General features: G+C 47.7%; 6 protein-coding genes across 12 annotated transcripts; 5 read left to right on the top strand and 1 right to left on the bottom strand.

Annotated features, from left to right (window-relative positions):
• Positions 1–12980: 12980 nt before the first annotated feature.
• LOC115398669 (NADH dehydrogenase [ubiquinone] 1 subunit C1, mitochondrial-like) lies at positions 12981–14764 on the top strand. Of its 2 annotated transcripts, none has more exons than XM_030105570.1 (3): positions 12981–13309; positions 14129–14232; positions 14529–14764. In XM_030105570.1, exons 1-3 carry the CDS (start codon positions 13264–13266, stop codon positions 14586–14588), a joined length of 210 nt encoding a protein of 69 aa, XP_029961430.1. In that variant the 5' UTR covers positions 12981–13263; the 3' UTR covers positions 14589–14764. The 2 variants fall into 2 exon arrangements, with proteins under 2 accessions (XP_029961430.1, XP_029961438.1); XM_030105578.1 differs by having other exon boundaries at positions 12989–13309; positions 14132–14232.
• Positions 14765–17312: 2548 nt separating this feature from the next.
• mgarpa (mitochondria localized glutamic acid rich protein a) lies at positions 17313–31845 on the top strand. 3 transcript variants are annotated; one of them, XM_030105539.1, is made up of 8 exons: positions 17313–17482; positions 20641–20741; positions 20816–20921; positions 21255–21272; positions 26277–26666; positions 29167–29861; positions 30041–30087; positions 30262–31845. In XM_030105539.1, exons 1-7 carry the CDS (start codon positions 17407–17409, stop codon positions 30074–30076), a joined length of 1422 nt encoding a protein of 473 aa, XP_029961399.1. In that variant the 5' UTR covers positions 17313–17406; the 3' UTR covers positions 30077–30087; positions 30262–31845. The 3 variants fall into 3 exon arrangements, with proteins under 3 accessions (XP_029961399.1, XP_029961408.1, XP_029961418.1); XM_030105548.1 differs by lacking the exon at positions 30041–30087; XM_030105558.1 differs by lacking the exons at positions 26277–26666; positions 29167–29861; positions 30041–30087; positions 30262–31845 and adding an exon at positions 22853–24682.
• A 2446-nt stretch (positions 31846–34291) lies between these two features.
• Positions 34292–40620, top strand: LOC115398634 (ETS-related transcription factor Elf-2-like). Of its 4 annotated transcripts, none has more exons than XM_030105509.1 (9): positions 34292–34572; positions 35587–35670; positions 37139–37409; positions 37523–37630; positions 38473–38589; positions 38731–38814; positions 38910–39102; positions 39309–39560; positions 39660–40620. In XM_030105509.1, exons 2-9 carry the CDS (start codon positions 35596–35598, stop codon positions 40171–40173), a joined length of 1614 nt encoding a protein of 537 aa, XP_029961369.1. In that variant the 5' UTR covers positions 34292–34572; positions 35587–35595; the 3' UTR covers positions 40174–40620. The 4 variants fall into 4 exon arrangements, with proteins under 4 accessions (XP_029961369.1, XP_029961378.1, XP_029961360.1 ...); XM_030105518.1 differs by having other exon boundaries at positions 37136–37409; positions 38476–38589; XM_030105500.1 differs by having other exon boundaries at positions 37136–37409.
• A 7219-nt stretch (positions 40621–47839) lies between these two features.
• LOC115401136 (N-alpha-acetyltransferase 15, NatA auxiliary subunit-like) lies at positions 47840–57366 on the top strand. The gene is made up of 20 exons (XM_030109329.1): positions 47840–48062; positions 50005–50089; positions 50259–50363; positions 50474–50631; positions 50729–50863; positions 50940–51093; positions 51346–51465; positions 51947–52042; positions 52620–52726; positions 52810–52882; positions 53011–53180; positions 53591–53743; positions 55246–55374; positions 55582–55795; positions 55872–56065; positions 56146–56254; positions 56326–56424; positions 56525–56668; positions 56849–56946; positions 57017–57366. The coding sequence occupies exons 1-20, from the start codon at positions 48009–48011 to the stop codon at positions 57224–57226; spliced, it is 2607 nt and encodes an 868-aa protein (XP_029965189.1). The 5' UTR covers positions 47840–48008; the 3' UTR covers positions 57227–57366.
• On the top strand, positions 52147–52589 carry LOC115404218 (keratin-associated protein 4-3-like; the record flags this gene model as incomplete). Its single annotated transcript, XM_030113460.1, has 2 exons — positions 52147–52191; positions 52242–52589. Coding segments are annotated over exons 1-2 (393 nt in total), but the record flags the coding sequence as incomplete, so codon positions are not given.
• A 6255-nt stretch (positions 57367–63621) lies between the features above and the next one.
• Positions 63622–65734, bottom strand: LOC115400344 (tripartite motif-containing protein 35-like). Its single transcript, XM_030108155.1, has one exon. It carries the CDS (start codon positions 65523–65525, stop codon positions 64164–64166), a length of 1362 nt encoding a protein of 453 aa, XP_029964015.1. The 5' UTR covers positions 65526–65734; the 3' UTR covers positions 63622–64163.
• Between the last annotated feature and the right edge of the window lie 2729 nt (positions 65735–68463).

Below are 68463 nucleotides of genomic sequence, written 5' to 3'. Positions count from 1 at the left end.
TGTTTCTAGGTGGCGCTAGAGAGCAGATGAGGTTATAGGGTTAATTTTTTCATTATATCAAGTGGCCACCGGTCCGGATGTCCGTGCCAAATTTGGTGAGTTTTCGTGCATGTTTCGGGGGTCAAATTAGTGCTCAAGTGCGACAGTAAAATAATTAAAGCCGCAAGCGGCATTGGACGGGACCTCGCCCTCTGGCAAGGTGGCCCCACTGAGGCCGTCCTTGCACCTTGATGACCGAAGTCCAGGTCACTGGGAACCTTGCTCCTCCATAAACAACCATTTTCATGACTTGATGTCATTTTCTGTTGTAAATGAGCTTTTATTTTGAAGGAATTTTGGGCTTGTATTTTGGAAATGTAGTACATGCTTCCACTAACAATGTGTAACCCGAAATTTTGAAGCTGCTTTGTTAAAAATGTCATTTTTTGCAAAAATGTAACTTTTATTTTGAAAGGGTGTGAGGCTTTTATTTTGATAGTCATGTATGCTACACTTTAACAAACACCAATATATCCATCTTGCTCCTCAACAAACATCCATTTTCAAGACTTGACCTAATTTTCTGTTGTAAATGGGCTTTTCTTTTGAAGGAATTTTTTGCTTTTATTTTGGAAAGGTAGTACATGCAACTCCGGTTTTTTGAGACCTGGACCTTATTTATAGGTGTGTACATGCTCATTTATTCAATCAGACAAACATCGTGCAGCTCGGAGTCCTTCAGAAGTTATTTCGATCCAACCGATTCAGTGGGGGCCACGGCAATGGAGCTTCCCGCACTGCAGCTCCGAGAGTGACCTTTTACATCGCTGAAACTCTGAAAGAAGGATGAATTTGTTGTAAACAAGCTTGAATACTATGTTTTTGGCCTTCAGAGACCTATATGACATGACTGAAAAATAGCATCATATGTACCCTTTAATGACAGCTGCTGTCGACTGCACTGCATGCCCATATATGGTCAGTAGTGGACTTCCTGTTGGATTTAGGTTATTGGTGTCAATGGGTGATTTTTAGATCTCGATGAGATGAACACATGAGCACTTGGTTTTATCTCTCTATGACATTCCTACGGGCTGCAGCGGCCATTTTTTCCAAAAATGTGACTTTTATTTTGAAGGGCTGATAAAATCCACACCGTGTGACTTTTGACAAAGTTTGAAACATCGTTTGTAGAGAAGCTTCTCCTATATCAGGCCACATTACTTTGACGTCTCTACGACAAACGGTCTCGGACAAGATAATTTTTAAATGAGGAGTGATTTTTTACTTTGAAAGGGAAATAGCGTACTTCCTGTAGGATTTAGGTAATGCATGTCAATGGATGATTTTTAGATCTTGATAAGACAAACATATGAGCACTTGGTTTGATCTCTCTACGACATTCCTACGGGCAGTAGCGACCGCTTTATTAAAAATTTGACTTTTATTTTGAAAGGGAAATAACGGACTTCCTGTTGGATTTTGGTTTTCGGTGTCAATTGGTCATTTTTAGATCTCTGTGAGACTAACGCATGACCATTGGTTTTATCTCTCTCCGGCTTTTCTTTGGGCCGTAGCGACCATTGCAGTGTTTCAAGTGGATTTTAAGACTTTTAGCTTTAAGGGTTAACAGCATCCACACCATGAGACTTTTGAAAAAGTTTTTAACAATATCAGAAGAGAAACTTGTCCTCTATTATTTCACGCCACTCTGACGTCTTTACGACAAACGGTCTCGGAGGAGATAATTTTTAAATGAGGAGTGATTTTTTACTTTGAAAGGGAAATAGCGGACTTCCTGTTGGATTTAGGTCTTTTTTGTCAATGAGAGATTTGTAGACCTCGACGAGACGAATGTGTGAATAATTGGTTTGATCTCTCTACAACATTCCTATTGGCCATAGCGACCCTTTTTTCAAAAATGTGAGTTTTATTTTGAAGGGCTAATAAAATCCAAACCGTGTGACTTTTGAAAAAGTTGTTTCCACCTCTTGTAGAGACACTTCTATTCTATCAGGCCGCACTAGTCTGGCATCTGTACAATAAATGGTGTTGTAAAAAAACAGCTTGAAGCTTTTACTTTGAAAGGCAAATGGCGGACTTCCTGTTGGATTTAGGTCAAGGGTGTCAATCGATGATTTTTAGATCTCAATGAGTCGAACGTTTGAACAATTGGTTTTATCTCTCTACAACATTCCTACTTGACAGCGGTGCAGATTTTATGCCTCTTGGTTGCTCTAGTTTGTAGTTGCCAGTTTGTAGGTGGCGCTAGAGAGCAGATAGTGTTAAGTTTTTTATTTTATCAAATTTTTCGCGTGTCTGGATGTGCCTGCCAATTTTGGTGAGTTTTCGTGCATGTTTAGGGGGTCAAATTTGCCGTCAAACATGCGGGATGTATAATAATAATAATAAGAAACGAACGAATAACAATAGAGGCCTTGCCCTCAGGCAAGGTGGCCTCAGTTGAGGCCACCTCGCCCTCGGGCTCGGTCCCTAATAAAAGCCGCAAGCGGCATTGGACGGGACCTCGCCCTCTGGCAAGGTGGCCCCACTGAGGCCGTCCTTGCACCTTGATGACTGAAGTCCAGGTCACTGGGAACCTTGCTCCTCCATAAACAACCATTTTCATGACTTGACCTCATTTCCTGTTGTAAATGGGCTTTTATTTTGAAGGAATTATGACCTTCTATTTTAGAAACATAATACAGGCTTCCACTAATACAGTTTAACACGAAATTATGAAGCTGCTTTGTAAAAATATGTCATTTTTAGCAAAAATGTGACTTTTATTTTGAAGGGGTGTGAGGCTTTTATTTTGATAGTCATGTGTGCTCCAGTTTAGGAAACACCAATATATCCATCTTGCTCCTCAATAACATCGATTTTCATGACTTGATCTCATTTTGTTGTAAATGGGCTTTTATTTTGAAGGAATTTTGACCTAATATTTTGGAAACATAGTACATGCTTCCACTAATACTGTTTACCCTGAAATTATGAAGCTGTTTTGTTAAAAATGTCATTTTTTAAAAAAAAAGTGACTTTTATTTTGAAGGGGTGTGAGGCTTTTATTTTGATAGTCATGTGTGCTCCACTTTAGCAAACACCAGTATATCCATCTTGCTCCTCTATAACATCGATTTTCATGACTTGATCTCATTTTGTTGTAAATGGGCTTTTATTTTGAAGGAATTTTGACCTTGTATTTTGGAAACGTAGTACATGCTTCCACTAATACTGTTTAACCTGAAATTAGGAAGCTGCTTTGTTAAAAATGTCATTTTTTAAAAAAAGTGACTTTTATTTTGAAGGGGTGTGAGGCTTTTATTTTGATCGTGTGTGCTCCACTTTAGCAAACACCAATATATCCATCTTGCTCCTTCACAAACATCCATTTACATGACTTGACCTCATTGTGCTGTAAATGGGCTTTTATTTTGAAGGAATTATGACCTTTTATTTTAGAAACATAATACAGGCTTCCACTAACACAGTTTAACACGAAATTATGAAGCTGTTTTGTTAAAAATGTCATTTTCTGCAAAAATGTGACTTTTAGTTTGTGGGGGTCTGAGGCTTTTATTTTGATAGTCATGTGTGCTCCACCAATATATCAATTTGAGTGTCAGAATAGTATCATTCCATACCATTGTCTGTCTGTGCATCAATCTATCCATGCATTCATCCATCCATCCATCATCCATTCACCTATTAAAGACTGATTTCAGGTGTATAGTGTGTGTCAGGTGATATTTCTGCAGGGTGACATCTGTTTAGATCATTCCAATGTGTTTCAAGTGTTGCTTCCTCAGTGGCTTGCTGCTGCAGGGGCACTGTTGCTTCAGTCATGTGTGATTTGTGGTCACGGAGCGCCATCTACTGTGAAAAGCAGGTACAACATGCAGAATGTTTTACAGCTGGTCCCAGATCAGCCTATGCCCATATATGGCTTAAGTAGGTCACATGATGTTAGAGTGTGACTCGGCAGACACACAGTTTCTCTTTGGTCAAAACAGCTGGGGAAATGCATTTCCGTGGACCAAAGTGAGCAAACAATGTCAGAAAGTGATAGGAAATGTAGTTGTCTTTCACTGTAGAGCTTTTCAGAGCAGTCAGACTTATAGTTTTGAAACGGGAGGCTTAATTGATGAAGAAGGTGAGATTTTTGAGCAAAATTTGAGCAAAATTTTGAGCACAAAGTGTGAATGACGGACTTCATGTTGCATTTAGGTCATAGGCACGAGTGAGAAAGTTGTAGATCTCGATGAGACGAACGCGTGCATATGTTTCTTTTCTCTGTACGACATTCTGAAAGACAAACAATACATTGTCTTGGTTTTGGGGTGAGGAGTATTTTCAGGCACATTTGATTTGACAGGAAATAGCGGACTTCCTGTTGGATTTAGGTATAGGTATGTCTCTTGGTAAATTGTAGAGCTCGATGAGACGAAGTCATCCATGTTGATTTTATTTCTCTGCGACATTCGTGCGGGTCGCACTGTCCATTGTAGTGTTGCAAGTGCGATTTCAGACTTCAAACTTTAAGGGTTAATAAAATCCACACCCTGAGACTTTTGAAAAAGTTTTGAACAAGTTTGTGAGAGAAACTTGTCCTCTTTTATTTGGCACTGCTCTGACGTCTCCACGACAAGCGGTCTCGGCACAGATAATTTTTAAAGGAGGAGTCATTTTCGGCTGATTTTCATCAAAATTTGACATATAACTCAAAATAGCGGATTTCCTGTTGGTTTTAGCCAAAAAAAACCCCAGATCCTTTTTTGTAGATCTCAAGGAGACGAACGCATGAGAGTTGGTTTGATCTCTCTGCGACATTCCTGCGGGTTACGGTGGGCTTTTTTCACATTTCTAGGTGGCGCTAGAGAGCGGATGGAGATATGGGGTTAATTTTTCCATTTTATCAAATTTTTCACCAGTCTGCATGTGCCTGCCAAATTTGGTGAGTTTTCATGCATGTTTAGGGGGTCAAATTTGCCGTCAAACATGCGGGATGTATAATAATAAGAAACGGACGAAGAACAATAGAGGCCTTGCCCTCAGGCAAGGTGGCCTCAGTTGAGGCCACCTCGCCCTCGGGCTCGGTCCCTAATAATAATAGAGAAACAAACGAACGAAGAACAATAGAGGCCTTGCCCTCCAGGCAAGGTGGCCTCAGTTGAGGCCACCTCGCCCTCGGGCTCGGTCCCTAAATAATAAGAAACGAACGAAGAACAATAGAGGCCTTGCCCTCAGGCAAGGTGGCCTCAGTTGAGGCCACCTCGCCCTCGGGCTCGGTCCCTAATAATAGTGAAGAAACGAACGAATAACAATAGAGACCTTGCCCTACGGGCCACCTTGCCCTCCGGGGCTCGGTCCCTAATAATAAAGAAAAGGAATGTAATAGTGTGAATGCCTTCAGCATTCACACAAATAAAGAAACAGGAAAACAAAGGTGTGAATGCTGAAGGCATTCACACAATAAAGAAACAGGAAAACAAAGGTGTGAATGCTGAAGGCATTCACACAATAATAAAGAAACAGGAAAATAAAGGTGTGAATGCTGAAGGCATTCACACAACTAGAAAAAAAATTGCAGTTCCTGAAGAAACTGCAAGTGTGAATGCTGAGCTGAAAATGTTATACTGTAATGAAGAAGAAGCCCAATAAGCAAAGTTGAAAAACCCTGAAATAAAGTTGAAAATGGTGGAAAAAGTTTGGAAATGCTGCAAAAAGTTGAAAAAGGTTGAAAAAGTTTCAAAACGCTGCAAAAGTTGAAAAAGGTTGAAAAGACTGCAAAAAGTTGAAAAAGGTTGAAAAAGGTTGAAAACACTGCAAAAAGTTGAAAAAGGTTGAAAACACTGCAAAAAGTTGAAAAAGGTTGAAAAAGGTTGAAGACACTGCATAAAGTTGAAAACGGTTGAAAACACTGTAAAACGTTGAAAAAGTTTAAAAGTTTAAAAACGTTTGAAAACGCTGCAAAAGTTGAAAAAGGTTGAAAATACAAAAAGTTGAAAAAAGTTGAAAAAGGTTGAAAAAGTTTCAAAACGCTGCAAAAGTTGAAAAAGGTTGAAAAAGGTTGAAAAGACTGCAAAAAGTTGAAAAAGGTTGAAAAAGTTTGAAAACACTGCAAAAAGTTGAAAAAGGTTGAAAACACTGCAAAAAGTTGAAAAAGGTTGAAAAAGGTTGAAGACACTGCATAAAGTTGAAAACGGTTGAAAACACTGTAAAACGTTGAAAAAGTTTAAAAAGTTTAAAAACGTTTGAAAACGCTGCAAAAGTTGAAAAAGGTTGAAAATACAAAAAGTTGAAAAAAGTTGAAAAAGGTTGAAAAAGTTTCAAAACGCTGCAAAAGTTGAAAAAGGTTGAAAAAGGTTGAAGACACTGCAAAAAGTTGAAAAAGGTTGAAAAAGTTTGAAAACACTGCAAAAAGTTGAAAAAGGTTGAAAACACTGCAAAAAGTTCAAAAAGGTTGAAAAAGTTTGAAAACACTGCAAAAAGTTGAAAAAGGTTGAAAACACTGCAAAAAGTTGAAAAAGGTTGAAAACACTGCAATAAGTTGAAAAAGGTTGAAAACACTGCAAAAAGTTGAAAAAGGTTGAAAAAGGTTGAAGACACTGCATAAAGTTGAAAACGGTTGAAAACACTGTAAAACGTTGAAAAAGTTTAAAAAGTTTAAAAACGTTTGAAAACGCTGCAAAAGTTGAAAAAGGTTGAAAATACAAAAAGTTGAAAAAAGTTGAAAAAGGTTGAAAAAGTTTCAAAACGCTGCAAAAGTTGAAAAAGGTTGAAAAAGGTTGAAGACACTGCAAAAAGTTGAAAAAGGTTGAAAAAGTTTGAAAACACTGCAAAAAGTTGAAAAAGGTTGAAAACACTGCAAAAAGTTCAAAAAGGTTGAAAAAGTTTGAAAACACTGCAAAAAGTTGAAAAAGGTTGAAAACACTGCAAAAAGTTGAAAAAGGTTGGAAAAGGTTGAAGACACTGCAAAAAGTTGAAAAAGGTTGAAAACACTGTAAAAAGTTGAAAAAGTTTAAAAACGTTTGAAAACGCTGCAAAAGTTGAAAAAGGTTGAAAATACAAAAAGTTGAAAAAAGTTGAAAAAGGTTCAAAAAGTTTGAAAACACTGCAAAAAGTTGAAAAAGGTTGAAAACACTGTAAAAAGTTAAAAAAGTTTGAAAAACTTTGAAAACACTGTAAAAAGTTAAAGGGGGTTGAAAAAGTAAGTTGAAAAAGTTTGAAAACACTGTAAAAAGTTGAAAAAGTTTAAAAACGTTTGAAAACGCTGCAAAAGTTGAAAAGGTTGAAAATACAAAAAGTTGAAAAAAGTTGAAAAAGGTTGAAAAAGTTTGAAAACACTGCAAAAAGTTGAAAAAGGTTGAAAACACTGTAAAAAGTTAAAAAAGTTTGAAAAAGTTTGAAAACACTGTAAAAAGTTAAAGGGGGTTGAAAAAGTTTGAAAACACTTTAAAAAGTTGAAATAGGTTGAAAAAGTTTGAAAACACTGCAAAAAGTTCAAAAAGTTTGAAAACACTGCAAAAAGTTGAAAAAGGTTGAAAACACTGCAAAAAGTTGAAAAAGGTTGAAAAAGGTTGAAGACACTGCAAAAAGTTGAAAAAGGTTGAAAACACTGTAAAAAGTTGAAAAAGTTTAAAAACGTTTGAAAACGCTGCAAAAGTTGAAAAAGGTTGAAAATACAAAAAGTTGAAAAAAGTTGAAAAAGGTTGAAAAAGTTTGAAAACACTGCAAAAAGTTGAAAAAGGTTGAAAATACTGTAAAACGTTAAAAAAGTTTGAAAAAGTTTGAAAACACTGTAAAAAGTTAAAGGCGGTTGAAAAAGTTTGAAAACACTTTAAAAAGTTGAAATAGGTTGAAAAAGTTTGAAAACACTTTAAAAAGTTGAAATAGGTTGAAAAAGTTTGAAAACACTGTAAAAAAGTTGAAAAGGGTTGAAAAAGTTTGAAAACACTTTAAAAAAGTTGAAAAAAGTTGAAAAAGTTTGAAAACACTTTAAAAAAGTTGAAAAAGGTTGAAAAAGTTTGAAAACACTGCAAAAAGTTGAAAAGGGTTGAAAATACTGCAAGATCTTGAAAAAGGTTGAAAAAGTTTGAAAACACTGCAAAAAGTTGAAAAAGGTTGAAAAAGGTTGAAAACACTGCAAAAAGTTGAAAAAGGTTGAAAAAGGTTTGAAAACACTGCAAAAAGTTGAAAAAGTTGAAAACACTGCAAAAAGTAGAAAAAGATTGAAAAAGGTTGAAAACACTGCAAAAAGTTCAAAAAGGTTGAAAAAGTTTGAAAACACTGCAAAAAGTTGAAAAAGGTTGAAAACACTGCAATAAGTTGAAAAAGGTTGAAAACACTGCAAAAAGTTGAAAAAGGTTGAAAAAGGTTGAAGACACTGCATAAAGTTGAAAACGGTTGAAAACACTGTAAAACGTTGAAAAAGTTTAAAAAGTTTAAAAACGTTTGAAAACGCTGCAAAAGTTGAAAAAGGTTGAAAATACAAAAAGTTGAAAAAAGTTGAAAAAGGTTGAAAAAGTTTCAAAACGCTGCAAAAGTTGAAAAAGGTTGAAAAAGGTTGAAGACACTGCAAAAAGTTGAAAAAGGTTGAAAAAGTTTGAAAACACTGCAAAAAGTTGAAAAAGGTTGAAAACACTGCAAAAAGTTCAAAAAGGTTGAAAAAGTTTGAAAACACTGCAAAAAGTTGAAAAAGGTTGAAAACACTGCAAAAAGTTGAAAAAGGTTGAAAAAGGTTGAAGACACTGCAAAAAGTTGAAAAAGGTTGAAAACACTGTAAAAAGTTGAAAAAGTTTAAAAACGTTTGAAAACGCTGCAAAAGTTGAAAAAGGTTGAAAATACAAAAAGTTGAAAAAAGTTGAAAAAGGTTGAAAAAGTTTGAAAACACTGCAAAAAGTTGAAAAAGGTTGAAAATACTGTAAAACATTAAAGTTTGAAAAAGTTTGAAAACACTGTAAAAAGTTAAAGGGGGTTGAAAAAGTTTGAAAACACTTTAAAAAGTTGAAATAGGTTGAAAAAGTTTGAAAACACTGTAAAAAAGTTGAAAAGGGTTGAAAAAGTTTGAAAACACTTTAAAAAAGTTGAAAAAAGTTGAAAAAGTTTGAAAACACTTTAAAAAAGTTGAAAAAGGTTGAAAAAGTTTGAAAACACTGCAAAAAGTTGAAAAGGGTTGAAAATACTGCAAGAACTTGAAAAAGGTTGAAAAAGTTTGAAAACACTGCAAAAAGTTGAAAAAGGTTGAAAAAGGTTGAAAACACTGCAAAAAGTTGAAAAAGGTTGAAAAAGGTTTGAAAACACTGCAAAAAGTTGAAAAAGTTGAAAACACTGCAAAAAGTAGAAAAAGATTGAAAAAGGTTGAAAACACTGCAAAAAGTTGAAAAAGGTTGAAAACACTGCAAAAAGTTGAAAAAGGTTGAAAAAGGTTGAAAACACTGTAAAAAGTTGGAAAAGTTGAAAAAGTTTAAAAACGTTTGAAAACGCTGCAAAAGTTGACAAAGTTTGAAAATACAAAAAGTTGAAAAAAGTTGAAAAGGGTTGAAAAAGTTTGAAAACACTGCAACAAGTTGAAAAAGGTTGAAAAAGGTTGAAAAAGTTTGAAAACACTGCAAAAAGTTGAAAAAGGTTGAAAACACTGTAAAAAGTTGAAAAAGTTTGAAAAAGTTTGAAAACACTGTAAAAAGTTGAAATTGGTTGAAAAAGTTTGAAAACACTTTAAAAAATTGAAAAAGGTTGAAAAAGTTTGAAAACACTGCAAAAAGTTGAAAAAGGTTGAAGAAGCAGTACAGTCAGTGTCAGAGTAACAGAGGATCAATAGAGCTCCAGTCTTAATGGAAAAATCCAGACTAATCAAGCAGCAGTCAGCACAACAGGTGTGTCTGTTGCTATGGAGACCAGCTGCACAGCAGCCATGACAGTGAATCAGCACTTTTTAATGGAGTGCACATGGTTGAAGAAATGCCATTTCGCAGGGACCAAGATGTGAAATTGAAAAAGATTTTCACACAGTCAGATTCAGAAGCCTTTCATGAATGTAATGGTGCAGGAATCATGTCTGTAGGATCATCCATTCAGCCACGGCGATTGTGCGAACACGAGTGAAGTTTTGGATTCAGGCTTCTCCAAAATGCATTGGAGCGGATGTGAGAAAATTCTGCACTCTCCTCAAACAAATGCCTCTGGAGAGAGAACCGTTTCAGAAAGAGACAAAGTGACTCTATTTTGCAAGCCACAAGAAAAATTCCTACGTTTTGAGGGGTTATTGTGCAGATTGAGCCAGAAATGTGGCCGTACGGATGAGAGAATACATTTTTTCTTGGTTAAAATTCAGAGTCTCTCACACTCTAACTGCCACTCTCCCACTCTAGCTTTTCCAATACACACCCATTGTAAACTCCAAAAACGGCTGAAATTCTCTCCGTACTTGAAGGCTCACAGTTTAAATTTGGTAAAAGATCTTGAAATGATATGAGATACCTGAATAAAGGACAAAAATGCCTACGTTTTAAAAGTGAAATGACTTGTCTACGTGAAAGTATGACAAAGTTGTTAGGGTTCAAAGTTGAAGGAGTTGAAAGGTCAGTTGAAGGGTTTTTCCATCCACTTCAATGTTAAAAATAATTTTAAAAAGTTGAAAATTTTCAAAAAGTTGAAGAAAGTTGAAAAAGTTTAACAAAGTTGAAGAAAGTGTTTAAAAAGTTGAATATTTTAAAAGTTGAATGGTTAAAATCGGTTAAGATTTGAAGAAGTTATAAGGTTCCAAAGTTTGAAAAAATCTCCATCCGTTAACATGGGGAAAAAAGTTGCACAAAAGTTGAAATATTTCAAAAAGTTTAAAAGATTTTAAAAAGCTAGAACATAGCACCCATGTCCTTAAAAAGCTGCACAATTTGATATATGAATGGTTCAAATCGGACAAAATTTGTAGGAGGAGAAGCGTGCCAAAAAACGGCGGAAGAAGTCAGAGGAGGAATGTAATCGTGTGAATGCCTCAGCATTCACACAACAAGAAAAAATTTGCAGTTCCTGAAGAAACTGCAAGTGTGAATGCTGAGCTGAAAATGTTCAACTGTAATGCAGAAAAACTGAATAAGAAAAGGTGAAAAACCCTGAAAAAAAGTTGAAAAATGTTGAAAAAGGTTGAAAACACTGCAAAAAGTTGAAAAAGGTTGAAAAAAGTTGAAAAGGTTGAAAAAGTTTGAAAACACTGCAAAAAGGCCATGTTAGTGGATGGGAGATGCTAGCTACTCCATGTTCGTGGATGGGAGATGCTAACTACTCCATGTTAGTGGATGGGACATGCTAACTTCTCCATGTTAGTGGATGGGACATGCTAACAACTCTGTGTTAATGGAAGACAGATTCTAACAGCTTCATGTTAGTGGGTGGACGTCTCAGTCGCTGGCCGGCGGGGAGGCTCGGTCCCGACCAATGCCGCTCGCGGCTTTAATTCCATATATGTTTTATTGTCCACATGACGTTTGATATATTAAATGTATTAAAATATATTTTTTCCTTTCTAATCAATTTTTCAAAACTGAAATGTTTAAAAAGAAAAAAATAAATACTTTTGATCAGGGGTGAGCTCAATGAGGAGACTTAGGGGGTGGAAAATGTTCAAAAAATTACTTATCTGACATGCTTTCAGAGCAGCTAAAGTTTGCGAATAGTCAGAACAGGACAAAAGTATTGTAAATGTTCCCACAGGGAATTTTTTTTACCTTTGAAACAGTTAGATCACATTTTCAAAATGTGATCTTACTGTGATAGAATAAAAAAACACAAAGGGGTCTTGTGTAAACAAAGAAATCTTGAAGGGTTGAGCCTATATTTCTTTCCTTCTCTCCCTCTATTTATTAATAAGAAATTGTAATCACATATACACATTGTGCAATAAATTATCTTTTTGACCCCAGGCTTGTGACTTCGGAAGAGGAATACATGAAGCCCACTGGTGTGACAATCCAGGAAAAGCAGTGCTCCTCTCTGACAGCAACCTGCTTGGTGGCTCTCCAGATGTCATGGTGTCCAATGACTGCATCATTGAGATAAATTGTCCCTATGCAGCCAGAAATAACATGTTTATAAGTGAAATAATTATCTGTGCCTTTGTACCAGTTAAACTGTTGTTTTATGTTGTGTCATTTATTATTAAAAATATAAGCAGTAACAAAATAAAACATGTCATAATAAATTAAGCGGGAGCCACATAACCAGTGTGAAGATTTGTAGTTCAGCATCCCTGACAGTTACTGCCAAATAAATATTCAAATACTTCTTCTAGTCATGCATTCAGATATTATTTCAAAAATTGAATTGTACTGAGAATGTAATGTTGTAACAGACAAACATAGACATAGAGAATCTCAGATTTAGTTTTAAACATTTCAGTTTTGAAAAATTGATTAGAAGGGAAAAAATATATTTTAATACATTTAATATATCAAACGTCATGTGGACAATAAAACATATATGGAAAAAAAGTTCCTCACTCAGTTTTAAAGCGCCTGGTGGTGCTTTAAAAGCGCCTGGCGGCGCTCGGCGTTTGAGACGCCGTTCTGAACGGCGTTTTCTACCAGGCGGTGTATGGCACAAACGGCCACCCATAAAGGCGTTTCAAATAAAAGCGCCTGGCGGCGCTCGGCATTAAAAGCGCCGTTCTGAACAGCGTTTTGTACCAGGCGATGTATGGCACAAACGGCCACCCATAGCAGAGACCTCTGTCTGTGTCGGGGTCTGGTCAATCGGGGCTCTCCTTCCTCCTCCTCCCTTCGTTCACACTGCTTTTAAATGTTTGTGCAGATTGGTGGTGTTACCTTCATGCACACATTACATGATGCAGTGTCTTTATCTGAAGCTGTGAAATAATAAGTCCACACAGCGCCTCTTCATCCTCCACCATTGCTCTCTCTCTCTCTCTCTCTCTCTCTCTCTCTCTCTCTCTCTCTCTCTCTCTCTCTCTCTCTCTCACAGTGAAGAGCAGAGGGAGGAGGGAGCGGCGCAGACCGCGTTAACGAGCGGCTGAGCACTAAGTGAGCTGAGGTCCGACAGAGACGCTGCTGCTCGAGCAGAAAAAACAAATATTGTTCTCAACGTGCTGGTATCGATCGATATCAATACTAACTTTGGTATCGATACTATCGATATTAGGATCGATCCGCCCACCACTACCGCAGAAGAAGAAGCAGCCGGAGTCCGGGCAGGACGTGTGACGCAGGCAGGGCGGAAGTGGAACAGATCGGCTATTGTTAGCGTCCTGTTAGCATCCTGCAGCTAAAAATGACTTTCAGCCGGTTATTATCTCCTGCTTCCCTCCTCCGCACAGGTAAAACACACACTTTATTTACTCCCTTTTCTCTGCACAGTCTGTTAGAGGAGTGTTTTCGTGCCGCTCGTTGCTTCGTGTTATTGTTGATGTCTGACCTTAGCTTAGCATTAGCATGCTGACTGTCGCTGCTTGAATTTAAAGTCAAAACACACTTTTTATCAACTAATGATTGGTTTTAGTCCACGTGATCTGTTACCGGAGCTGTTGATAACAGGCTGTGTTAAACTGTAAGGTAATGAATGGAGAAAGCTTTGATATGTTTCTGCATTAAATGAAAACGTTCATAAGTATTCGATTTATAACAATCTCCACCTCTGTGCACATGTACACTGAGTAATAAATAATCTATGTTGATTATCTATTAATTTCTTGTTTATCAAACCCTGTGGTGTTCTTTAGACAATGTTACTGGAGTTTAGTTCAGGTTCATAATAAGCCACCTCCATCAGTGCTGTGGGTGTGATGTTCAGTGTTTCTCTGCAGTGAATCTGGGTTTCCTCCCTGCAGTGAAGAGAATTATCACACCTCACAGTAAATAAGATCTCACAGCTGTCAGATGAATCCAGACACCAGGAACTGAAGGATGCTTGTTTCCATGTGACATGAAGGAGCAGCGACACACACACACACACACACACACACACACACACACACACACACACACACACACACACACACACACACTCTCACACTCTGATCCTACTGCAGCAGTCACTCCTTTCCTCTGAGCCTCAGCTGGAGTGTGCGGTCGGACTCGGTTCCTCTGGAGACACCAGGTCCAGGGTTCCTGACTGATGGTTCTGTTTGCTGACTCAGCAGGATCCAGGTCCGTGTTCACCAGCTCCAAACCCGACACCAGCAGACCCAACTGGCTGCGAGTGGGCCTGGCCTTCGGGGCGTCGGCCTTCCTCTGGGCTCTGGTGAGCACACACACCCGACACACACACGACACACACCTGACACACACACCCAACACACACACCTTCCCTTTTCTCTGAAGAGTGTTTAACGTCGACACTACCATGATTTCAGGTGACAACACAAAACCTTTGTTGAGTTTCGGGTGTCGTTTGACACAACGGAGCTCACAGCCGTAACAATTCCATATCAGTGTGTGCTGCTCTAACTCCTCTTCCTCCTCCTCCTCCTCGTCTTCCTCTTCCTCTTCCTCCTCCTCCTCTTCTTCCTCCTCCTCTTCCTCCTCTTCCTCCCGCAGCTCTTCAAGCAGCACAGCTCGGACGTGCGCGAGTACAAAGTGAGGAACGGCCTGGAGTGAGGAGCAGGGAGAACATGCAGCCGGCCGGGGGACGTCCTGTGGACGGAGGCGGGCAGCAGGACGTCCCTCCAGAGAGCTGTCAGTGTGTCGTATTTATTAAGAAGCGGTGTTGGATGCACGCTGGAGGATGAGTGTGAGAACTGTACTGAAAATAAAGCGTCGCTGTTTGATGAGTTCTCAGTGGATTTGTTCTGATTAGCATTAGCATTAGCATTAGCATTAGCCCCACTCAGGTTGATTTAGGTGAGCAGCAGCCTCACTTCACTCCACACTTGATTCTACTGATCCTCTGAAGACTAAACCAACACCCGAGAGCGTGAAAGGAATCAGCAGGAAGCCTGGAGACGAAGAGACAGAGCGGCGTAACGATCCTGTCTGGTCAGCCTGCTGCTGGGAGGACGGAGGATCTGTGAAGAGACACACACACTTTTATTCACACTATTTCAGAGAAGTGGAGCTTCTATTTACACAGAAATAAACAGCTGTTATTCCTGAAGTGAACGCTGGGGGGCGCACCAGCCTAACAGTCCAGAGAGCAGGACAGGCCTCAGAAGAAGATTGATCAATTATCAAATAGAAAACACTGAACACGTCTGAACTCGGGCTGGTTTTTCAGTTTTACATCTAATCTGTTGACTTTGACTGTTTGTTTAAAACTTCAGTTTGTAAATCTGAAAATCACTGATCAATAATTATAATCACTTTTATTTTGGAGGGAATAAATTACCTGGCTCTGGAGTATTAAAGAAAGCTCTCTGTTTGTGGATCAAACCGTTTATTTTACACAACTCTCTCATTCGTTCATCAATAAACTCTTTAAATCACATCCAGGCAGGTCAAAGTTTGTTGACCAAAATCAAACTGACACACACACACACACACACACACACACACTTTTCAACAAATAAAATGTTCTCTCAAACTGCAGACTGTTTTCCTCCAGAAATGAGATGAAGTGAGACTAAAGTGTTCAGAGTCACTTTCAGCCCCGGTGTCTTCATGTCTTCATCCCGGTGTCTTCATGTCTTCATCCCGGTGTCTTCATGTCTTCATCCTGGTGTCTTCATGTCTTCATCCCGGTGTCTTCATGTCTTCATCCCGGGGTTTATTCTGATCTGGTTTGTGGGGACGGAGGACTGATCCCTGGACAGAGAGCGTGGCCCTGGACTGATGAAATGCTTGAGGTTTCCAGGATGAAGAGTGAAAACTAAATCTGCTCCATGTTGGATTTGACCTTCCTCCAGTCACCGGGGTGTATGCAGGCCGATCAGTGCCACAGCCTCCAACGGCAGGAAACGCTGTACTCGTTCTTAACTCATCATGATTTTATTTTGAAAATCGTAAAGGAGAGTGTTTTTCTTTGTGCTGATTGCTGACATGGCTGAATAAATTGAATTTGTAATCAGTCTGGTCATTTAACACGTGGAAGTGAAGAGAATGATGTGAGGAGCTGAAGACATTCACTGAGAAGTGGTGTAAAGAATCAGTGTTTCACAAACTGCTCAGAAATATTTAGCATCAACTGGAAGAACAAGAAAAGATGATGGTTTGATTTTCATTTACTGAATTCTGAATTATTTGTTAAAAAAAAACATGTAAATTTAAAAACAGCCGATTGTGAAATGAATTCATAAAACAAAACTTTAAAGGTGCATTAAGGAGTTTGCACGTTTTATGCGAAACAGCGCCCCCTGCAGGCCTTGGGCGTAATGCAGCTTAGTGAAAAACTCGTGTCTGTGGCTCGCGTGCACGGAAGAGAGGAACTCCTTCCTCGCTCTTTTAGTAGCGCTCGAGTAAGATTTAAGTGTCTTCTACCTGGTGGAGTCTGTGTGGAGCTGTGGCAGTGCTAGAAGCCAGTCTGTTCTGACTTTCTGGAAGCTCCTGCTCAGTTGTTGCTCACTAAGCATCTGGCGGAGTAATGGCGGACAAAACGAAACCTAACTAAATCAGACCAGCCGGAGCGTGCATTATGTCATTCCTTTCAAAGTCTCCCTGCAACTTTCAAGTGACAATTTAGCGCTGTTAGAGGTACTTGTAATGAATATGTCAGGGCACATTGTACACATCATTAAAAATGTGTAACATATTTATGGTGGAAAATAAGTATTTTTAAGGTTGTAAAACTCCTTAATGCACCTTTTAACATCTTTATAACAAGGAACAAATAATGTAAAGTAAAGTAAAGTAAAAAAAAAAAAAACTACAGTAGGAGGTAAAATGCTTTCCTAATAATATGTTGCTTTGGCAGTTTTACTTTATTAGACTCTATTTTCAGTGCTTTTCACCAAGTGCTGTTGCAGACGTTCATCTGAACAGTTATTTATTGATGAGTTGGAGCTGTTGTAGCTGGCTGGTGTTCTGTTGCAGCTGCGTCGTTCCAGGTTCATTAATCATTAAACTGGTTCTTCTGAAACCGTCTCCGACAGAGACTTTTGGACAAACTTGAATAAATAAGGCTTGAGTGAATTAATATTTATACGTAGTTTAGGAACAACATGTTTTTTTCTTTCTTTAAATGAAATAGCTGAAGTGAATTTGAGCGCGGAGCTCTGAAAAGTAACGGATCATTCAGTCTGTTTCTAACCTTGAGTGCAGGAATGTGTCTGCATTGCTGCGGTCGGTGTGTGGCACTGAGCAGCCGTCATACCGCCTGCGCATTGCGCAACAGAGGGAGGAGTGCTGTTCCCGCTGTTCCTCCCCCTCCCCCGCTCCTCCCCCCTCCGCTCCTCCCCTCCGGAACGTGTCCCTGTTCAGCACCACTCATCCAGCCTCCGGAGCAGAAGCGGCTGCAGCCTCCTGGACGTCCCGGACAGCAGCGATGTTTTCCTGCAGAGCGGCCTGGCGGAGGTGTGGGCCCGTGGCGCGGACAGCGGCCCAGAGGCTGCCCCGGGACGGTGAGTGGCGGGCCGGGCGCGACGAGCACCCGGAGCCGGGGATCGGGCTGCGGCCTCCGGAGGCAGAGAACACCGTGTCCTCACGCGCATCCTCCACGCTGTGTGTGTGTGTGTGTGTGTGTGTGTGTGTGTGTGTGTGTGTGTGTGTGTGTGTGTGTGTGTGTGTGTGTCCTCCACTCAGGAGTCAGAGCTGAGTGTGAGGATCTTCTCCTCTTCCTCTACCTGCAGTGTGGGGCTCAGGTGTGTGTGTGTGTGTGTGTACGTGTGTGTTTGTGTGCGTATGTGTGCTGACATGTGGAAGTGACCTTCATCTGTGTGTGCTTCAAACATGGAGGCCACCTCAGTCACGTGGTGCGCGTGTGACGAAGCCTCAATGTAAAGAGAGAACACACACACACACACACACACACAGAGTACATGTCAGCGCTGCTGCTTGTTTAACCCCCACTATCTCTCTCTCTCTCAAACACACACACACACACACACTCACAGAAGCATGGGACAACCTGCTCTCGTATCTTAAGTGACTAAAATAGCAGAAACACTTTATGATCAGCATTAAAGTTTTATTGTTCTTTATTTGTATCAAACCTTCAGATGTTTATTTGCGTATTGAGTGGCGGTGGCGGTGCGGTGCTCTCCATCACTGTGGTCTGGGTGGAGCAGCTGCTCCTGGTGCTGGAAGGTGTGGAGCTCCTCCTGGTTTGATTCCTGTGCCGTCAGCGAGTTCCCTTCCTGGCCGCTGGGTGTTCGAGGGTGGCCCTCTGCCTCCTCCGGTCCTGATGAGGCGGTCTTGGTCCCGGGTGGAGCAGCTGCTCCTGGGGGGTTGGCTCCTGGGTTTCTGTCCGGGGGGCAGCAGGCTTGGCTCAGAGGTCTGCTGGCAGCGGGACTCGCTCGATCGGTCCGGTGTGTCAACACGCAGAGCCTCAGACGTGACGGCCGTCCAGTCATTGACCCGATCGGTGGTGAAGCGCCCGGCACCGGCGTGACGTTGACCCGGAACCAAACAGCCGTCAGTAGAACCTGGGAGTGGCGCCGGGAGCGCTGGAGATGAGGGAACCTAAAAACAGCTTCCTGCTATTCCCGGACCGCTGCCGGAGCGCCGGCCCGGAACCTGAACGTGACCTTCAGGGCCCTGGCCTCCTCTCAGGACTGCTGGAACCCTCAAGGACGCACTTTGACCCCGGCCGCCCTGCAGCGACCCTGGACCCTGAACCCTGAACCCTGAACCCGGCCCTCTGAGCCGCTCCCCGGACCAGAGTAATGCGGTGACCTCCTGACCCCTGGACCCTCCGGCAGCCGTGGGAGCTGACCCCGCTGCTCCTCCCGTCCCGCTGAGCCGATTAGCCGGTATAAATAACTGGCTTGAGGAGGCGGACGCTCTGGATTAGCTCCTGAGACCATGAGCCGCGTAACGCCGTCCACACAGGACGCCGCGGCGCGGGGGCCGGCGCCACCGCGGCGTCGAAACGTTAAACGAATACTTCACCCAGAAAACGATTTGGCCTCATTTTCCACTCACCCTCATGCTGAACAACACTCTGGAGCACTGTTTGATGTCTCAAATGCAGCCGGAGGTCTGGGGGGATTTTCATTGTCAACAAACTTCCATATAACAGGGTATAACAGGGACCGATAGAGCCCGAAAGGAACAGGTCCATAAAGTCCACAAAACCTGCCTGTTCTCCTTCACCCTGCTCGTCTGCTGTAATCCAAGTGTCCTGAGCAGGTAACGTCCATAATTAATTCTTAACGAGGTCATTTAGTACATTTTTAGAGCCTCAACAGTGCTCTCTCTACTTCCCCAGTGCACGTCAACACGCGCTCCCTGAACTATGGAAGCCGCGGCAGACCAAGCCAGACGCTTGGCGCTTTCAGCGACTACTCTTCTAAATTGCAAGCGTAGAAGAAGTAGTTCCGTCTGATGTTGCAAAAGGAAGCAGAATGCCCACAGACCTCTGCTCTGAGAGGGGATCCTGCCTCTCTACACTCAGAATTCTCTCTTGACTCACTGTCTTCGTCTCCCCACCTTTCTTTTCATCCCTGTTAAAATGTCTTCATGTTGTCTCAGGGTTTGTTTACTGGCTTCACATCACAGCTCGTTGCAAAAAAAAAACTTACAGTAGAGCTGCACACCCTGACAGTGAGAGCGCCACTGCCAACTACTGGAGAGGATGTGCAATTACACTTTATTTTAGTACAGCGGAAAAAAAAGCATGTTCCCCACGGTCACACGTGCCCCCCCGGGCATCACACTGCGCCCCCCCAGGGGGGCGCGCCCCACAGTTTGAGAACCACTGCTGTAGAGTATACATGTGAGGATGCCAGGGAGGGTTTTCTCTGCAGCAGCCGGACTTGTTCTAAAAGAAGGCGGAGTCCTCATCAGGCCTGACCACGCAGCCTCCACCGTGTCCACACATGTCCACACGTGTCCACACGTGTCCCCCTGCAGGACAGACACCAGTGAGACGCTCCGTATGAAGCTGAGGAGGGAAAGCTCTCCCTGGAGCTGCAGACATTTCTACAGAAGGAAAACATGAAATAGGTTCAGAACTCTGGGGTCCAGGTGTTCTGTCCTCCAGGAGACAGGACCGCTGCAGAACACACACACTCCGCAGTTTCACAACAAATTACACATTAATTTGACTCATTTAAGCACTGCTGTCATTCTAACCCTCCCACACAGTCCAGATTAAATCTACAGCATAAAGCGTGTGAAATCGCCCTGAGCTCCCAGCAGTCAGTGCTGGTGACCCACATGCTGTCTGGATCATCAGGACCCCACCATGGCCGAGGGCCGCTGCTTGACCCAGTCTGTCCCCACAGCAGCTGTGGCTCCAGACGCTTCCAGTCCAGATTACAGACCAGCTTCAGACCAGTTGACTGAGGAGGATCAGGACTGACTGGAGCCGCGTCCCTCAGCCCGTGTCCTCCACACCGCCGCCGCCGCCGCCCGCCTGATTCCTGGAAACCTAAATCTCCAAATCCAATCAGGGCGTCCCTCCTCCTCCCCCCACACCTCATTCTCCCAGCATTCCATTCACCCTGCTGCCAGCAGGACAGAATTCACCGAATCAAGGAAAACCTAGAGGGTGTGTCCAACATGCGGCGTGCGGTCCAGACGCAGGCCGCCCGCTGACCCTGTCCTCTCTCTGCAGCCGTGCAGCGGCGGCCCATGTCCTCGGTTCCCGGGGGGTCCGGAGAGAACATCCTGTACACGGTGCTGTGCAGCGCCGCCGCCGTGGCGTCCGTCTCATACGTAAGTCCCGTCGGGAGAGGTTTCCCATGATGCAGTGCGGTGGTGAACCTGAGTCCTCCTGTCTGTCCCCGCAGGCGTACAGCACCGTGACCTCGGACAACGAACGCTTCAACGAGCGCATTGAGCAGATCAAGGCCAGACCCAAGACGGAGTGGGTGCCCAAACCGTGGCCCCCCAAGAGTAAGTCTGTCTGAGAGCAGACGGCGGCGTTAAGAGCGGTCAATAAGCTGTTAAGGTGACCGAAATCTGAGAACTAGAGCCAAACCACTGTAAAGAAGTGAAAAGAGCTAAAAATGACTGAGGAGTGTGTGGAGAGTCAGACGGCTGCTGAAGTGAAACGGTTAGAGACGAGGTCAGAGGGAAGACGAGTCCAGGGAGTGTTCGTCATGGAGCAGTCTTATTTTGAAGGAGCAGACGAGTTTCCTTTCATTGAAAATGATCTTTAAAAGGTTTATCACGCTGAGGTGATGTGTGTGTGTGTGTAACTCCCTGTGTGTGTGTGTGTCTCTGCAGGTCAGGATGAAGAGGAGGGTGAGTACAGCTGGTCCTTCATCGGTGCCTGTGTGACACGCATGAGGTGTGTGTGTGTGTGTGTGTGTGTGTGTGTGTGTGTGTGTGTGTGTGTGTGTGTGTGTGTGTGTGTGTGTGTGTGTGTGTGTGTGTGTGTGTGTGTGTGTGTGTGTGTGTGTGTGTGTGTGTGTGTGTGTGTGTGTGTGTGTGTGTGTGTGTGTGTGTGTGTGTGTGTGTGTGTGTACAGACCTCAGGCAGAGCTGTAGAGACGTCAGGCCCAGGAAGCTTCCTCTGACTATCAGCAGTAAAGAAACACCACCTGACCTGCAGCACATCTGGACTCTCAACATCTGGAATGCTTTAAACCTCAACCTGGTGCCTGGAGTTCAGAGTGCCAGAGTGTGTGTTCAGACCCCAGAGTGTGTGTTCAGACTCCAGAGTGTGTGTTCAGACTCCAGAGTGTGTGTTCAGACTCCAGAGTGTGTGTTCAGACCCCAGAGTGTGTGTTCAGACTCCAGAGTGTGTGTTCAGACTCCAGAGTGTGTGTTCAGACTCCAGAGTGTGTGTTCAGACCCCAGAGTGTGTGTTCAGACTCCAGAGTGTGTGTTCAGACCCCAGAGTGTGTGTTCAGACTCCAGAGTGTGTGTTCAGACCCCAGAGTGTGTGTTCAGACTCCAGAGTGTGTGTTCAGACCCCAGAGTGTGTGTTCAGACCCCAGAGTGTGTGTTCAGACCCCAGAGTGTGTGTTCAGACCCCAGAGTGTGTGTTCAGACTCCAGAGTGTGTGTTCAGACTCCAGAGTGTGTGTTCAGACTCCAGAGTGTGTGTTCAGACTCCAGAGTGTGTGTTCAGACTCCAGAGTGTGTGTTCAGACTCCAGAGTGTGTGTTCAGACTCCAGAGTGTGTGTTCAGACTCCAGAGTGTGTGTTCAGACTCCAGAGTGTGTAGGTCTACATGGTGCTTTATTTTGAAAGAAAGGGGAAGCTATTCTTTAGTGTTCATTTGATTCCTAACTGAGAGTCTGAAGAGAAATCAGTCCAACAGGAAACTGCGGTATTCCTCCTCCTCCTCCTCCTCCTCTTCCTCACTGTGCTCCTCTTCCTCCTCCTCCTCCTCCTCCCTCCAGCTGCTGTGTTAGCTGGTCTTGCCATCATGTGGGTCTGGGCTGGTCCTCGTCTCTCACCGAGCCTCGTCATCATTGATGTGCAGAATAAACATGAGACTCTAAAGTCATTTTAAGTTTTTATTTTTTAATGACATTTGTCTTTTGGCCTCTTTTGAAGTGAATTCTTACTGTGTAAATCCTATATTGAATGTTTGTTATATGGCTTAATATCCTCAGAGTCTCCAGTGAATTAAATTTAATCCAACATAAAGCTGAACGCTCCGGTCTGTCAGAAGGACCCGATCCTGGTGTATCTGTCAGATATCTGTAAGCTCTTCACTGTTAAACGTCATGGGTGAAGATGTGTCAGAGGAACGGCGTCCAGGTTACGGAGGAGGCGGAGCTGTGAGCTGCGGCAGACGTAGTGATGGTGGTGAGATGATGGCGTGATGGCAGCGCTCCTGTCCTCTAACTCTCTTGTGTCTTTACTCTTTCAGTGTAATGCTAAAGCTAAGGTCCTCTGTGGCCGCATGGATATTCGTCCCAGCACGGGAACAGGAACACAAACCCCCCACCTCACCTTCCTCCTTTCCTCCTCTTCCTCTACCGCCTCTCGGCCGACTTACCGTGAAGAGCTGCGTTTCGCTGTCTGGGACTAAACGTTAATTTAACTCACCAAGAGGACAAACGGACTTGACTCACCCCCTGATCTGGACACTTTATTGTTGTTTAATGGACTCTGTCGCCAACCTGTCACTAACCTGCTGAATGTACCCAGTATGAGACGGCGGCACGCTGTGAGCGAGAACGTCCTCCAGAGACCCGTCCACCAGTCCACATCAGTCTGATTCAAAATGAGGGACAGGACGACTGAAGTCCGGTCCGTACAGCACGAAGCAGCTGAGTGTGATCACAGCTCTGATCTGAAATCATCCTAAATGTTACCAAATCCAAACAGAGCCTCCTCTTCACTCAAACATCGTAACCAGAGCGCGAAGAGGTCCTCGCTTAGCTCCCTGGTTTTTCCACTGGTCTTAAACTGTGTTCTTTTGTTTTTTCTGTGTGTAAAAAGCTTCAACTGTGTTCACGTCTTACCAGACGTATGAGTTAGCCGCTAGCTAGCAGCGGCTGTTAGGTAACCTACAAACACACACAGCGCCATTCATTTAAAGAGAACAGAGTAATAGAGTTACCTGGTTGAAATTGTAGGAATAAAACACGCTTGGTTATTTATCTTTACACTGCTGTTTACCTTAAAACATCATGGTGCTTATGGAAAAAACAACTACCTCCAGAAATAATCTTCCTTGTCTGATTAGTTGAATCAAACCGATGCCTTAGTAGTGAAGATGAGAATACTGAACAGCTGAAACTTTGGAAAAAGGCAACGATAGAGCAGTGAAGACAATGAAAATATGCTGTAAATTTGTTTAAAAAAAAAAAGTCTGAATGGGTAATGAAAAATACTGGATATCACATAATGTTTTCATGAATATTAAGAGAGTGAAGCTTTGCAGCAGCGTTCCTGTTTTCCTGTTTCCAGCCAGTCTCCTGGCTCCAGAGGAGTTCTGTTGAGCCTCCGTGGACCCTCAGGCCTCTGTGGTCTCCTCAGCAGGAGGCGGTTCTCGCTCGCAGTAGTGCTGCAGGGGGGTCTGGGGTCCGGCTGGGATCCGGGCCCCTCTCATGGTTTGATATGTGGAACCAATGGTGGAGGTTACAGATTAAAGACGCACAGCCCACCCTGTCGGCCTCACTGTCAGTCCAACATAAGAATAACTCTTGTTAATTGGATGGTAAGAACCAAGATTCAATTCACCCACTCTACCCTGCACCCCCTCCCCTCCCCCCTCCCCTCCCCCCCGCCCCTCCTGTGTGTGTGCGTGTGTGTGCATGCAGTGTGTGTGTCGCAAAGTGCCGCTTGTAGGGTTTGGAGTGGCGTGTCTATCAGGCCCCGTTCTCACGACAACAAAGACGAGTGAAAACAACAAACGGTGTGGTTTGATTACAGAGACGAACAGCACCACCTGGTGGAACGTCAGCTGAGGGACGTAGTCTCACAAGAAGCGTTGTGTGATCGAGCTAGCGCTGCACGATTTGGACAAAAAACCTAATTGCGATTTTTCTGACCAGTAATGCGAATGCGATTCGATTTGCGATTTTCACATTTTATTCTTTCAAATGCAGAAAACAGCTAAAATTATGGTCGAAAAAAATTCTTGTTACTTTTCCATGGTCTAGCTGACACATAAAATAACCGAATGTAAACTAACCTGACGAAGCTTCAGGCAGCGGCAGCGAGACGCCACCGGGCTGTCTGCAGCACGGAAAAAAAAAACAGAGCGTTGTTTTAATGAAATAACAAAATAATCAAAACCCAGGGCTGTCCAAACTGTAATTCAATACTGGTCTTGCTTGCATGGTTCACAGAACATTACTTAGACAACAGTTTTCAATGTGAAATAAATGGAAATTCAAAACCAGAACCGCAAATAGGCACCACTGTGAAACCAACTTCAACTCGCAAAAAAAAACCTCACCAGCCTCTACAGATAAAGGGTAAAAAAAAAAAATCAATCCTTATTGCTGTAATATTCTTAGATCACACTCAGTTCAGTCATCCTGCTCTGGGTCCATGTTTTCATGGAGAGAGAGAGAGCATCACATGCTGGATGAAGGCTGAGCTGTGGGGCGATCGGGGGAGAGAGAGAATAACCTACGACGTGTCGACGTTTCTGTAACGTGTAGCGGCGAGTCTTCAGGTGTTGGTACATTATTACACGTGTTTCCTCTGATCTGGCTGCTGCACGGCGACACCATCTACACCTGGCTCCACGTCGTTTCTTTCAAACCCAGAGTCCAAACAGCTGAGCTCCAGTTCCTTCTGATACCAGCGGCTCCGCCCCTCTCCTGCTGTCATCTCAGACATTTTCACACCGTGAACGAGTCACACTGAAAACTTTGTGCTCCTCACGACACCGCAGAGCACTGCAGGGTTTGTTGTTAGCAACCTGACGCTAGCTAGCTGCAGCGGTGCAGTGCAGACATACTGCTTCCTGATGTCATTTCTGATTGGCCGGTGGCCCGGAACGCTAGGCTCGAACGTTTTGATTGGCGGATAGGTCTGTCACTCAAATGCCTCGATAAACCTCAGCCCTGTGCGGTTCGGTTACCGCAGGAGTTAAAACCTCAATTTGGATGCGGTGTCGGTTAATCGTGCAGCCCTAGATCGAGCCTGAGTTGTTTTTCAGATCAGCCTGTTAAGTTGCTGAAAAGTGCAACAAAAACTGGAAAGTATCCTGTGGAGCTGGATTCCCATCCAACACCAGCCACACACACTACGAGACCAGCCACACACACTACGAGACCAGCCACACACACTACGACACCAGCCAGCCACACACACTACGACACCAGCCACACACACACACACTACAACACCAGCCACACACACTACGAGACCAGCCACACACACACACTACAACACCAGCCACACACACTACGAGACCAGCCAGCCACACACACGACGACACCAGCCAGCCACACACACTACGAGACCAGCCACACTCCAGCATCAACCAGACCCTTCAGGGTCAGAGCCTTCAAGGTCAGGACAGGAGACTCTCCTGGGTAAGAGCCTCAAGGGTCAGGACAGAGAAACCCTTCAGGGTCACAGCCTCCAGGGTCACTACAACAGACCCTCTAGGGTCAGAGCCTCCAGGGTCAGGACAGGAGACCCTTCAGGGTCAGAGCCTCCAGGGTCAGGACAGGAGACTGTGATACGGTGAGCCTTTGGATGGGAACCCAGCCAGCGTCTGAATAAGAAAACTTTCCCAGAGTTTTACATCACTCCAACCTGAAGCCAGAGCCTGTCAGTGGAACGCTGGTGTGTGTATTCACACTGCATCTGGTGCTGTGTTCCAGGTGGAGAGGAGGAGGAGGCGGCGGCCGAGGCTGCAGAGGAGGAAGAGGCAGCTGGAGGTGAGGCCGAGGCTGAGGCCGAGGCCGGGGAAGAAGCGCCCGCCGCTGCTGAACCAGAGACCGTAGTGGAGGAGGCGGCCGAGGCGGTCGCAGAAGTGGCTGAGGTGGTGGAGGCGGCCGCCGAGGCTGTGGCTGAGGCAGCGCAGGAGGTGGAGGCGGTGGCGGAGGAGGTGGCCAAAGTGGCCGAAGCCGTGGAGGAGGCCGCCGAGGCGGTGGCAGAGCCTGCTGCCGTCGCCGCCGCGGAGGAGGCCGCGGTCGCCGAGCCTGCACCTGTAGAAGAAGCCGCCGAGGTGGTCGCCGAGCCTGCAGCCACGGAGGAGCCAGAAAACAACGGTACGACTCCTTCAGCTGAGGAGGAGGCAGCTGCCTCTGAAGCCTGAGGTTCCACACTTTCACAGCAGGGACACACACACACACATGCACACACACATTGACTGTCTGTTGGTGGCGGGTCTCCGGGCCTCGCAGCACTGGGAACACTGGGTTTAGAACCACTCGAGGCTAGCTGCTTCTCCTCAGGTGCCTGAGTTCACCTCTTATTTAACATTCTCCTCTTTGTGTATATTTGCTCTCGTATTTATTGGAGTGGGTATCGGAGGGCAGCAGCGCTGTGCAGCATGTCCAGACGGCTGCATGTGTCCAGGCTGTTAGCGCCCCTCATGCTGCTGGCCTCCAGCCTCTTCTAGACGTCAGGCGGGTCTTTGTGCGACGCTCATTCGCAGTTATGGGTGAAATAAATATGATCTCTGTTAACATTGCTGACGTGGCCGCCACAGGCCAGGATCAGGTCCTCCAGTGACACCAGCTAGAGAACCAGCAGGAACTCGTACTGTCGTACCTTCTCTGGTTTTGTAGGCCCTTTGTGCTGTTTGGTGAGACTTTCCAGAATGTTGTATTTCTTTTAACAGAATGAAATGTAATGATGTTCTGCCTTGCCAAGTGTCCCCGATCAGGTTTCCCTTCACACTGTCATTAAGGTGTTTGTGGCTGAGAGACTGTGTACAAACTGTGTAACTGCTGCAGTGTGTTTCTGTTCCTTTAAATGTAATGTAACCGACCGGAAAGTCAGGAAAACACAATCATGAGTTCAAATAATTCATCCCCTCTGTGATCATGATTTTATTTAGCTAATAACTGGATAATGAGCACTGTGAACCATTTGCGCTAATCCATTGAGCCATTACAATAAAGGTTTTGTCAAACTGGAAAGGTTTACTGCCGTCTTTAATTTGTCTCAATTGGTCTTCTTACACGATTCGCCACATTTCCAGCCGTTCAGTGCCATCTAAAATATTCAGTTGTCGATACACATCATGATCATTTAGCTCTGCGGCCCCAGTTCAAAGGTACCTAATAGATCTATGTAATACCACTCCCATGCTCTAGCTGGCAGTATCCGTTTAAAGCAGCTTCCAGTCCAAAGTTAGACATGAATCCTGGGTGCCTTTACTCCTGTTCTGAGGACTTCAGAGTTCCAGGCCTCTGGTCTTGTTAACTTGCCGACTGCTAACTCTTCCTTTAACTCTTTTGGTCTTCTAACTTTACACTACTTAAAAATAATAATCTGTTAAAAATCGTTTTGAAGGTTTTCCTGTAACTCTCCTCGTTTCGCTTCTTCCATTTAACTTTGCTCTGTCACTTTTGTATTTCTGGAGACATTTCCTTAAAGGTGCATTAAGGAGTTTGCAGGTTTTATGCGAAACAGCGCCCCCTGCAGGCCTTGGGCATAATGCAGCTTAGTGAAAAACTCGTCCCTGTGGCTCGCGTGCACAGAAGAGAGGAACTCCTTCCTCGCTCTTTTAGAAGTGCTCGAGTAAGATTTCAGTGTCTTCTCCCTGGTGGAGTCTGTGTGGAGCTGCAGTGCTAGAAGCCAGTCTGTTCTGACTTTCTGGAAGATCCTGCTCAGTTGTTGCTCACTAAGCATCTGGCAGAGTAATGGCGAACAAAATGAAACCTAACTAAATCAGGCCAGCTGGAGCGTGCATTATGTCATTCCTTTCAAATTCTCCCCAAAAAAATTCTGGTGCTCGACCGGCACTGTGACTTTCAAGTGACAATTTAGCGCTGTTAGAGGTACTGGTAATGAATATGTCAGGGCACATTGTACACATCATTAAAAATGTGTAACATATTTATGGTGGAAAATAAGTATTTTTAAAGTTGAGTAACTCCTCAATGCACCTTTAAACAGAGCTGAATTGGGGTTTTTTTCATGTTCTGTTACCAATCCGGTGCCATCAAACAGCACTGGTTGGTATTAATCTAATGTAAAAAGCAGACACCACTGATTCTCTGTAAAGGACACCAGCTGCGTTTACATGAACATAGATGGTTTGACACCAAGAAAAATTCTTCATGTGGACTCATCTCAGGGTCCATTCAGAAAGGACATCAGGTAGTTTATCTTCATTACAGTCAGTTTTTACATGGGTTGCTTTCTGATATGTAGCTGTTGAACACTGCCCCCCCCCCTCCTTTCAAAATGTACAGTAACTTAGTTTAGACCCTTTAAAATCTAAAGTCAATAAAAACCAAACACTGGCCAGCTTCAAGTGGGATTTGATTGAACTTATTATGTGGATCACAGGGTTCTCTTCAGTGTTCACACACCTTCACATAAACCAAACCACACACCGGCAGACTGACACATTTCACTGGCCTCCTCTCACTCATGGGTTAAATACTGCACCTGCATGTGATCACAGTCCACCAGATAGGTTGGCCTCATCTGTGAGGAGAAGGGCTCCACAAACGCACCTCCTCTTTTGAGCTAAGCATAGGAACAAGAACTGAGCGTCAGTGACGAGTGGCTGGCTGGCTTTTTGTGTTGCAGTGGTGCTGGCGGCTGCTTCTACTGAACTGAAGATAGCTGAAGCTGTCCAAGAAGAGCTTCCTGTTCCTGCAGAAGCAAAACCTGAAGAAGAAACCGCACCTGCGTTATCCCTAGAGGAGACACCTGCACCGGCAGAGGTCGCACCAGCGGTTGAAGAAGCTCCTGCACCAGCAGAGGTCGCACCAGCGGTTGAAGAAGCTCCTGCACCAGCAGAGGTCGCACCAGCGGTTGAAGAAGCTCCTGCACCGGCAGAGGTCGCACCAGTGGTTGAAGAAGCTCCTGCACCGGCAGAGGTTGCACCAGTGGTTGAAGAAGCTCCTGCACCGGCAGAGGTTGCACCAGTGGTTGAAGAAGCTCCTGCACCGGCAGAGGTTGCACCAGTGGTTGAAGAAGCTCCTGCACCAGCAGAGGTTGCAGCCGTTGAACCTGAAGTTACTTCAGCTTTAGCCGAAGAGCCAGTCGCTGCAGAAGTGGTGGAAGAGGTTGCAGCAGCTCCAGAAGTCGTCGTCCCTGTTGTGGAAGAAACGGTTGCCGCACCTGCAGAGACCAAGGCAGAAGATCCCAAGAGAGAGTACATTGTGGTTGTTCTGGAAGGCGCTCCTCAAGGAGAAGCCAGACCCAAAGTGCTGGGCGTGGGGCCCATGACTGGTCGACTGATCCCAGCTCCAGACGAAGACGACATCCCTGCCTCTCAGGTACTGTACCGGTTTTCAGACTGATCTGAAGATGATCTAAGAGTCCAGTCAGGCCAAACTCTAGCTTTAATATATTTTTAAATCTGCTGAAGAACACTTTGACAGAATTGTGGTAGAAACTGGACAAGCAAGAAGATGATTCCTGGCTCTAACGTGGTTTTTCAAACTCTGCTACTCAGGGTAAACGACGTCTTCTTAGGATGCAAATGCAGTAGTTTCTCCAAAGGTACTGAACCTTTATTTTTCCACCGAGGTTGAACAAGCTGATGGCGTCATGCATGAATCTCACTTCTGTTCAGTTCCCGTCAGATTACTGGCTCTTGGAGTTTGACTAAAGATGAAGAAACAAGTCTTTATTGTTCCGTATCACTGATGTCTCCATCGTTTTTTCCTCACACAGTAAAGAACTCCTGAATGACGAAGAAGAGGATGTGCCTTTCTCCAGCACCTTTCTGTCTCCGTTCACCCTGAAACACCAGGGTCATCCAGTAGTGTTCAAATACAGACGACAGTTGAAGATCCACACCTATCCAGATGGTTTTCCTCCCCAAATGGTTCTTTCAGGATCTGAGATGTAGTCTGGACTAAACTGAGCCTTTCACTCCACCTGGTTATCCTCACTGTTACACTTCACTGCCTCAGAAATCAGTTCAGTGCGTTCTCCGCGACCGCCCAGCCTCCAGTGTTACCTCTTCAGCCAGGGGTTGTTTCCAGTCCTCAGCGTTCTTCACAGTACCCCACCTCAGGTTTGTGTGTTCCTCTGCTTCTCCTGTCGAGTTAGATCTTGTTTTGTGAAGAACCCGGAGTGAAGGCAGCCCCCGGTAGCTACCTCAGTTTACCTCATGTCTCCAGTCTTCTCACCACAGACCTTCTAAACGCTGTCACTGAGTTCTACATGGAGTCAACTTCTAACTAAACCATCAGAGTGACTGGTCACACCAATGAGCACAGGTCTTTTCAGAGGTTCACACCGCTCCTGAACACCAGGGGGCAGTGGTGAGTCGCTGTAGTGTCTAGCCTGCCTTTAGTCCGACTGTTGTTAGTAGTTCTTAAAATCTCTAGGCACTGTTGTGTTTATTATTCAGTGTCTGTGATGGAAAATGAACTTTTCTTTGTTTCTTTCTGAGCTGAAAACAGGCTAAATGCTAAAAATGACTCATCACACCACCATGTGGTAGGAAATGGTATTACAAGATGAGACAGAGGAGCTGGTTGGTTAACTTGCTTTGAAATGACAATGTTTTTTATTAGATTCTTGTCAAGGCTTTAAAAACTTATTCCAAACGGTCGGTTCTGCAGTGAGAAATGAGCAGTGTGGGCAGAACTACAGCTGACCTGAGAGATTTGTACTTTTGGGAGTCATTCTTTTCTTTTAATTCTGTCATTACCTTTTTGACCTCTTCTGTAGTCTTTCTGCTAGTTGTACACACTAATAAAATTCTACTGAATGTGCAAAAACACACGGGACTGATGGGAAAGAAGGGAACCCAGGTCAAGGTCAAGATGATTAGCTTTTTCCTGCAGTTATTAATTGTCCAGTTTTTGAAAATGTACATTTTTGTGTCGTTTCATTGGGTAGAAAATGAGTTTGCAGCACTTTGTTCCTTCACTCTTTCTCCTGCTCGGATGTGTCATTTGAAAAGGTGCAGCAAGTGCAAACCGACAGGACGACGACGCTTCAGCGTGGCGTGAAGTGTGTGTGAGTGTGTTTGGGAGGAGTTGTGGGATGTCTGAAGAAAAGCGTGCGGCATGAAATGCTTGGATGGCTCTCTTCCTTTAGTTCACTCCTGTAGTTGACAGTCGATGTGGAATCAGGCCTGGATCACTGAGGACCGACGTGTGTGTGTGTGTGTGTGTGTGTGTCCATGATTTGAACGGGAAGAGGCGCCACCTCCTCGGTGCTCGCAGGCCGGTTTCTGTTAGGATGCAAGCGTTTGGACACAATCTGTGATATGATACCATGTTTCTTGTTTTTCAAAATAAAGAGGGATTCAAACTACAACTGATCATTTTCTTCATTATTCAGAGCAGCAACCTTGTAGGAAGATATTGACTCAAATGTCCATGTGAGCTGTCATTTTCCTGTTCTCAGTGGGACTGGCCCCTGAGAGAAGGTGAGTTTTTACACAGTCGAAGCTCCAACAGGCTGCTGAACCATGAACTATCTCAGTGTTTTGATGAGAGCTGAAATGTCCGATGTCTGGACATCAGCTCTCACATCACAAGTTAATTTAGTGCCTTCCCTTTTTGAATAGAAATAGCTTGTTTCTGCTGAGTATCACAAAGAAAGCAATGTAGGCTGTACACAAAGCGACTCTTTCTAAAAACAACCACCTTAAAATGAACGAATTCACTTCAATCTGAAATCCCCCACCGTGTGCACAGAAACTGTCTGGTGGGAAATAAATCTAAAGAAAATGTTCAATGATTCGTAGCTAAAAATGGTTAGGAATAGAAAAACTGTATCCTTTTTCAAACAAGATACTGGAGGATTCCTCTTCATTCTTATTTGACTTGTTTGATTGATGGATCTGAAGCACGATGCAGCGACATTTACAACTCAAAGATTTTAAAGACTTTTGAACATGTAAAACATATTTAACCTTTCACATGAAGATAACAGCATCTAGATTTGTCTAAATATTGAGGAATACTTTAGTTGCACAGGTGACTTTTAGAGCAGATATTTTATTACAGTACTGTTTCAGCTATTTGGAGTATTTAAACTGATTTTAAACATCACTGCTTCCATATGTCAGACAGACGTGTACAGACAGAGCGGGTGGTGACTGACAGCTCCACGTGAAGTGATCGACCTGAGAACAATGCTGGAAACTCAGAGCAGCTGCAGGAATGACATGTCAGCATGTGATGAACACGCCAGGTGAAAGGTTCACCCCAAGCTCAAGTAGAAGGGTCTCTCTGAACAACCACCCTGAAATAATAAATAAAGATAAAATAAAATAATAAATAATAAAATAAAATGAAGAAAAACATTTGCATTTATCAGAGTGGGCTGCTGGAGACCCAGTGGTTTATTGATCAGGGTTCACCACACAATAACAGACTGAGAACACAGTCGGGAGGACATGACGGCGAGCTGAAGGCACCATCTACTGACTGAAATACCACAGCACAGTCGCACACCGTCACACACCATCAGACACCGTCACACCATCAGACACTGACAACCACCATCAAACGTTGGACACCGTCCATCAGACATCATCAGACATCATCAGACACCGGATCAACACCATCCAACACCGAGAGACACCATCAGACACAATCTAACACAGTCAGACGCCGTCAGACGGGACGGCTGTGAGCGAGGGAATAAAGTGGGAGTCTTTTATGTCATGTATTTTCCATATCTTGGCCGTTGTTTCGTTCCGGCCCTGTTGGAGGCCATGTGCTCACAGAGTCGCCCCTTATTGATCCTTCAGTGTAGAATTGATTGAGTGTGTTTGTTCCCTCTGACAGGGACCATGAGCTGAGTTTAGACCGTCACCAGATGGTTAGTTTTACCCGACTGACGACGTGTTGGAGTAATAGTAATCCATGCAAGCTTCACCTAAGTCACAGTCAGAAACTGCTTGAGCGGAATGATTCAAAGTCCGCGTCTTTAACCAAGAGGCCAACACTTAGTCTTATTCATTCATTTATTTGTTTGTTTGTTTGTTTGTTTGTTTGTATATAAAACACTGATGTTAATACCTCACCTTGTACACACAGTGGCAGTGAAATAAATGAGGGAGGAAAGGACAGGCTGAAGCTTTATGGACTGGTAAGGAGTAAATAGAACATCACCAGTAGAACTTTTTCTTTGTTCATGTCACTCGATGAGGTGATGTGCTGGGATGGTGAAGCTGCACAGTGTGAGGTCTTAAACTCAGACTCAACAAAAGATGTTTTAGATTTGAAATTCTTCAAAATAGCCTTTTTGTGGAATCAAAAGTATAAAACACGTTTTGAGTTATTTCACACTTTTTTGTTTAGTGCGTAATTCCTTATACGTTCATTCTGAAATACATGGATTAAATGCATTATGTACAAAGATTATTACCAATATTATTATTATGAGTAAAAGCGAGAGCAAAATTATTCCTCTCATGTCCAGGAACGCAGGTGAACTTCTATATGATATTTAAAAAAACAAAAAACACATGTCCAAAAGAGCAAATAGCTATTTATTACAGAGTGTTATTTCATTCTCACCCCAAACACGTGAGCCTCAAACGCATGTCCTGTATTTCACTGTAGAGTGACAATTCCAGCGTCTCGGGCCGCGGACCTCCCGGAACTCGAACCCGCGCCCCTCGGGCCGGGAGCATCCGGGGACTCGAACCCGCGCCCCTCGGCCCGGAGCCTCCCTGACGTCAGACCGTGTATGGGGCTGGGCGTGCTGACGTCACGGCGCTCTGGCTCGGTAACGGAGAGACGACGCGCCGGAAAAACTACAGCAGCACTGCGAGCAGCGAGCAGCGGGGTAAACATCACTCGAGAGCCGGTGTTCGCGCTCTCTCGTCCCATCTCAGACCGGGGCTGCAGCGGGCCCCTGCGGCGGGACCTCCGGAGTCACAGGAGCCCTGCGAGCAGCAGCTTGTGCGCGCGCCGTGAGCGTTTTGGCCTGGTGAACTCGGCTCCCTACCGACGGGCCCAGCTAGCGCTTAGCCTGGAGCTCACTTTTCTCTAGCAGCAGCAAAACAAGGTAAGGAGCGGAAAGTCCTCCGGCGGACTCCCCAGAGGAGTGTGCCAGCGGGAAAACAGCCACCGGGAGCCATGTTGCTCTTTTAGCATGTCCGCGGCTGTCTGCTGGGCCAGCCGTGCTGGTTAGCCTCTGTGGGTAGCAGCTAGCTGTTTGCTAACTGTTTGTAGCTAAGTCGGCACCAGTAATGCTAACCGCTGCTAGTTGTGAGGTTGAGAGCAGCCTTTTAGCGACTTTCTGTTAATTTTACAGCTCTGCATGAATGTGGTAGCCATCGGTAAAGCGAGCATTGTCGAAATTAAGTCAAACTGCAAATCAGAAGGCTGAGCAGTTAGCTTTAGAGAGGCAGGCAGCGCGTTGACAACCCGCTCAGAAAGTAAACATTAGCTCATGTGCCGCACTGTTCCACACTGTCTGGCGGTTCTGTAAACTCTCATGCTCCATACTGTTTGGGGTGTAAAATCTCATTTTTCTCAGTGTTTGGTGTGTACAGCCTCATTTCCCTCAGTGTTTGGTGTGTACAGCCTCATTTCTCTCAGTGTTTGGTGTGTAAAGCCTCATTTCTCTCAGTGTTTGGTGTGTAAAGCCTCATTTCTCTCAGTGTTTGGTGTGTAAAGCCTCATTTCTCTCAGTGTTTGGTGTGTAAAGCCTCAGAGGCAGCAGTGCTGATGGATGTGATCAGTGTTCTGGTGGATCATCTTCTTGTAAATCCAGCTGTGCTGCATCCTCCAGTAGACACACACTGTTGACAGTAAACCGTGAGGTGTCAGTGGAGCAAGTGGCTCTACTGTACGCATTAAACCCATCAGGCCCTGGATCCAGTCCTACACCAGCCTGCAGCCTGAATGCCTGTTACACCAGGAACCATTAGACTGTGTCATGTATTGGAATACGTGTTTCTTCATGTGTTGCTCAGTCTGATGCCCTCTGGACGTCTCCTGTAGCTGGCTCATTCTGCATCCGATCAGTGGATGGGCTGAGAGGAGGTTCACCGCCACTGTGCTCTTGGTTTGGCAGGAATGAGTGATGACCTCTGTGGTGGTGTCCGACGGTGGAGGGAACATCGTGGAGTATGTCACTGTGGTGGAGGAGGCCCAGCAGGTGAGCTCCCGTCACACACAGAGCTTCAGCAGCAGAGAACACTTGGTCTGTGAAGTCCTGATGAGAGTGAGCGGTGTGAACGTTTCCGTGAGAAGTGCTGCTGGCCGTCGTCTCTGATGTGACACCATCCTCATGTGCTCTTTCTGCTGTGAAAGCTCACCGAACAGCTTCATGTCCTCACCTGTCGGGTTCGTAACGGAAGTGTTGAGTAATATTTGGACGAGGGGAGTCGAGCACCTGTCTTTCACATTGAGCAGTGGTTTCAGGGAGTGTGTGAGGTGACACCGAGCAGGAAGCAGTGGAAGGAAACACTGGTCCCACATGGAAACAGACGACCGCTGCAGCTCAGGGAGATTTCCTGTTGGACTGTGACTTACAGCGGTGGGGGAAAATCCAGCCACAGAACCATCAGGATTTTTATTTTAATTATTGTTTTCCTACTAAATGTAAATAATTTAAATTGCTCTTATGTTTTTAAGCTGGGTTGAAAAAAAAGTTGCTGCTTTTCTCCAGCAGAGGGCGAAATGTTTGTGGAGAAAAAACTTAAAGGTGTAATACAACATTTTGATTTCCGGGTGGATCACCTAAATAACTGGTGGGTCTGTTTGTCAATCATTCTGACGAGCTGCTTTCATAAGGCGGTTCTCCGTGCTTGCGCCCAATCAGCTTCTCCCTTTTGCGCATTCAGAGTGTTTATGTAGCCGTGAGCTTCTGAGCTAGTACTTACCGATGGCGAGTCTGACATAATGAAACTGTAACTGTTTTGGAAAAAAAGCTTTATTTATGAGCGAGGCGGATCGCAGATACTGTAAACAGAGCCGTGCACGGCGGAGAAGAGGAGATCGCGCTCGTACACTTCCGCGTTTCCTGGGAGAAGCAGGAGAGCCAGGCGGATGGTCTGGCGCATGGCATTGTTCAAAAAGTGAGTAACAGACGTGGGGCTTCGTCTTTTCGAGAAAATCGTGTATCATACCTTTAAAAAGGAATTGAAGAATGACAAACAACTGGTAAAAATGTTCATAGATCAAACCCCGCTTCACTTTTTCAATCCACAGTGTGGACACATTCTGGATGTGTTGTTTTGAAGAGAGAACCAGAGCTGGACACGTGGAACGGTCTCAGTAAACTCTGAGCAGAGGGTGGAAGTGGACTGTATGAAGGACGGAGTTCTTCTACAGGATCCTGTTTGTGTTGTGTTCAGATGAAGGAGCAGCTCCCTGCAGAATGTCTCCACTTCCACTTAACTGTGGTACCTTATGATCCCAGTCCCAGTACCTGACCTGCTCCATGTGGTCCAGTCAGACCCGGGTCTGTCTGCTCCATGTGGTCCAGTCAGACCCGGGGCTGTCTGCTGAATGTGGTCCAGTCAGACCCGGGTCTGTCTGCTCCATGTGGTCCAGTCAGACCCGGGGCTGCGCTGCTCGCCAGCAGCTCCTCAGACTAATGGACTGCTTCCTGCCAGCAGCAGGCCGCTGAGGAGGAGGAGGACGACGAGGAGGTGATCCAGCAGGAGGTGGAGACGGTGATCGTGGGGGAAGACGTGGAGGAGGAGGAGGGCGGCGTGGTGCTGCAGGAGGAGGAGGAGGAGGAGGGCTGCCCGGCCGTCATCGTGGAGGAGGTGCCCAGCGCCCAGGTGGAGGAGTGTTACTCCGCCCAGGTGCTGGTCTACGACGACGGGACCTACCTGATGCAGGATGTGGCCGAGGAGCAGGAGGTGGTCACAGAGGTGGCCGAGACAGGTGAGGGCCGGACCACCGGGTCCCCCGCTGGCACCGGGACGGCAGCTCACTGTGTGTGTGTGTGTGTGTGTGTGTGTGTGTGTGTGTGTGTGTGTGTGTGTGTGTGTTCTCAGTTGAGATGTCCAGTCATGACATGGTGTGTTTCGACAAGACGTTTGAAGCTGCTGAAGCTCTCCTCCACATGGAGTCTCCTGGAGGGCTGCACAACGAGCGCAGCACAGGTACACACACACACACACACACACACACACACACAGCTTCACCTCCTGCGTCTGTCTTCATGACGTATTTAATGTCGTCACTCACATCTCTAGCTGCGTTGATCCAGACGCTGTCGGCCTTCAGGCCAGACGCTGCTCTGTCTCTTGACCCTGATCACTGATTTGTCAAAGCTGGACCGAGAAGTGAGACCCTGAAGAGTCCCCCAGTGGTGTAACGCCATCCATGCACTGCAGGGGTCAAGGTGGACTCAGTTATATTAGGTCACACACCGTTCCCCCCTCCAGAGAGCGGCGCTGTGCGGACTGCTGCACTGCTTGTTTAGCAAACTCAATAACTCCTGTATGATTGGGTCTGGAACCAGGAAGTCTGATGGTCTAGCCCCGCCCACCAGAGTCGTTCTGTCCCGGAACTCTTATTTTGAAAGGAAAACCTTGACCAAGACATTTATTGATAGAGACGACAGATTGTTTAAAGGAAAGTTTCTTCAGTGACAGGTGAAACATAGGAGTGATTTTTATTGTTCTTCTAGTAAATTTCTTCCTTATTGTCCCTTTAAGACAGGTGGGAGACAATCAATGATCCATGCATCAGTTTTTAATTCCAGAGTACTTTTCATATGAAGGTGTTGCAGAAAAACACGGTTTTCATGTTAAAAACAGTGAAGAGAGAGAGATTTAAAATCTGCGGAGAAATAAGACAAACATGGAGGTAGAGAAGCACAGTGCTAAAGACAGAACATGAAGGACAGGGTGTTTCAGGAAGTGAGAGACGCTTCGGTCCAGCAGTGAGAGCGTGGAGCCGGGCAGACTGAGCGGTGCGGGGTTGTGCTGTGTGTCTCCAGCAGACGACGTGATGATGGAGACGGTGGTGGAGGTGTCCACCGAGTGCGGCCCCATAGAGGAGGAGTCCTTCCCCATCCCTCCGGAGTGTGAGCCTGCCGCCAAGAAGAAGAGAGGAGGTCTGAGCCCGCCCCTCTTCCTGTCACAGCAGCCGGGGCGGGGCCGACAGGGTGGCGCCTCATCTGTGTGTGTGTGTGTGTGTGTGTGTGTGTGTGTGTGTGTGTGCGTGCGCGTGCGTGTGCGTGTGCGTGTGTCTCCAGGGGGGCGGAAACCCAAAACACACCAGCCTGCTTCAAACGGTTCCTTCGACCTGGGCATCAAGAAGCGATCGAAAGAGGGAAAAGGTGTGTGACAGATTCCCGTCCCGTCCTCCACTGCAGTGTGGACTTCCTGTCCCCCCGGCGAGCGGGATCACTCTGACGTGCGCTGTGTCGTTCAGGTAACACCACCTACCTGTGGGAGTTCCTGCTGGAGCTGCTGCAGGACAAGAACACCTGTCCCAGGTACATCAAGTGGATGCAGCGCGACAAGGGCATCTTCAAGCTGGTGGACTCCAAGGCCGTGTCCAAGCTGTGGGGCAAGCACAAGAACAAGCCTGACATGAACTACGAGACCATGGGCCGGGCGCTGAGGTCAGACACACACACACACACACACACACACACACACACACACACACACACACACACACTAGATTTACCTCTGATCAACTCAGATTAGAAATGAGAGAAGCTTTGTCCACACTCACTGTGTTCAGGTTGATGTTTATAAATGAGACTAGAGCTAGGATGATAGTGTGTGTGTGCGTGCATGTGTGTGTGCGTGTGTGTGTGTGCAGGTATTACTACCAGCGCGGCATCCTGGCCAAAGTGGAGGGTCAGCGGCTGGCCTACCAGTTCAAAGAGATGCCCAAAAACATCCGGGTGATCGAGGACGACGAGGGCGAGGACGCGGACGACGGCGAGGCCTTAGTGTCCCCCCAGTACCTGGCTCACCAGCAGGGCCCCGCCAGCCTGGGCGCCACCTCCCCCGCCGCCTCCCAGCCGCCGCAGACCTACGTGACCGTCATCCCCAGCAGCGCCGCCAGCAGGTGAGCGAGGCGGCGGCGTGCTGGACGCCATCTGGCCGGCCTGCAGGGAAATGACCCTCTCTCTCTCTCTCTCTCTCTCTCTCTCCCTCTCCCCCGCAGGCCCATCCGAGCCATGCCGGTGGTCATGGCCAACTCCCTGGGCCAGGTGACGTTAAACTCCTCCCCCATCCTCACCGCCGCCGCCGGGGTCCCCGTGACGGTGGCCAACGCCTCGGGCGGCGCCGCCCCCAAGCTGGTGATCCAGGCGCTGCCCGCCATGCTGCCGGCCGGCTCCAAGGCGGGCGAGAAGATCACCATCATCACCATCCCGGCCAACCAGCTGGCCACGCTCATGCAGGCCGGCCCGGGAGGCCCGGTCACGCAGCTCATCCAGGCCAAGCCGCTGACCGCCACGCAGCTCACGCCGGCCGCCATCAAGACGGCCGCCGCCGTGCAGCTGGGCGCCGGCCGCCCGGCGCCGCAGCTCATCCTGGCCAAGCCGGCGGCGGCGGTGGCTCAGCCGCTGCCGCAGCTCCCCGTCCAGCCCAAAGCCCCCGGCGCCCGGCCCCACGCCGCACAGTCGGAGGCTCCGCCCCCCTCCAGCCCGCCAGCAGCAGAAACCCCGTCGTCCTGAGAGCCCCGCTCCCACCGGGGCCCGGGGCGGGGGGGCCACGGGAAGTGACTGGACACTGCCCCCTCGCCTCGCCGCGGCGCCGTGTGACGGCAGCGGCGGGGGCCGGGAGCGGCCCCTCCCCCGCCGGCCTGCTGCGGACTGACACGCACGGCGCCGCAGACTGTACAGGAAGCCTTTTGTAAGACGAGCAGACTGTAAACAGACGTGTACAAAGCTTTTTGATACGGGGGGTCAGGCCACATGTAGTCTCTGTCTTCACACTCACCGCCACTCTTCTCTCCTTTTGTTACTCGCTCCTCCAGCGGGGGGCCGACACGTCTGCCGCAGGAGACGCCCAGCTCCACTTTTGAAGTATAATATCCTATTTTTTCTTGTACTATCCGTGTATTGAAGTAGATTTTAATGAAATGTGTATTATAAAAAAAGACGTCAATCAAACCTGTCTGAAGTGTTCTGTCGACGTGCACGCTGTCCTGTCTGGCCACCGGGGGGCGCCGCTCCGCCGGACCGGTGGTCCTCACAGGAGGGTGGAACCCCCAGGTCGGAGTCAGCAAGACCAGGTTCCTTTTTAGGAAAAAAAAAATCTAACTTGACTCTAAACAGACATTTTGACAGGGTCGCTCTTTAAACCCATGGACATGTGAGAAGTGTCTGGTGAGCAGCTCTCCATTCAGAGGGTTTGGGATTCGAACACGGTGCTCACCCAGCGGTTCCTCCGCTGCACCACTGCAGGGAGACAGTTCAGGATGAATCCGGTGCTTCTGTCCTGCATCATCAGTGACTTTATGAAGCAGAGCGGCGGTGTCGCCCTCTCTGGACCAGCCGCCACCGGGTCAGCCTGACATGCCCTCTGACCTCTCCAGGTGACCTCAACCTGTCGCTGTCCAGCTGTTCAGTGTTTCAGCAGTTTGATCCGTGACTGGATCAATAGATGTCCTGATCAATTAGAAGTAATACACACTCACCGGCCACTTCATTAGGCACACCTGTCCAACTGCTCGTTAACACAATTTTCTGGTAAGCCAATCAAATGGCAGCAACTGAATGCACTCAGGCAGCAGACATGGTGAAGACGATGTGCTGCAGTTCAAACCGAGCATCAGAACGGGGCAGAAAGGTGATTTAAGTGAAGGAACGTGTTGGGTTTTTGGTCTGAGTATTTCAGAAACTGCTGATCGACTGGGATTTTCACGCACAACCCTCTCTAGGGTTTACAGAGAACAGTCCGGAAAAGAGAAAATATCCACTGAGCCACAGTTCTGTGGGCGAAAATGCCTTGATGCTAAAGGTCAGAGGTCAGAGGAGAATGGCCAGACTGGTTGGAGCCGATAGAAAGGCAACTGTAACTCAAATAACCACTTGTTACAACCAAGGTCTGCAGAAGAGCATCTCTGAATGCAGAACCGTGGAACCTGGAGGCAGACGGGTTCCAGCAGCAGAACACACCGGGGGCCCCTCCTGTCAGCTGAGAACAGGAACCTGGGGCTCACCCAGACTGGACTGTAGAAGGTTGGAAGAGCGTTGCCTGGTCTGAAGAGTCTGCATTTCTGCGGATTTGGATGGTCGAGTCAGAATTTGGCGTCATGGATCCATCCTGCCTGGTATCAGCGGTTCAGGCTGGTGCTGCTGGTGGTGTAACGGTGTGGGGGATATTTTCCTGGCACTCTTTGGGCCCCTCAGTACCAATCAAGCATGGTTGCAATGCCACGACCTGCCTGAGTATTGTTGCTGACCATGTCCGTCCCTTTATGACTACAGTGGACCGTCTACTGACGGCTGCTTCCAGCAGGAGAACGCACCATGAATCATCTCAGACTGGCTTCTGGAACACGACAGTGAGTTCACTGGACTCAAATAGCCTCCACAGTCACCAGATCTCCATCCAATAGAGCACCTCTGGGACGTGGTGGAACAGGAGATTGGCATCATGGATGTGCATCCGACAAATCTACAGCAACTACGTGATGCTACATGGACCAAACTCTCTGAGGAACGTTCCAGTACCTTGTTGAATCTATGCCACCAAGGATGAAGGCAGTTCTGAAGGCAAAAGGGGTCCGAACCTGGTACTAGCAAGGTGTACCCAATAAAGTGGCCGGTGAGCGTGTAACTGAAGCGCATCTGGTTTGATCTGATGTTACCAGTGAAGTTGAACTCGCTCAGTTTTCTCTCACTGCGGTAGGTTGAAATGTTCTAGTGGTGACAGCTTGAAGCTCATCAGTTGAGGAGACCCGATTGCCTTAAACCACTTAAGTTCCACTGACTCCATTTAAATGAAACACATTTACTGATTAAATGCAAGACATGCTACAAGTTTGAAAAACCTTTGAAACCTCTGAACAGCAGGAAAGATTTTTTTATTTTTATTTTATTTTATTAAAGATTGGATCCCCATTAGCTGTCACCAGGGTGACAACTAATCTTCCTGGGGTCCATAATTACACAAAACAATTACAAATAAGAACATGAGTAAAGTACACAAAACAGTGAACAGAATATATAAAACAAACACTCATGAAACGCAGTGCATGAAGACCATTAAACAATTGAATACAAGAAAAAAGAAGTAAAATAAATATATACACACAATTAAATAGAAGACCAGAAAACCAGATAGAACAGGGCAATGATACAAATGAAACATAAAACAAGAACTAAGAATGCACCTACAATGCAATCACGCTTTGAAGATTTTCGTGACCACAGTTTCAAAAGCTTCTATGTTGTTCTCCTTTCTTACAGTAGAAGGTAGCCTGTTCCACAGATCCGCTGCCCTGGACATCACTGTTCTCTGCATTGCCCCAGATTGAGCCTTTGGAAGCGATATGTAACCTGCCATATGGCATCTAGTCAAATGAGAATGGCGATCATGAACATAGATAATTTTTTCATACAGAGGCCTAGGTTTCATTTTTATCCGTATATTCTGAAAAAAAGTTCCAAGATTCCTCTGTAATCTCTTCTCCACATGTAGCCATGACAAACACTGATGCATATAGTCAATGTGAGTCTGAAATGGGCAGCGAAGAACTCGTCGTGCAGCTTTATTTTGCATCACCTGTAGTTTATGAATATCTTTTTTTGTGGTGCCCGACCATATGACTGAGCAATAATCCAGATGAGATAGAACTAAAGACTGAGTGACATATTTAACTGATGATTCTGTCATGGAATAAGCACATCGTCTAATGGCAGAAAGAGCTCTACCCATTTCTGTCAATCTTTCCAGTGTGACTCGTCCAGCTCAAGTGATCATCTATACTTACGCCAAGGAGAACAAACTTTTGCACCTGCTCCAGGGGTATATTATTTACGGTGAGGGACAAAAAGTTTCTGTTCTTAGATTGCTTCCTAGAGTCCAGAAGCATGCACTTCATTTTACTAACATTTAAAGCTAGTCTGTTAGACTCTACCCAATCAAATACATGGTCTAAATCACTTTGAAGCACATTATTCAAAATTTGCAGGTTCTCTGAACCGTAATATCAGCGTACATCAGAGTCATCAGCGTACATGGCTACATGGGATCTATCTAAGATGAAAGGAAGATCATTTGTAAAAATTGAAAAGCACAGAGGACCAAGGCAGCTACCCTGAGGAACTCCACATTCTAGCTTCAGCACAGAAGAAAAACTACCATTGAAGTATACTGACTGCGATCTGTTTGTTAAATAGCTGTTAAACCACTTAAGAGAACAAGCAGAAAAGCCATCAGCAGACAGTTTATTCAGCAATAAGTTGTGATCTATCACGTCAAAGGCAGCGCTGAAATCTAAGAACACTGCACCAACATAATTTTTTGCATCAAGTTCACCTAGCCAATCGTCTGTCATATGGACAAGTGCAGTGGAGGTAGAATGGCTGTCTTTAAAGGCATGCTGAGAATCAGATGTGATATTAAAATTCATAAAATATTGTGACATTTGTCCAAATATGAGCTTTTCCATAATCTTGCTCAAAACGGCCAATATACTAATGGGTCTGCTATTAGTGCCACTAAGAGCCAGCTTATTATCCTTAGGTAGGGGGATGACTTCAGCCAATTTCCAAATATTGGGGAACAAGCATTCTTTTAAACTCAAATTAAAAATGTGACAAACAGGCTTGGCAATATATTTAGCCATTAATGAGATCATTTTCCCATCTAAGTAGTCCAGCCCAAATTGTTTGCTGGTCTTTACTGATTTCAACAGTTTTTCTACTTCTTGCGGGTCTACAGGATCAAATGAAAATGTACAATTGTTACCTTTCATTATTACATTTTTAATTACTTCAATAGAATAGCTGCCACTTAGATCATTTGATGTATTTAGACTCTTAAGCCGTATTGATAAAGAAGTTATTAAAGTAGTTTGCTATCGCAATTGGTTTAGTTATATACTTTCCTTCAGTTTCAATAATAGCAGAGTCATGGCTTTTAGATCTTCCCAGTAAGCTATTAAGAACGTGCCAAAGTTGCTTTCCGTCATGTTTTGAATTATTAATTTTAGTGACGTAATAAGCTTTTTTTAGTTGTTTGTTCTTTTTAGTGACAGAATTTCTGAGTTTACGGTATTTATCCCATGTACCGGGATCTTTACTTTCAACGGCTGCCCGTTTTAATTCATCCCTTTGGGCCATGCAGGTTTTTAAGTCTATATTTAGCCATGGTGCCATTGTCTTTTTAATATTTATTTTCCTAAGAGGTGCATGTTTATCAGCCACTTTTTGGATCATATCATTAAAAACTTCAAGCGCAGCACTAGTACCATTCTCAGAAAACACAGCCTGCCAAGTCAACGCCTTTATATCAGAAATAACATTTTGTGGAATAAAATATTTATAGGACCTTTGCAATAAAACTCGGGGGTTACCCTTAGGTGCCTAAACTTTCCTACAAGAGGTGATAATGTTGTGATCACTAAAACCAATCGGGAGGGAAGCAACTTCAGTGCAAAATTCTCCAACGTTAGTGTATACATGATCAATGCATGAAGTGGACGTTCCACCAGATGATCTAGCAGAAATTCTGGTTGGCACATTGACAATTTGAGTTAGATTACAGCTTGTCAGGATGGTAATCAATCTGTCTTTTAGAGCAGAGGGAGTGAACCAATCTATGTTAAAATCACCCAGTAGATACATTTCGCCTGGTCTGTCAGAAACATTCATCAGCACTTGACACAAGTCTTCAGTGTACTGAACAGCAGCGCTTGGAGGTCGATAGCAGCTGCCAATCACCACTGGTTTACGATGAGGAAGTTGAACTTGTAACCACAGCAATTCAAGAGATGGGAGCATCAAGTCCTGTCTAATTCTAACAACAATATTATTTTGGACATAGATGGCTACTCCCCCTCCTCTTCTATTTCTGTCTTTCCTATAGATACTAAACCCTGATATGGCTATCTCACAGTCCTCAACTGTGTCATCTCAGTGTGTCTCAGATAATGCAATAATGTTAAAATGATGTAAGTCAATTAATCTGGACAGCTCAAATACCTTGGGTGTTAAACTACATATGATTAAATGAGCGATTAATAACCCTTTTTTAGAAAAAACCATAGGATCTTAAAAAGCAAATAAAAAACCAAAGATAAAAACTTGGGTATCAGCCATTAAGAAGATATTTACATAGATCGACAGATCGTGTAAATATCTTCTTAATGGCTGATACCCAAGATTGCAGTGAAATGAATGAACATTTCTAATGTGAACTGAAAGCAGGCAGTGAGCTGCTCAGACGGAGAGCTCAGTCCAAACCCCATCACCAGGGTGGTGGACACAGGCTCCTCTGGTCCCCTGCTCCCTGCTGAACGGCCTGCAGCTGGAATCCACTGTGTGTGAGAGCAAGAGCTCAAATTAAAATGTGCAACGAGGAAGAGATCTACAGTCCAAATGATTCAAATCATCCCATTTATCATCTGTCACTGAAGAAACATTCCCTTTAAACAGTTTGTCAACAAAACGGATAAATCATCATATCAGAATGTTTACATGACAGTTTAAGCAATACCAGAAAAGCAATGAGTTGCTGTAGACTGGCTCAACAGCAGAAATCACGTTTTAGACAGAACACACAAAAACAATTCAGTTCAAGTGAGCACAATGTTCACAGCTTCGCCCTGGACCTCTTCTGACAGAACATCACCGCGATCTGAGAGGAAACAACCAGAACTGTCATTTCATGTCACAGAACGATGAAGGTTCTTGATCCAAAACGAATTGAACAGCAGGGGAACGAGCAGAAATAAGACATGCATTCACATCATTATACACATTATATAGCAATAACTCGTGCCTTGATGTTTCTAAAGTCAGGAAAGGTTTCTAAATGTCATAGAATGTTTGGACAAAGCTTCTTACTGTGTATGTGGTCTTCTCATATTGAATGTAATGCATCGCATCCTTCGCCCAGTGCCACACACAGGTGGATGAGGATCTTTCCAAGTCAATGAGATTCATCTTCGAGCCAGTCATGCACAAAAAGCAATCAAGGCGACTTGCATTTTGGTTAGTCTCACATCAAGGGTAACTCCAAATATATGGGCAAGGGGTCAAGTCAACGCCACATGTTTTAGAGGAAGGATCAAAGACATAGTTCCAAAAATCATGTAATTTTGGGCAAATCCAAAACATATGCAATCTGGAGGCTGGCTCGATCACGGGGGTCTCTTTGAGGAATCGCACTGATCCTGCGTTGGTTCCACCTGCCTGATGAATCCTGTGTTCTCATCCTGGATCGGTCTTCTGTGCAACCAAGTAATCCTGAGCCCTCTGGTTCTGGATTGGATGATCCTGGATCAATGAATCCTCCTTTTGTGCAACAGACCCCAGGGATACAATATTCAGTCCTTGGTTATTCAAAAGAGTCTGTGAAAAGTTAAAACATTGATGTTATTTTAAGATGTGTAGATATTTCTTTTAATGATTTTTTTCCACTTTGTTCTTCTATCACCTGTTGACTGACATAATTTAATATCCATCCATCTTCTCCTTCCTCTCATGAACCGGGTCGCAGCAGCATTTTGATTCAAGCCAACAATGGCTAAAACAGCTAAAAACAACAAGGAAAGCTCAAAAGTACAGCGAGTCAAAATGCCTCAAAAAGTCAGAAAATGGCAGGGAAAAAATAGGCAAAATGCATCAGACAGCTAAACTTAAATAGATAAAAACAAAGAAACAGTCAGAAATGTCTGAAAAAGTCAAAACAATTCAAACTGTCAAAATAACTAAAATCACTTAAAAAGGATCAAAACAGCACTCACAGCTAAAATAGCTTTAAAACCTGCATCTGCTGAAAACAATGACAAATGTGAAACTGTCTAAATATTGACAAAAGTTCTTGAAAGCAACAAGACAGTCTGGATTTTTATGAGCTGTTCTCTTTATTTTGAGGGTGAAACATGTTTTGTAGCTCCAGGTGACTTTTATGTGGTGAAAAGTGGTTGAAATAAAAACTATTGTCTCAGTTCTCCCTCATCCGGGCTTCGGGATGTTTCGGGATGTGTCGGGATTCTCCGGCATTCTCCGAGCAGTGCCGGGAGTATCCGAACCTTTTAGGGGCGAGTGTCAGTCACAGCAGCTGTCGGAGCGCATTCGGGATACTCCGGAAATATCCGAGCAGTTCCGGGATTCACCGAGCCGGTTCGGGCCGAGCGTCGGAGCATCTCGCGCAGGCGCAATCGGCAGCCTGACCCGGAGGAGAAGCGCAACGGCCATTTTGCTCGGAAGGGGGCCTCGGCTTCAACACGTGAGAGAGAGGATCCTGAAGACACCTCTACCAGTCCGGGACGCGTGCCTCCAGTGGCACCCTATTCATGTGTGAACCGACAGAGGCGTAGCCAGCCAGCACCATGCCCACCATCACCCTGCCGCCGAAGGAGAACGCTCTGTTCAAGAGAATCCTGGTAGGCTGCATGGCTCCACCGCCGTTAGCCTGCTAGCTGCTGCTAGCTTGTCAGGTAGCCGTCAGTAGGAGCGGCTAGCAGCCAGCTCGGAGGATGCTGGTGAATTAACTCCAGACGGGAGTCCTCCAGACACCCGGTGACCCTCCGGTCCTCCGGGGCGGGGTGCCGGCCGCCACAGTCCGCTGAGGGAGGCAGCTCGGCGGGCTAACAGAGCGCTCATGTGCTGATGTAGCAGAGTTTGTGGCCTTGCTTCATGTCCAAAGTGTATCAATGACAAAGCTGGCAGACACATAACAGCCGTGCACGAGCCGAGCTGCGGGGCTGTGCCGGAGCTCCAGCCTGTCCCCGGCCTGCGTGCACGCTGTGGCGGGGTGGAGGGGCTGCAGCTCGGCTAGCCCCGCTGTGCTAGCCCCGGTGTGAGCATGCTGCCTGTCCTGACAGCTAGCTGCAGCTAGCTGCTAGCTCGCACCGGCTCCCCACTAACACGGGCTTTAAAGTTTCCCTTCAGGCAGCACAGACTCACTCTGAGGGGGAGGATCACGGACCGCCTCCATACTCTGACTTATGGGTGCTGGCTGGGACTTTCTGCCTGGTAACGGAGTATCAGGAGTAACGCATGGCTCTGTTGTTGTTTCTTGTCTGGATGGACCGGAGAGGCTGGAGCTCCTCATGTGGGATTAAACACTTCTTCTTGTTTTGACATTTAGTCCAAAGCTATTTCCCAAATGAGTCCTTCACTCAGAGTTGAATCCTCATGGAGCTCCCTGCTGCTGGTTCCGCTCTGTTTGGTACAGCACAGAAACTAGCTGTGAGGGGTTTGATTATCCTGCTGAATGAATCTGGTAAACCAGGTGGATGTGTTTAAAAGGCTGAAAATAAAGCTGCTGCAGATCCATATGAGTGTCAGTTTAAATCCTGTTTTTGCACATTTTGAGGTGACAAAGGGTTTATTTTTGCAGACCCGGCAGATCCTATTGGTCTTTATTTAGACAGATGGACTTGTTTTGAGGCTGGGGAGGAGTTTCATTTGAGGGACATTGTGGAACATGAGCATCTTTTGGTCATGGAGTCGGCAGATTGACACGATCAGATTATTAAACTACAGTTGATGGCATGTTATCAGAGAGCGTTCAGCTGTCAGGGTACTGAGGGTTTCAGGTTCCGTATTCCGTGGTGTTCTGACAGCCCTCCTTCACCAGGAAGAACCAGGTGCTGGTTGTGTTAACTTGTTTTTCATTCAGTTTGTCATTTGTTTCAAAGATGCAGGTTGGTTTATCATTTGTGCGCCTGTGTTCATAGCCACTTACTCCACAGTGCTCTCTCGTCTTTATTGAGCTTGTTAGTGTGGTGGAGGCTGTGCTGGCGTCACATGCTGGGTCTCAGAGGCTCCTCCAGCGCTGATCAGAGCTCAGTTCAGACCACAGGAAGCTCTGGGTCTCAGCCTCAGTCCACCGCTGCTCACTTTTTGTGTCCACAGCAAATTATAAAAATGAATGAAGTCGCTCCACTGGGGTTATCAAGATGTTGGACCTGCGTCTCCCCGTTGGTCTTGATAACCCCGCCCTCAGCGCCTGGCGTACGGGTGCCTCGCCCTGGCAGGCAGCGGTGTTGGAGCTGGGAACAAAGAACAGGTGGTGCCAGGCTCCGAGGCAGACCTGGAACCATCAGGGGGGGAGAGGAGCTGCTCAGGCCACCCAGCGGAGCTCCAGGAGCCCTGCTCCGAGCAGAACTCGTGTGTCCACCATGGCCCGTCCAGATGTGGACGCCTCGCTCTGCTCTGCCCTGTCCAGATGTGGAGCGATGCTGCAGGAATCTGGGCAGGTCTTTGGGGTGTTTGTGAGCTGGTGTGTCCAGGACCAGTCCTGGGTGTCCTGTGGTCCCTGGTGTCTCCGCCCCAGTCCTCTGTCCGTCCTGATCCGGACTCTGCTGTCTTGTGTTGCAGAGATGTTACGAGCACAAGCAGTACAGAAACGGCCTCAAGTTCTGCAAACAGATCCTCAGCAACCCCAAGTTCGCCGAGCATGGAGGTGAGAAGACCGTCCTGCTGCTGATTGGCTGCCAGGGCCCTCTGCCTCCGTAGCTGCTTCTGCCACACAGGGGCAGTTGGTGGTTTGCTGGTGTGTGTGTGTGTGTGTGTGTGTGTGTGTGTGTGTCCTCCGGTGCTGGTGTTACTGCAGTGTGTTTGCTCTGCTGCAGAGACGCTGGCCATGAAGGGTTTAACCCTCAACTGTCTGGGGAAGAAGGAGGAGGCCTACGATCTGGTGAGACGAGGCCTGCGCAACGACCTCAAGAGTCACGTCTGTATCCTTTGACCTTTGACCTGCTGGGTGGCCCCCCGTGTCTGTGATGTGGCCTGACGATGTGTAGCTCCGCCGGTGCCGTGTGTGTTCCTGAACTGTCGGCTCGCCCAGGCTGGCACGTGTACGGCCTCCTGCAGCGCTCGGACAAGAAGTACGACGAGGCCATCAAGTGTTACCGCAACGCGCTCAAGTGGGACAAGGACAACCTGCAGATCCTCCGGGACCTGTCCCTGCTGCAGATCCAGATGCGGGACCTGGAGGGCTACAGGGTGAGCCTCACCTCCACACACGGCTGTGAGGCGTCGGGGGGGACAGGGAGGGTGACAGGAGCGGGACGGCCGCTCACCGCGTCCTCTCTGTCCACAGGAGACCCGGTACCAGCTGCTGCAGCTGCGCCCGGCCCAGCGCGCCTCCTGGATCGGCTACGCCGTGGCCTATCACCTGCTGGAGGACTTCGAGATGGCTGCTAAGATCGTGGAGGAGTTCCGTAAAACACAGCAGGTACCAGCGGGGGAGGACACACCCTGAGGACGAGTCCTGCCTGTTGTGAGCGTCTGTCCCCTCTGCCTGTGTCCAGACGTCTCCGGACAAAGTGGACTACGAGTACAGCGAGCTGCTGCTGTACCAGAACCAGGTCCTGAGGGAGGCCGGCCTCAACAAGGAGGCGCTGGACCACCTCAACACCTACGAGAAGCAGATCTGTGACAAGCTGGCCGTGGAGGAGACCAGGGGTGAGCCGGAGCTCCAGGCAGCAGCAGCTCGCTGTCTGAACACTCTGCTGGGCTTTAGGATCAGCAGCAACATGAACCGCTCTTTAAAACATGTTGATTTTCTGGTTTAAAGCAGGAGAATGTAAGAGCTCAGCCGTGACACATGGAAACAAACTCCTATAAACACATTAAATGAAGGAAATCTACGTAACAGGCAGCGAGAGACAGTGAAGTCTGAACCACGCAGCCCATCAGCTCTCCTCTGTCCAACAGGGGAGCTGCTGCTGAGGCTGGAGAGGCCCGAGGAGGCTTTAGAGGTCTACAGGAGACTGCAGGAGAGGAACCCAGAGAACTGGGCCTACTACCAGGGCCTGGAGAAGGCCTTCAAGCCAGGTGAGGCCTCGGGACGCAACACACACACACACACACACACACAGGTTTGTATTTCTATCCTTGTGAGGACACTCATTGATATAATGCATTTCCTAGCCCCTGACCCTGACCCTAACCCAGACCCAGACCATCACACAGCCTAACCCTAAAGAAAGGTTTTTGACCTTTGACTTTTTTCAGTAACAACATGGTCAACAAAACACTGTTTCCCCTCATTAGGACCGGAAAAAGGTCCCACAAGGCACGTCGTGCCAGGTTTAGAAAAACGCGTAGACACACACACACACACACACACACACACACACACACACACACACACACAGACACACACACACACGGTGGAGCTGTTCATTTACTCTTCACCATCACATCACCAGCCTCTCCGTCTGAGTCCACTGATTCCCAGTAGAAGTGTTTTCATGGTGTGTGTGTGTGTTGTGTGTGTGTGCGTGCGTGCGTGCGTGCATGCGTGCGTGTGTAGGCAGTACAGAAGAGCGTCAGAAGATATACGAGGACTCGTGGGTGAAGTTCCCTAAAGGCCTGGTTCCCCGGAGGCTTCCTCTCAACTTCCTGACAGGTAAACATCCCGGGCTGCTCCTGATGGAGATACTCAGATTACAGGTTCAGAGAAGTGATGGAGGGTTTCCTGTGGTCCAGCAGCAGCTTCCTGTTAGTTCTACCATGTACTGCTGTGACAGTGGGAGTAGAGCTCCCTCCAGTGGCTCAGTGAGGTACAGCAGCCCAGATGATGAGCAGTCAGTCCTGACCACAGTTAGTTCTGCTCTGTAAAGATCCCACCGAGGCTGCTGGAGTGTGTTCAGCTGCCGTCCTGCTGCCGGGCGTCCTGCTGCCGGGCGTCCTGCTGCCGGGCGTCCTGCTGCCGGGCGTCCTGCTGCCGGGCGTCCTGCTGCCGGGCGTCCTGCTGCCGGCCATCCTGCTGCCGGCCGTCCTGCTGCCGGCCGTCCTGCTGCCGGGCGTCCTGCTGCCGGGCGTCCTGCTGCCGGGCGTCCTGCTGCCGGGCGTCCTGCTGCCGGGCGTCCTGCTGCCGGCCGTCCTGCTGCCGGCCGTCCTGCTGCCGGGCGTCCTGTCAGTGGGTGTGCGGCTGTGACAGCCAGACGGCGGGCTGCTCTACCTTCACTGTGTTGTTCTGTCAGGGGAGAAGTTTCGAGAATGTCTGGACGTCTACCTGAGGATGAACTTCAGTAAAGGCTGCCCCCCCGTCTTCACCACGCTCAAATCCCTCTACGGCGACGCAGAGAAGGTCGGCACGCACGCACGCACACACACACACACAGCTTTTGGTTTTGTTGTGGAGCTGACGTGTGTGTCCTCCTCTCCCTCCAGGTCACAATCATTGAGCAGCTGGTCGTCGGCTATGAAAGTTGTTTAAAAAGCTGCCGAATGTTCAGTGAGAACGGTGAGTGGAGGCTGAGTACCTGAAGGCAGGAGGTCTGCTGGGCTGGCTAACTGTGTGTGTGTGTGTGCGTTTGTGCGTGTGTCTGTGTGTCTGTCTGTGTGTGTGTGTGTGTTTGTGTGTGTGGGCAGACGATGGGAAGGAGGAGCCCCCCACCACCCTGCTGTGGGTTCAGTACTTCCTGGCTCAGCACTTTGACTTCATCGGGCAGCCCGGCGTGGCTCTGGACTACATCAACACCGCCATCGACAGCACGCCCACCCTCATCGAGCTCTTCCTCATCAAGGCCAAGATCTACAAGGTACACACACACACACACACACACACACACGAATGCGTGAACGAACGTGCTGAAGGTTTTGAAACCCTCCATCTTTACTTGTACCTCTGGATTTCTCCTCTGTGTATTTTTTCCACCCGTTTTTTTCTCTCCTAAGCTAGAAGTGAAGTTAAACTGCTGTGGAGTCATCATACTTCTGCTTATCATACTTCCAGTCTTCATATGTATTAATTGGTCTTGAATCATTTTAATAGCATCAGACTGAAAGCATGAGTCAGTCAGAGGATGTGTGTGGCGGTGGTGGAGTCGGGTCTCCGGCTGTGACTGCCGATCCTCTTCCTGTGTTGAGTTGTGTCCTGAGTGCAGAGCGCGGACGCCGTCCTGCCGTTCAGACCTGTGAGTTGAAGCCGGCGTGTGTCTCGTCGCTGCAGCATGCAGGTAACATCAAGGAGGCGGCTCGCTGGATGGACGAGGCCCAGGCGCTGGACACGGCCGACCGCTTCATCAACTCCAAGTGTGCCAAGTACATGCTGAAGGCCGGGCTGGTGAAGGAGGCCGAGGAGATGTGCTCCAAGTTCACCAGGGTGAGGCGCCGCCAGCATCCACGTTCCTCACACCAGAACCGCTTCCAGACACATCCGCCCTCTGAAGGCCGCCTTGAAGCCTGCAGGGGGCGCCGCACAGCGAGGGGGAGCAGGGGGTCAGGACAGGAGACCCAGGCAGGGACAGGAGGGGGGGGTGGGGGGGTTGGTCTTTTGTTTACACCTAACAGACAGAGGAGACGGGGTTTCACGTCTCAGGAGACTGAAGAGCTTCAGCGTTACATGTGTGAGAGGGAGAGGGAGATGTGTTTACAGTTTTCCAGAGTTGTGATTGGCCAGCCTGGCCTTCTGCTTCCTGTTACGCTGCCCCCTGCAGGTCTGACCTGCTCATAGCAGTGCTCCACCAGGTTTCTCTGAGAGTTTGAGGAGCGTGGAGGGGGAATCAACCCGGGGACCCTCACTGAGGGGTTCAGGGTTTGTTCAGGTTAGCATAGCGGAGGCGCCGTGGGGCAAACCTGGCTAACTCACTCCCAAGCTGATTGGAAGTAATGTTTTCATTGATTAGGGATGTCCAGACACCAGTTTTCTGCTGTCCGAGTACCGAGTACTGATAGGAGTGATCAATACCATTACAACAAATTTAAATGATGTTCTCTTTTTCCGGCATGTTCCTCTAACAATCATGAACCCACTTCCCCAGATTTCCCTGAACTTTCCAGGTTTATCCTGATGGATCTGTGCGCGTACTGATAGTTTAAAGTAAATAAGATACTTCCACAACTCAACTCCACTGCTGAAATGAAGCCATGCTGTTGTGCTCAAGTGGAAAAACAAAACTGTTTAGATACCAGCTCATCGGCTGCTCTGAGCTCGTCCTGAGCTCAACCTCTGAAGCACCAGAGCTGCTGAGATCTCAGCAGTGATGTTACAGTTGATGTTCATGGAAGAAAGAATGAATCACTCCTCAGCTGGCATAGCCTGAAGGACCAAACCTAGCAGTTCATTGACTGGACAGCCTTATTACACATGGCGCATATGAACACATAACACATGCATGGTGGCGCGCACACACATTTTTTGGGGCTCATTCCAAACAGCAGTACACATCTGGGACACACTGCAGTCTGAGGTTCCTGCAACACATGGACCTGATGTAAAGGTGTTCAAGGCATCTCAAGAGAACCATGTTTTTAGAACGCATCTTTTTTTGAGTTGATGCTCCTCAATACAGGACAGGACTGTGGCGGTGTTAATCAAAACAAACCGGTCTTGTCCTCCTGACATGCGGCTGTCCTCAGACTTATAAAACAGTCAGTCAGCCGTGACACCGGCCGAGCAGCAGGATGGAGAAGGAAGAAAAAAACCTGACATGCAGCCGGCAGACCAGGCACGGACCGGCGTGTCGGGAAAACTCCACATGGTGGCGGGGTGGTGCTGGAGCTGCGTATCGGGGCTGTCCTGAGCCAGTATCAGACCGAGTACCGACGCTGGGATCAGGACCGGACGTCCCCGTTATGTCTAACAGCTGTGCTCCGTGCGTTCAGGAGGGGACGTCCGCGGTGGAGAACCTGAACGAGATGCAGTGCATGTGGTTCCAGACGGAGTGCGCTCTCACCTACAAGGCCATGAACAAGTTCGGAGACGCTCTGAAGAAATGCCACGAGATCGAGAGGGTGAGAGAGAGAGAGAGAGAGTGTGTGTGTGTGGAGAAGCTGTCCTGTGCTGGTCCTCTCAGGACAGACCGCACTCGGGTGTCTTCATTCAGAGCAGAACCGTCCTGAGATGACCTGAGTGGTCACTTCCCCGTGGCGCTCTGAGTCTCCAGCGCCGCCCACAGTCTGACGCTGCTGTGTGTGTGTGTGTGTGTGTGTGTGTGTCAGCATTTTGTGGAGATCACGGACGACCAGTTCGACTTCCACACCTACTGCATGAGGAAGATGACGCTGCGGTCCTACGTGGACCTGCTGAAGCTGGAGGACGTCCTGCGGCAGCACCCCTTCTACTACAAGGCGGCCCGCACCGCCATCCAGATCTACCTGGCGCTGTACGACAAGCCGCTGGCCGACGACAGCAAGGAGAGCCAGGCCGACACAGGTCAGACCGCGGGGGGCCGCCCACGGCGCCCGGCGCCCCCGGACCGCCTCACACCACGCCTCCTTCTGCTCCACAGAGAATCTGACAGACAAGGAGCTGAAGAAGCTGCGCAACAAGCAGCGGAGAGCGCAGAAGAAGGCGCAGCTGGAGGAGGAGAAGAAGAACGCCGAGAAGGAGAAGCAGCTGAAGAACCAGAAGAAGAAGAAGGAGGACGACGACGAGGAGATCGGAGGCCCCAAGGAGGAGCTAATACCAGACAAACTGGCCAAGGTGGGCGTGGCCGGGCCCGCCGCCGCCGGGCGCCGCCGCTCTGACGGCTCCACTGACCCCCGGTCTGCTTCTCCCGCCAGCCGGAGAACCCTCTGGAGGAGGCCGTCAAGTTCCTCATCCCGCTCAAGAACCTGGTACGCAACAAGATCGAGACCCACCTGCTGGCCTTCGAGATCTACTTCAGGAAAGGTGAGGCGGCCCCGCCCGGTGACGTGAACCCTCCCCGTGTCTGGACCAACCCGCCGCCGTTTCCCCCGCAGAGAAGTACCTGCTGATGCTGCAGTCCGTCAAGCGGGCCGTGGCCATCCAGGCCTCCGACCCCTGGCTGCACCAGTGCCTGGTGCGCTTCTTCAAAGGAGGTGAGGCTCGCAGCGCGAAGCACGGCCTGCTAGGCCCGGGCCGGGCTTATCCAACGCTGTGTGTGCGTGTGTGTGTGTGTGCGCGTTTGTGTGTGAGCAGTGGGTGAGAGTGCAGACCTTCCAGAGGCTGTGCGGACGGTGCTGAAGCAGGAGATCTCCAGACTGTTCGGGGAGAGCAACCCTCAGAGCTTCAACAAGAACTACCTGAGCCAACACTCCAACTCCATCCCCCACCGGCTGGCTGGTAACACACACACACACACACACACACACACACACACACACACACACACACACACACTCTGCAGTTCCCTGAGTCGTACTGTCATCCTGGAGCGCCGTGCCTCAGGCGCCGTTGAGCAGCGGTGGTTCGTGCTGCGATGTTGTTGGGCGGACGCTCCTCTGACGCTCCTGTGGTTTCCAGCTGCGAAGATGATGGTGTACCTGGAGCCGTCCTCCGACAAGATGGCGTGTGAAATAGCGACCGCTCTGGACGAGTCGCTGTGTGGGCGGAGCATCCAGGTGAGTCCCCGGCCGGACGGGTGGAGCGTCCATGGCCCGGCCTCCTCTGAGCGTCTGTCTCCGTCTGCAGATCTGCACCGAGGTGCTGGAGGCGCTGCGCGACGGCCAGCTGGGCGACGGCCAGCAGAAAGCCTCGGAGGCCTACCGGGCCGCCTGCCACAAGATCTACCCCTACTGCCTGGCCTTCATGCCCCCCGGTTACCAAGACAACAGCACCGTCATCAGTGCCAACGGCGACCTGTCGGCGGGAGAGCACGACGACATGGCCAACGAGATGTGAGCCGCACACCGGCAGGGCGGAGGAGGAGGAGGAGGCAGCGCCAGCACGCCGTCAGACGCCTTAGTCCTCCAACCAACACACCCGTTTCCCCCGAGCCCCGCCCCCTCCGCGCCCCGGGCCCCGGGCCCCGGGTCCCGGGCTCTGGCTGCAGTGAGTCGCCCCCCCACATTGCACTGATCTGGATGGACTGAGCGCCACAGAAGAGACGAGCGGGAGCTGGCACACGCAGCCACAGTTAACTTTTTTAAACCAGGAGAAAAGGATTGTGGGAAAATGGACTCTGGCAGGCTGAGAGGGCTTCTGTGAACACAGTTTAGGTTTTCTAGAACTCCTGTGTTTTCACGCCGTGTCCTTCTTGTAGGTGCATCCGCTTCTCACGTTTTTAAAGTAATTTATATATTACAAACTGACAAATGGATTAATAAAACAATGTTTGCAAAACCAAACCAAACCATGCTCGTGTTGTGTGACAGGACGAGTGGACGCAGCTCTGAGGCGCCGCCACCGGAGGGCGCTGTGCAGAGGCTGATGGGAGCTGGGGGGCTGACACCTCCAGGTCCAGACCAGCGCTCAGCCTCCAGGGTGTGGTCTGGTTCTGCTCAGACCCTCCAGTGGATTCTGTTGGTCTTCCTGCTCCTCTGAACTCTGTGGTCGTGGTTTGGTGTGATGGTCTGATTCATTCAGCCACAGGCCGTCAGACTTTCTGGTCACACTGATTTGTACGTCTGATCAGATCAACCCTGGAGGACATCAGCTCCTGCAGGACGGGTGGAGCAACCGGTCTGACTGCAGCTGATCTCTGGACTCTCCTGGACCGTCGGTCCAGGTCGTATTGAATGGAGGATTACTGAGTCACTGTTACTTTCTGTTATAATCTGTTATTTGAAAGCTTCAACCAGAACAGAGAACCTGCTGATTTTAGGGAGGATTCTGCTGCATGACTTCAGCTTGTTTGATCTCTGGCTCTGTGAGGTTTGAGATAAACTGTTGATGTTTTTAATCTTTGAAATTGGATATAATCTGATCAGACGTGTTGATTTGCAGAGCATCAGTATAAAGCTTTTTAAGTTTTGATAGTTTATTCTTTTACTGTCGCAATTAGGATATATTTAAAACATGTCAAGCGGCCCTGCCTAGACGCTTTATGTATTGGAGATGAAACTGGTGAACATATTCACAAACATGCTGACAGCAACAAGAAGCTGTTAAATCGTCACGTCGTTTGTTCAGCGTAGAAACAGTGAGGCCCATAGACCGACCCGGGCTGCCGGAGGGTCGGACCCGGGCCTCACCTTCACTCACGGTCCAGGGTCAAGCGGCGAGAAGACCACTGCTGGGCCCCCTGCAGCTCAGAGGACTCGGCAGATGTAGAGGTTGGAGAAGTGAAGAGTGAAGTTCCTGGTATGGGACTTCAGAGAGGCCATGGAGACGGATTTCCAGCTGGTCTCGGAGGTTCTGGAGCTCAGGAAGGGTTGGTGGGGTCTGTATCAAGCTGTGGTCAGCAAGACATCCTCCAGAGGTAGGAGGACCTGAACCCGGGGGCATGCCTCCCTGACAGGAGGTGGGTCCTGAGGCTGCTGGGGGTCCTGGTTCACTGCCCTGGTGGAGGTCACCAGATACTGGCTCCTGGTTTTCACGCCTCTACAGTACCTTTGGACTGGCAGACCGGGGTAGTCCTCCTGGATCAGGGCCAGTCCGGAGCTTCACCGGAGAACCAGTCTGCCTCTGCAGGCACAGCCCCTTGACCCCTGGATCCTCAGCTTGCACTGATGATGGGACCAATGAACCGAGGCGTCCAGGTGGTCTAGTAAAAGGGGACGTGTGAAAACTCGTAGTATCTGTGTTCATCTACCACACACTGAACCATCATCCTAACATAATGAACGGTGTTTGCTGTGTGAGGGTTGACCAACATGCAGCAGCAATCCTTCCTCCAGGCTTCTTCTCTGCAGAGCGATCCAGACCAGGTCCAGCCAGCAGTCCCACACAGGCCGAGGCAACAGGAAGTACTTATTGCATGTTGATAACGTCTGGTGCTCAGTTCTGTGTGTGTTCTTGATTATAATGTAGCTGTTGTGAATTCACCCGCCCTCCTCTCCTGCTGGGTGACCTGTGACCTGCTGGACTCCTGCGGCAGCAGCAGCTCCAGTGCTGAGGCCGATGCTTCGGTGGATCGCTACCTGGCACATTACAGGAGCCGAGGCTCCACTGGTCCCCGGGACCCCGCCGGTCCAGCCTGGCAGTCTCATGGTTGTGTTGACCAGCGTCTTTGGTGCCGTGGGAAAGGATGGATTTAAACCGACACTAAGTAACTTTTCAACCTTGATAAAACAGTTTAATATGTTTTGTGATGATACATCGACTTACAGCCAGCTGAATGACCCTCTGTCAGCCTGAGGGCGTCAGTGTTGCTTCACTTGGACTGAGCAGCTGTGAAGAGGGTGGTAGGAACCCTGCTCACTGAAACACTCCAGATGTGCGCACTGCTTTACAGCATGCGTCACACGATAGAACATTGTTTAGCCACCATTAGATTCATGACCTCGTCGCTATCCGTCCTTCACACAGCCACTGGAAACAAATGAAGGCGAGTTCAGTCCGACAGCACGCCACCGGGAGCAGCATTTTACCACGCCACGCGCTAGGCCTCATGGGAACTGTGGTATTCTTTCAGGCAAAACACTACCGCTTTGTCCACTGGCGCCGCCAAAATCAACGAAAACTGAAAGTTCCTTAATGTTGCTTTAAAGGCAGGAGTCAAAAAGGAGGAACGTCCTGAATCCCAGCAGTGGAAAAACCAGCGTTTCTGAATAACGCTGCAACCTCTGGACATGTTGATAGTTCTATGAAGAACAGAGCTCTTTATATGTGTGTTTGTGTCCATGCACTCACACATGCACATACTGCAGAAAAATCCAGTGTTTCTGCACACAGAAGTCCTTCATACAGCTCAGCTCTCATCACGTGGTGTCCGATGGCGCTGAGTGTAGTGTCAGTTTGTCCAGCAGATGGCGGTGTTCGCCGTTTCATTGAGGTCTGGAGTAGTGAACCATGTGGGGGAACAGCTGGCTGGAAGGCCTCAGTGATTCACCGGGCTTCATGTGACCACCAGCAGCTCCAGGTCCCAGACCACCACCAGCTCCAGGTCCCAGACCACCAGCAGCTCCAGGTCCCAGACCACCAGCAGCTCCAGGACCCAGACCACCAGCAGCTCCAGGTCCCAGACCACCAGCAGCTCCAGGACCCAGACCACCAGCAGCTCCAGGTCCCAGACCACCAGCAGCTCCAGGACCCAGACCACCAGCAGCTCCAGGACCCAGACCACCACCAGCTCCAGGACCCAGACCACCAGCAGCTCCAGGTCCCAGACCACCAGCAGCTCCAGGACCCAGACCACCAGCAGCTCCAGGACCCAGACCACCAGCAGCTCCAGGTCCCAGACCACCAGCAGCTCCAGGTCCCAGACCACCAGCAGCTCCAGGACCCAGACCACCACCAGCTCCAGGACCCAGACCACCAGCAGCTCCAGGTCCCAGACCACCAGCAGCTCCAGGACCCAGACCACCAGCAGCTCCAGGACCCAGACCACCAGCAGCTCCAGGTCCCAGACCACCAGCAGCTCCAGGTCCCAGACCACCAGCAGCTCCAGGACCCAGACCACCACCAGCTCCAGGACCCAGACCATCAGCAGCTCCAGGTCCCAGACCATCAGCAGCTCCAGGTCCCAGACCACCAGCAGCTCCAGGACCCAGACCACCAGCAGCTCCAGGACCCAGACCACCAGCAGCTCCAGGTCCCAGACCACCAGCAGCTGTGTTCTCTGCCTCCAGTCTGCAGGACGTTCTGTGTTCTCTGTTTCAGGTGGAGCTGCTCCTCTGGAGTGTCGGTTCTGATCAGAGTTGTATCTTTGGCCTCTCCTCCTCCTCTACACTCCTGTTGTTCATTTCTTTGTTTCCTCGTCTCTCTTCCTGTCTCTCTGTCCTCCTGTCAGCTCCAGCAGTGTCACGTTTCAGTTCTCAAAACAAAGTAAGAAAGCAGGTTAACAAGAGGAGCGTTGTGCTTTAAGCTCCTCTTGAGGAGCAAATCAGTCTGGAAGCTTCCAGCAGCCACACTCCATTCTGTGCTTCCATGCTGGACACACACACACACACACACACACACACTCTTGCTGTCCTCAGTTTCACCAATATGAGTGAAACGAGGACGTCTTGCGGCCACGGTGGCCGTGAGGTTGATTCCCAGCGCTGACGTGCTAAACGTGGTTGACCTTGTGTTGACCTTATGTTGACCTTATGAACTCTAAAACACTGTTTCTTCTGTCTTCACTGCATTGTCCAAAGAAAGAAGTAAGAACTCTACAGTTCATAACAGTGGCGGCTGGTGACAATTTTTTTTTTGGGGGGGGGGGGGGGGGCGCAAATTACCTTGGAGGCAAGTTGATGCTGCAAACCTAGCCACTTTAATGTCCATGCAGTTACAGAGTAAGGAAGAAAGAAAAACTGTATATAATCAAACTTTTCATCTGTTTTAGTTTGAAGAAATGTCTGCACATCCACAGGTCCATTGTTCTCTGTATTGGTCTTTGCAACAATTACACATTGATTACAGAACCAGATAAACAGAAAAAAATAACTTTGTTTTTCCCCTTGGGGAAATCCAGCTGCCTGGTAACCAGCTTATTTACACATACAGTAATTGTCTCAGAAATTATTGCAATAAGTGATAACGTTGCACTAAACAATGTTATTTTGAGACCATTTTCAACTAATATGCCATAACAATGCAAGAACATCCTATCAAAATCAATAAACTTTCACTTCTAAAGAACATTTTATCCTGGAACTGGAAGAAAATTTAAACCACTACACAAAAATAATTAACAGAATGGATTCTCAGTGTCATTGGCAATGAATGAAAGCCAAACACAACCAATAAATATGACAGATAATGAAGTCTGTAAACAAAGCTGCCTTCACAAATGATTAAACATGGAGCTCTGACTGAAAAATCAGGAAAATTACCAGTTAATACCTTTGTAAATGAAAAAAAAATATATAGCAACAGAAATATCCTGTAAAGCGGACGCCTCAACAGATCATATGAAATATATGTTGCATCAGTCTGGGAGAACGAACAAATGAAACTTTTTTGCAGCCGTCGCTATTACACTCATTTATTCTTACCGTGCACTTGGAGAGACTTTACTCAATTAATTTTCATTATTCCAGTTCCACTTTCATACCATCTTTCTCAACAGTAGGACTCTCACTACTCTGCCACTGTGGACGTTCGTTAGAGCCGAAAATGAAAGTGCAGATGAGAGACAACAGCAGTGTCCAAACACAACGAAACAACAGAAATAACACGATTCTAACTGGTTGATAATAAAAAGTGGGCGTGTGTGTGGCGCACAGAGCTGCGCCACAAACCCCATTTGTAAGGAACCAATTAAAATGCAGCCTTAAAGCTGCTGTAGGCAGGGTTTTGCTAGTCAGTGCTAATTTTTCTGTGTTTTCTTTGGATTAAATGTTAGAGTATCCATTGATAATCCTGTAGGAGTGTAGCATAACTGCTCTACCGCGAGGGCGCAGCGTTTCCATCTGTCTCTGTTCTGAGCTGAAAAGGAAGCTCGACAGCTCCCGGTATCTTTGACCAATCAGAAGAGCCCATGAGGCTCTAACCGTGATTGGTCCAGGGGCGTTCGTCGCACGTTCTTGTGGGAGGGGCTTAACTTGCATAAGGGCGTGATGTGCTGGGTTTCAAATGGCCATCTTAGATGGGTCAAATCGCCATCTTGCTTAGGTAACCCTAAGCAAGATGGCGGAGATGCGGAATCCTGCCTACAGCACCTTTCAGTCACGTTTTAGTAAAAAGTTTGAGGCACTCCATAGGGATCCATTTGTCCGGCGCCCCCATTCATCTTCTTTGGAATAATAGCGGCTGGCGACCAACAACTGAGGTGCATACCGCCCCCTACTGTATCTCTTGGTGAATGTGTCCCGGCGCCCTCAAAACCAGAAAGTGTTATTCATACAGAAATACCATGAAAAATTATTAAAAAGAAACAAAGTATGCCCTTTTGTATGCACAACAAGGCTGAAAAATACAATATTTTACATATATTACAAATAAAAATTATACACTGTTTTATATTTTCTGAAAATTGTGTAGACTGATTGTACTGACTGACGATAAACTGATGAGGGCGGCGCCCCAGCGCCCCCTATTGACCAGCCGCCACTGGTTCATAAAGGGATTATTTTGCTTCCAGAAAAAGAATTCAGAGAGAACACGTTGAGATTCTGAAGTAAAGACATGTTAGCATGGTTAGCTTGGCTGGCTAAACGTCTTATCAGCAGCTCAGTACAAACCACAGTGTTTCTCAGAAGTAGTTAAACAGGACAACACACACGCTCATCAACTTTATTAAGACACTTGTCAGCATAACATTCATGTCATCATAATCACTCTTCCTCTTTTCGTCTCGATTCTCAGAAATGTGACTTGCTCACGGCGATCAGTGCAGCCGAACCTCCGTGAAGCAGCTGATTCCTCTGCTGAGTGTTCTGACGGGTCAGCGGAGCAGCAGGGACTGACGGAGGGGAACCCGGCCTGGGGTCACTCCTCCAGGCCGAGCCGGCTCTGGCTCTGTCTCCATGGTAACCACCGCTGCTCAGCATCCTGTTCTGCTTCTAGCCACTGTCAGTTTTACTTCATCTTTCCCTTCATTTTCAAAATGCCAGAGCATGAATACAGTGTGACGACACGAGTTTTACAAATGTCCATAAAGTAATAAATTGTGCAGCCTCGGCAGTGCCAGCTCTTGTCCATTTTTCTGCCTTAAACTCGTCCACTTGTCCCTGATACAGTCCACCTCAGACCGGAGCTCTTCGTTCGTGGTCATAATGTTCTGGCTGGTTGTGAGTGTCCTCTTCGCCTACGGCGTCTGTCCCGCCGTCACGGAGACTTTGACGGGCAGGATCCTGAGCGGGGCCTCGTCCACCGTGCTGAAGAACGGGAACACCTTGCCCCTGAAGGTGTGTGTGAAGGTGTGGATGTGTGTGTCGGCGTCGGGGTCGCAGAAGGTCAGCCGTTCTGCGTCCAGGTCCAGCTGGACTCTGACGGTGCGCGGGCGTCCCTTCACCGCCAGCTCAGTGAAGCCTTGGGAGGGGGGGGACGCCCTGAACTCGTCTCGGTAGAAGCCCACCCTCCAGAGCCCGGAGAAGACGTCCGTCCCCCCGCCGGCCGAGTCCTCCCAGACGCCCAGCTCCCACATGGCGTTGTCCCCCACCTGCACGTCCCAGCAGTGGCTGCCCGAGCCGAAGCCCCGCGAGCCCAGCACGGCGCAGGCCTTCAGCCGCTCGGGGTTGGCGGGGAGCGGGCGGGGGTCTCCGCAGCTCAGGCCGGTCAGGCCGTGGGACAGCAGCAGGTCTGCGGAGGCCGTGTTGGGGTCCAGGACCACCGGGGAGGCGCTGGCCTTCAGGCTGCTCCACACGCTGAAGCCCAGGTTGCCCAGGTGCTCGGCCTCGTCGATCAGAGCGCCGGGGGGCAGCGGGGGGGGCTCCGGCAGGGCGCAGCGCCGCACCTCCTCCGCCGCCGCCTTGTAGCCCAGCAGGAAGGACGCGTCGGAGGCGCCCAGCGTCTCCTCTGCAAGGGCCAGAGCCTCCAGGTCCCGGTTCACAGCCTCCACCTGCTCCTTCATCAGGGAGCTCTTCAGCTCCTCCTCCTTCCTCAGGGCGCCCACCCGGGCCTCCTCCTCCTCCGCCAGCAGGACGCGCAGCCCCTGGAAGTGCTCCCGGATGCTGCGCTCGGTGGTCCGGGCCTGGACCGAGACGTGAGCCGCGGCCCCGGCCCACCGGTCCCGGACCAGCCTGCGGGTCCTCAGGCCGTCCTCCAGGCGGCCCAGCAGCTCCGCCCGCAGCAGCCGCGCCGCCTCGTCCAGCGGCCGGAAGGCGTGGCCGCGGTGCTTCTCCGAGTCCCTGCAGACCAGGCAGGCGGGCTGCTGGTGGTCCAGGCAGAAGAGCCGCAGGGGGTCGGAGTGCAGGCCGCACAGGGGCTGCTGGGGGGCGGCGCTCCTCCGCTGCCTGAAGGACTCGCACAGGTTCTTCAGGACCAGGTTCCCGGCCGGCTCAAAGCTGGAGCTCACCCGGCACACCGGGCACTGCCGGGTCCCGGTCTGGGTCCACCAGCCCCGCAGGCAGGCTGCGCAGAAGCTGTGGCTGCAGGACAGCAGGACGGGGTCCTGGAAGACGTCGTGGCAGACGGGACAGGACAGGTCCTCCTCTGAACAGGAAGCCATGTTGCCGTCAGGCTGCGGCAGGAGACTCCTCCTCCTCTGGACTTTCACTCTGCCTCGTGTCCGGCGGCTGGAGTCCCGCTCGGCGTCCAGACCCACTCTTCCCTCCGGAGCGCCGCTCTGTCAGGGAACTCCGCCGCTGTGGTCTCAGTGTGTGAGAGAGTGTGAGAGCCGCACAGCGTGTGTGTGTGAGGGGAGAGGAACTTCTGGTGAGTCTCACACTGGGTGGAGCTCTCTGGAATCCAGGCTCTTCAGACGACTCGTGTCTTTTGAACCGACTCACTAAAGAGAATCAACTCTCATGAAAGGAACTCTTATCAAAAGAAATGTGTGAAATAATTCCTGGTTTTAAGTAAAGTGTGTATTTGTCATCAATTTGACCAGATGAAGCTTTTCTGTGTTTTTTCTCAGACGTGATTTCTATGGACATAATGGTAAACCTTCTTTTTATAAACATTTATTTGAATGAAAATGTCAAGACCATGAACGTGTCATGGTATTTCAACCGGTCACACACGATCCTTTCCTTTCTTGAAAATCATCAGACTGTTTTTCTTCTGTTCTCCTGGCGATTCACTTTCAAGAACCGACTCAGATCAGCAGGTTCTTCCCTGAAAGGTTCCTCAAGGTTCCACGTCCCACCAGACCTGTTTGAGATCACAGCTCACGAAACCAGACTGCAGCTTTTCAGGTAGATATAGAGTCAGACCTGTAGGTGGACATTTTTCAGAATTTTCTATTTATTTGCCGTTTTCAGCTGTTTTGCTTGTTTTTCCTTCTTTACTATGTTGCAGACACTAAGGGAACATTTTGATGATTTTACATGTAATATAACTAATAATGTTCCCAAGAGTCTGATCAAATGTTCAAACAATTATATTAAACTATTAAAGGTGACGTAGCGGTGACTCAGAGGCGGGGGGACAGAGTGAAACCAGCAGAAACAGGAAACTGTGATGACATTTTCAGTTAAAGCATGATAACATGTTGACCTCAAAGGGTTCAAGTTTCCTCAGCAGACACGTCTGTCAGAGGATTTCCTCGGTATTTCAGGAAAACTTTAGTGCGTCATCAGAGCTAAATGTCATCCTCCTGTAACAACTCATCATCAGGAGGGGAGAACTAACTAACTAATATATATATATACATTTATATACACACACACACACACACACATATATATATATATGTGTGTGTGTGTGTGTATACACTAATATATAGGGGTGTAACGATACACAAAAATCTGGGTTCGATACGTACCTCGGTTCTGAGGTCACGGTTCAGTTCAGTTTCAGTTACAGTTACAGTTACAGTTACAATGCTTAAGGGGTTATTGGGCCAGAGCTTCGTGCCGACACTGGACCGGGCTCATCGCAGCTTGCGGCCGCCGCCAAAAGAAGGGGAGCCCCCAAGAGCAATTGTGATAAAGTTTCACTATTTTCAAGAAAGAGAAGAGGTTTTCCGAAGGGCCGGTGTCACCCTGCTGCTGTTACAAGATAAGAGGATAAGCATCTTTCCCGACGATACAAATGAGGTGGCCAAGAAACGAGCGGCGTTTCCTGAGGCAAAACGACTTCTCCGGAGCTGCGTCAATGTCAGATTTGGGCTTCTTTATCCTGCAACCCTTCGCATTACTACAGCCACTGGCCAGGAGAAACGCTTCACGGATCCATCAACAGCGATAGACTTTATCAAGAAAGAACTGCAATGAATGACTGGACGAAGAAGGACGCGTGATTACACGTGATTGATTGCATCAATATACCACCAAGGAAATAAAGGTACAGACATAAGTTGACATGTTTTGTGGTGGTAAAGAGAAAGTAGTTATTGCATGCACTGTAATAATTCAGTGCTGAAATGACTGCGTTTGTGGCTTATGTAACATTTCTCGTTATTATTTTGGTTATTATTCAGATTCTGACAATCTGTATCCTTGTATTATTTCCCCCAATCTTACACAAACAGATATTTGTTGATGGTTTTGGAGTTAAGAGTTCTATATTGTTGGTCCCTTTACGGGGTAGTCAGGCAGTTTTTATGGTTAGCTGTTGCACAATACTAGCGAGAAGGGATGCGATCTCTGGGGTAGATCAGCATGAGGTTTTATTGGCTCTCTTTTTTTGTTTTATTTTGAGTTTTAAAGACAGGAACACATTTCTTCAGCCATTATACTTTAATGGAAGATTTGCAGGCCAACACCCACATTCGCTTTATTAGTTGGAATGTAAAGGGTATTAATAATCCAATTAAACGAACAAGGGTTTTCACGCATTTAAAATCACTAAATGCTGATGTGATGTTTCTTCAAGAGACACATCTTCGGTTAAATGAACAAAATAAACTTAAAAAAACATGGATTGGGCAAGTATTCTGCTCAAAACATAAGGATAAAACGAGGGGAACTGCCATATTAATCAAGAAAGGGATTCCATTTATACAATTGGCAACATTGCCGACAACAGAGGTAGATATATTATTGTTGAAGGTAGTTTGTATGATAAGCGTGTCATATTAGCAAACGTTTATGGACCAAATTTTGATGACGATAATTTTTTTTCTTCCATCATAGAGGCTTTACCAGATCTCACACATTGTCAGTTAATATTAGGGGGGATTTTAATCTTGTACTCCATCCTCAATTGGATCGATCAAACCCAGGACCAAATAGTAAAATCTCTAAGGCTGGCGCCGTTATTCACAATTTTATGGAGTCTTACGCTCTTGTCGACCCTTGGAGATATGGCAACCCAACAAGTAAGCAATTTTCCTTTTTTTCCCCAGTTCACCGTTCATATTCAAGAATAGATTTTTTTATAATTGATAGAAGAATTTGTCCAAATGTGACAGGATGTCAATATAATAGTATTGTCATTTCAGATCATAGCCCTGTGCAAATGGATGTAATTTTTTCGAAATGCCCTAGAACTAGGAGAACTTG

Source organism: Salarias fasciatus, chromosome 2 (assembly GCF_902148845.1).
Source record: "Salarias fasciatus chromosome 2, fSalaFa1.1, whole genome shotgun sequence".
In the NCBI taxonomy this organism is placed as follows: Eukaryota; Metazoa; Chordata; class Actinopteri; order Blenniiformes; family Blenniidae; genus Salarias; species Salarias fasciatus.
Note: the sequence above shows the minus strand (reverse complement) of the source record. Positions and strands in the feature narration are given on the sequence as shown.

Coding starts and splice junctions, on each gene's coding strand:
- LOC115398669 (XM_030105570.1), top strand. CDS start 13,264: ATGACTTTCAGCCGGTTATTATCTCCTGCTTCCCTCCTCCGCACAG. Junction 13,310..14,128: donor TGCTTCCCTCCTCCGCACAG/GTAAAACACACA, acceptor TTGCTGACTCAG/CAGGATCCAGGTCCGTGTTC. Junction 14,233..14,528: donor CGGCCTTCCTCTGGGCTCTG/GTGAGCACACAC, acceptor TTCCTCCCGCAG/CTCTTCAAGCAGCACAGCTC.
- mgarpa (XM_030105539.1), top strand. CDS start 17,407: ATGTTTTCCTGCAGAGCGGCCTGGCGGAGGTGTGGGCCCGTGGCGCGG. Junction 17,483..20,640: donor CCAGAGGCTGCCCCGGGACG/GTGAGTGGCGGG, acceptor CTCTCTCTGCAG/CCGTGCAGCGGCGGCCCATG. Junction 26,667..29,166: donor GGAGGAGCCAGAAAACAACG/GTACGACTCCTT, acceptor TTTGTGTTGCAG/TGGTGCTGGCGGCTGCTTCT.
- LOC115398634 (XM_030105500.1), top strand. CDS start 35,596: ATGACCTCTGTGGTGGTGTCCGACGGTGGAGGGAACATCGTGGAGTAT. Junction 35,671..37,135: donor TGGTGGAGGAGGCCCAGCAG/GTGAGCTCCCGT, acceptor TCCTGCCAGCAG/CAGGCCGCTGAGGAGGAGGA. Junction 38,590..38,730: donor CGCCAAGAAGAAGAGAGGAG/GTCTGAGCCCGC, acceptor GTGTGTCTCCAG/GGGGGCGGAAACCCAAAACA.
- LOC115401136 (XM_030109329.1), top strand. CDS start 48,009: ATGCCCACCATCACCCTGCCGCCGAAGGAGAACGCTCTGTTCAAGAGA. Junction 48,063..50,004: donor CTCTGTTCAAGAGAATCCTG/GTAGGCTGCATG, acceptor CTTGTGTTGCAG/AGATGTTACGAGCACAAGCA. Junction 53,744..55,245: donor TGTGCTCCAAGTTCACCAGG/GTGAGGCGCCGC, acceptor CCGTGCGTTCAG/GAGGGGACGTCCGCGGTGGA.
- LOC115400344 (XM_030108155.1), bottom strand. CDS start 65,525: ATGGCTTCCTGTTCAGAGGAGGACCTGTCCTGTCCCGTCTGCCACGAC.